Source organism: Macrotis lagotis, chromosome X (genome assembly GCF_037893015.1).
Source record: "Macrotis lagotis isolate mMagLag1 chromosome X, bilby.v1.9.chrom.fasta, whole genome shotgun sequence".
NCBI lineage: Eukaryota > Metazoa > Chordata > Mammalia > Peramelemorphia > Peramelidae > Macrotis > Macrotis lagotis.
Genome location: NC_133666.1, coordinates 568,334,265 through 568,406,353, shown reverse-complemented (window position 1 = coordinate 568,406,353; position 72,089 = coordinate 568,334,265).

Genomic DNA, 72,089 nt, shown 5'->3' with positions numbered 1-72,089 from the left:
ACTGACTTTTTTATTCACTTTATCATTATTACTTTTAAAGGTGTTTCTTCAATCAATTTTTCATAATTCTAATGCATGACTCAGTTTTCTTCTTCTTCTCTCTTTTTTCCCCCTAAGCCTTTTTCAACTGTTCCAAAATGCCTTTTTTGGATTTGAGACCAATTGAAAAGCTCCTTTAATGCTTCATATGTGTCTTTTTTGTTACTATTTTCCTCTTCTGAGATGGCATTTTCAATCACCTCTATCTGAATAGTAGATTTTTATGGTCAGCACTTTTGGAGGATTGTTATCTCTTGCTGATGGTATTTCAGGTACTAGCATTGTGTTTGCTATGCTAGGGTAGGCCAACTCAGTTCCACCAGTTACCCCACATTCCTGCAGCTTCAACTTTGTCTTCTGAACTGGATTTGGGATCCTAAATGCTGGTTTGTTTCACTGCTGGTTTGCTGAGCTGGAACTTGAATCATGCAGTGGCTAAGAACCTCTTGAGGGGAAAAACTTCTTTCACTGTTGTTTTGTTGGTGGTGCTTCTATTCTTTTAGGGTTTGTTTAGAGGCTTCATTTAAAGTTATTTTGGGAATTTTATGTATATTTATGCATATATTTTATGCCCAAATATTTAATGCATGAAAATGTGTCTTTCCCTAATTCAGGGTTCACTGGTTAATCTGAGGAGGTGTGGTTCCAATTCGTTATAAATTGTCATATATTATGTAATTCAATGATTTAATTTGAAGTTTAAAAATATAAAGACTCAAAATAGATTCTAATTCAAAAGCGAAGAGATATTTCTGTCACTTTTGATAGGAAAAATGAAATCTAATCATGTCTATGAAAGTGGAATTATTTGATTTACTTTTGAGAAAGAAACCTGGCTTGTGTAAAGTGGAAAAATGACTAGGTGTTTTTGGAGTATAAAATTGATATCTTACAGCAGGGATGGGGAATTTTTTTTTCTGCCAAGGATAAATTGGGCATTTATAACATCATTTATGGGTTATATTTGGTCAAATGTTTAACTAACTCTTGCTTAAATACCTACTAGGTATATTGAATTTTTAATCCTGCCTGCAGTTGCCTTGGCAATGACAGACCAATACAGTTCACCCTGTCTTAAGAGCTCAGTTTTTCAATCTACAATAGGGGATAAATATATCTATAATATGTATTTCTGAGAGTCATAAGGATTAATAAAATGTCTCTCTGTCTCTATGCATGTATGGCTAAGAATGTTGTTGCTCTTGGTTCTATTCCTTTAGGGTTTATTGTATTATTTATTCAGGTAAATATAAATTATTTTAAATATTTTTCCTTAGACTACACAATATTAAACTGTATTTTAGTTTGTACCATAAAGTAGCAGAAAACTTGTAAAATATTCCAACCATCTTATATCAATATGATCAAAGGATGTGAGCAAACCAATTTAAAAGAGTGATCACATAGGTTATATAGATGAGAAAAATTTTTGAAAAAAATAATAGAGAAAACAGTCTTTTTATCTCACCAATAATAAACAGCCCTAGATATAATCTTAAGTTTTTCAATCACTTTTGTATAAAAGTAATTGGAAAGGGTCAAGGCAAGTGCAATGTGTTTAAAATTCATGAGAAACTTGAATTTCACCTTACAATCAGTGAATCACATTATTTCACAAAAACCCCTTTGCAGCTTGAGGCACATGGTCTATCTCAATTTTTTATGATTTATTGATTAATTGATTGATTAATTCCTATTTGTGTAGCTTTAGGGTAACAGATTTAATTTCAGCAAAATAATTTCAAGGTAAGACTCTCCATCGTGCTATTACAGTGAAGACTCAATAGCAAAACAAGACCACTTTACCTCACCCAACCCTATTTGGAGATCTGGAAACTGGGGGATTGGAGGGGAAAAATGAAGAAATAAAAGTAATCCATGGATTTACACTTCTCTATCTCTAAGAAAGCTCCCTGTATTTCCAGTTTACGATAAATGTAAAAGAAGAATCAAAAACCCCCTTGGAAAATTATTCAAGTTTATCAAAGGGATTTGCCTATTCCTTTCTTTTATATCAGTTTAGGTGTCTCTTAAATACAGCTTCCAACGTTTTCATGATGAATATGAGAAGAAGAAAAAGAGTTGGATTATGTGTGCATAGACACACATAACACACATATACACACACACACAAACACACACACACACACACAACACACACACACCCATAAGGAGACAAGGAATGAAACTACATTTTGTTGAATGGCCCCATAGAGAATGAAGTTTATAATTAGGTCTTTTTTTGCTAACTTCAGGTAAAGCATATTATTTTTTACCTTTACTCTTTGTGTATCTCTCTGCTTTAAATATGGTTATTGTAAACAATGGGATTCTGGTTTGTCACCACTCTGCTATTCACTTATGTTTTATGAGAGTTTTTATGATTCCTAACACTACTTTTCTCTTCATCCTAATTTTATAGATTTATACTTTTTTTCTCTGCTTTCACACAATCCCTCTTCACCAATATTTTCCTTTTGACCACGAGGTCCCTCAAACTGCACTCCCATCTATCCTCCCCCCCCCCACATTTTCTTTCTTTTTCTCTTCTTATATCTGCCCTCCCTTCTAAGACCCTTCTTCCTCCCCCCCCATTTTTTCTTTTTTTTACCCAGCTACTTCTATGTAGGGTAAGATAAATTTGTAAAACCATTTGAGTTTTTTTTTCTTTCCATCTTTGATACAAAACTTTTGAGAGTAAGATTCAATCATTGCTCACACCCTCCCTTTTATGCCTCTACAATAACAGATATGTTGTCCATCTTCACATGATGGGATTTATCCTCTTCTGTCTCCCCTTTCTTCTCCCGGTGTAATAATTTTTATGTTTTACTTTATTTTAGTATGATCATGTTAAAATGAATTTCAACAAATACCATATGACTAAGTATATTCTTTCCAACTGTCCTAATACAAATGCAATTGACAAGAGCTATAAGTATTATCTTTCTGTGTAAGTATATAAACAGTTTAGTCTTAATGAATAATTTATTTTCTTTCTGTTTTTCTTTTTACATGCCTTTTGACTCTTGATTTTGAAGATCAAAATTATTATTCAGTTCTGGTGTTTTTATTAAGTAAGTTTGAAAAACCTGATAGAAAATGCTGTATTTTGTAGAGCTATTAAGATCTAAATTCCAGAATATTATTCCAGATATGTGGAAATTGCTAAATCCTGACTTAACTCTGACTCTTTCATATTTGAATTGTTTCTTTTGGGGTCCTTACAGTACTTTCTCCTTTAGCTGATAATTCTGAAATTTGACTAAAATGTTCTTTAGAGTTTTTATTTTTGCATCTCTATCAGGAAAGAATTGGAGGATTCTTTAAAGATTGATTTTCCTTCTTGTTCTAATATATTAGGGCAGTTTTCTTTGATGATTTCCTGAAAATATCCAGACTCTTTTTCCAATCATGACTTTCAACTAGATGAATAATTCTTAAATTATCTCTCTTAGATTTATTTCCCAGCTTGTATATTTTTCATTGAAGCACTTTGTATTTTATTCTATTTTTTCCAGTTTTTGAGTTTCTCTGATGGATTCTTGATGATTTTCAGAGTCATTGGTTTCCACTTGATGAATTCTAATTTTTAAAGTTTCATTTTCTTCAGTTAGCCTCTGCCTCTTTTCTGTTTGGTCAATTCTACTTTTGTTTTCTTTAGTCAATTTTTAGGCCTTGTACACCAATTTGTCATAATTCTCCTCCTGCATGATTCTCATTTCTTTTCCCTCAAATTTTTCTTCTGTCTCTCTTATTTGGTCCTTAAAATCCTGTTTAGCTCATCTAAAAAGAATTTTTGAATTTGAGACCAATTCATAATCCCTATTGAGACTTCACATGTAATTTTATAACTGCTTTCCTCTTCTAAGATGGCATTTTGATCTTTCTGGTTGCCATAGTAATTTGTATGGTTAGGATTCACCTTTTTCTTTCTTGTTGCTTATTTTAAATTATCTCTCAATCTATTTACTAGGTCAATTTTTATGTAAAATTGTCTTCTATTTTTTCATTCTTTTGGGGTTTTTTAATTTCACAGAAAATTAATAGCTTCTATTTATGCAGTCCTTAATTTTAAGGATTATTTTATTCAATGAATGTTTTACCTCCTTTACTATTTATTTTTTAAGGAATATTTTTCTTCATTGAAAATTTGTGTCTTTTTTTTTTCTATTTGAATAGTTCTGTTTTTTTAAGGCATTATTTATTCACCTCACTGGCTTTTTATTTATTTTTTAGTATTTCACCTAGTTTAGTTTTTAGCATGAAATTTTCTTCAGGTTTTTAAACAAACTATTGACTTATTTATACTGATAATTTCCATTTATCTTCCCAATTTTTCATCTCCCTCTCTTACTTGATTATCAATATTCTTTCTGAGCTTTTTGAGATCAATTTGAGATCAAGTCATATTTTTTATAGAGTCTTTGCATGTAAGAGCTTTGACTTTCTTATCTTATTAGTGTGTATTTTGATCTTCCTTGTTTCCATATTAACTTTTTTTTATTCATTTATTTTTTTTTTTGCTTTTGGCAAGGCAGTGGGGTTAAGTGATTTGCTCAAGGTCCCACAGCTTATTAAGTGTTTGAGGTCACATTTGAACTCAGGTCCTCCTCACTCTAGGTGCTCTATCCACTACACCAACTAGCTGCTCCCATATTAACTTTCTATGGTTTGAATTTTTTCTACTTGTTAATTTTCTTAGTGTATGAAATGATTTTACACTTCATTACAGTAAGATTCTACTTCTAGAGTAGAGAGTTCACTGCCACTGAGGTTTTGTGCAACTGTTTTCAGATACTTCTAGAGACATTAAAAGTTTTCATTCTGCCAAGGTGGTATGATCTAAAGAAAGGTGTTTAATACTTTTTTGAGTTGTACTCTGGTCTGAGTGATTCAAACATTCTTTTCTGTCCTTTAACTTCAAAGAGGATCCTTGCTCCCCTGTCATACCAAGCCCTGGTGTTCCTCTACTCTTCCTTTCTCTGGGACTGCCAACCAGAACTGTAACCCAGATGTAAGTTTGGGTTATGCCTCTGTGCTAGCAAAGAGACCCCTATAATCCTCTTCCAATACCCTTAGCATCTATAGTTTGAGATTTTGGAAACAGCTGCTGCTGATGCAAGCCTTCCCACGGTTTGCTCCTGGTTTTCTGGGGCTAGGGTTATGCTGCTTTGACATCTCTGGGCTGGGCTCCACTTTCACCCTTGTGTGACTAATCTTTGCTGCTGCCCTCCTAGTTTGCTTTCTGTTTCTTCGGGCTGAGAGGTACAGAAATTGTCACTGCTTCACTTGCAGTAGTTCTGATCCTGGTTTGCTGGGGTCAGGTCTGTGCTAGTGCAAACTACTGTGGATTGAATGCCTTTCTCACCCTGGTGCAATAGTCCTTTAATGCTGATCATCCAAGTTATCTTGGACTGCACAATTATTTTATTCTGCCTTTTTTGTGAGTTCTGCCATTCTAGAATTTGTTTAGAATCATTATTTAAATGTATTTGGAGAGGTTTGAAGAATATCTCAGTTAAGTCCCTGCCTTTGCTCCGCCATCTAGATTCTACTTCCTTTTTTGCTCATTGTGAAAATTTAGCTCTCTCTCCCTGTTGCACAGTTGGCATAGTCCCAAGTTCCTTATACTGGGGGTCAGAGGTCTGGTAAAAGACTGGGGTCTAAGGTGCTGGAAGCTTGCTCCCTGAGTTAGATTAGCTCAACCCAGGTCTTCCTGTTGTATCTGATTCTGGGACTTTCAGTTTGCCTTCTCAGTTAGGTCTGGTGCCCTGACCTATAATCTACGGTATTGCCTGACCCAAGGGTCTTGTTTATGAATTTGTGCTGTTGCTAAGGCCCATCTGGACTGTGCTCCCCTTTTGCCTAATTGAGTCAGAAGTCCCTCCAACATATCTTGAGATGAAAACTTGTTTCATTCTGGGCTCCATCACTCCACAGACTGATTCAGGGCTTCATTTATTTATATTTGAATTTAAAGGGAACAATCCAGTTTTTCTTTACCATCTTGGTTCCTCCCAGGAAGTTAAAAAAGAGTACTTTTCTATGTCCTTTGGTTTTTTGCTCATTTTTAAAAGATGAGCTCTGGTCCTGGGCAGAGGTGGAAATTCACAAATTTCTAGTGCTGGAGGCTGTTGTCAGCAGCTTTCTCTACCATAACCTCAGGTGCTGGCACCTTGCTCCCTGCCTTAAGGGAGCCTGCCCCAATCTGGCCTGTTGTGTCAGTATTCTGAAGCTTGCAATATATCTTCTTTCCTGGACCAGGGATCCTCACTGTTGACCTGTTGCCAAGCAGGATTCCAGGGGCCACAGTTATGAAACTACACTCTAATTAAGAGCCTTCTGCTGCTTTCCTTATCCTCTGCCTGTCTGAAATGCATTCCCTTTTTATCCAAATGAGACGGAATTTTCCCTAAGTGTCTCCAAGATATATTGAGCTGAAAAATTGTTTCACTCTGTATTTTTTTTTACTAACTCCAATGTCTGTTTAGAGGTATCCTTTAAATTTGTTTTAGAAGGAACCTGCTTTATACTATTTTTCAAGGCATTCAATTCTTGGGAAAAGTATTCTATTCTCTTTTCTAATTTTATGTGTCTTCTTTTCTTTTATGGTTACTCAATTTTGGATCTATTTTTAAGAATTATTTTCCTTGAGATTTACTTGGACTTCTTTTGAGGTTGACACCCTGAGTGAATTAAGGTTATTTCTTCAATGAATTACATGTTTTCCATGAGAAATACTGATCACACTCCTGCACCTGGTTCCAGCTAGGTCCTCACATAGTCTCAGGTCTCCTGGGTTTCCCTTGTATTAGTCATTGTCTCAGAGTCTTACACCATTCTCACTCCACTCTCCACTGATGCCAGGTTCAGGAACAATTAAATAGGCTCTCATCCTAGGATCCATCCAAGGTATTCTATAGAATTCTATAATATTCTATAGTAGAGGGACAGGAATCCCTCCCTATTTTAGGAATTGTTGAAGTTCTTTTCCTTTTCTATTGGACTTCAGGCCCTCTCCATTTACTCTCAGGTTGGACCCAGGATCCTCTCATATTTGGTACCTGCAATAGGTCCCTTCTAAATTCTTGGGTTTAAAATCTTGGCTAATGCTGAAGTTCTGCCTCTCCTTTTCCAGATATTTTCAAACTATCTTAAATGTTTTGTCTGCTTCTGGATCTTAAAGTATTCCAAGGGTCCTTCTATGAATTACTGCATTGATTGAATTAGATTATAACTTTTGTTTCTTCAATAAGTGGTAGATTAAAAAAAATACCAAAGGCTTATTTTTGGATAGGGGAGAGATCTGGAATACTTCGATCCTGCCATACTTTAATTTTCCCACAATCCCTTTTGATTCATATTTTAAAGTTGGATCTCAGAAAGTCTTGTTAACTGTTTTTCTCTCTTAGAACAGTAGAAGCACATACATTTTCTGAGATAAGCTTCAAAAGTGAAGTTAACAAATGAATACAGAGTAATTTTATTTCTCTTAACTTTGAGAAAATTAAAAATATGTTGATAACTCCTATTATAATAGTTCTTTAAGATTTACAAAGCTTTTGCAAATATCTCATTTTATTATCATAACTACCCTTGGAGATAACTGTTGTTGTGCACTTTTATATATGAGAATTGGAAGTAGACAAACATGACTTGATTAGGGTCATACATTTATATTTCTACTGGAGAATTTGAACTAAGATTTTTTCTGAGTCTAGGTCCAGCACTCTAATTGGTTGTTGTCTGCCTTATATGTTTTTAATTAACTTTTAAAAGTGATTTTCATGAATGTCCCTCAATTTCATTGAAATATTCTTCAAAATGTTTTATATTAAGCGCTTTCTTTATTTAAGGACCCACAAATATCCCCGTTTAAATTGTATTTACATTATTTCTTGAAAATCTATTTTATTAAAAAGAAAATGTTTCATTACCTTTGCAACATTTTCATTACATCAAGTTTAATATGAAAATTTGGTAAGAAAAATATTCAGAATAAATAGACCTTTTATTTAATATAACTTCCCCAAAACAAAGCAATTTTTGAAAATATTAACATATGGGGATTTTTTTTTATTGTTTTAGGACCTTTTTAAAAAAATCTATTGTCCTTTTCATAAATAAAGTGGGTATATTTGGTGAAATCAAACAAACAACCATTTATTAAGTTTCTTCTTTTTTTTATTTTTTTATTTTTTTGCTAAGCATTGCACTTATTTCTGGGACACCTGCTCTGAAGGAGAGATCACATAGAAATAAATATGAATAGAAAAAATGCATGAAACAGAGCAAATAATATAAGAAGACAGACACTAAGGTTAAGGGAGATTTGTTAAAACTTCCCACAGAAAAATAAGAATTTAGCTGAGACTTGAAACAAGTCAGAGAAGATAAGAGGCATAATTTCTTTTTTTTCCTTAGGTTTTTGTAAGGCAAACGGGGTTAAGTGGCTTGCCCAAGGCCACACAGCTAGGTAATTATTAAGTGTCTGAGACCGGATTTGAACCCAGGTACTCCTGACTCCAGGGCCGGTGCTTTATCCACTATGCCACCTATCTGCCCCTAAGAGGCATAATTTCTGAAGAGAAGCATGCTGAAGGTAAAAAAAAATATCACCAGCAACAGCCATAAAATAGAACTAGGTCTAATGTGAGAAATATCAAATCAAATAATAATGCCCAACAAAGGAATGGAAAGAGAGTATTTTTCATAAGTAATCTAATACTAAACTTAGAAAAAGAAAAATTGATAAAAAAATTCAACAGTATTTAAAAATCAGAATAGAGTTGAATAAAGTTGAATCAATGGACAATTAAATTCTCAGTGAAAGAATATGCAGAAGTATGGGATGACAGGACAAATTAAATTGAAAATATCTTGAAAACATTATTAACAAAGATGGTGTGCTTATAATATGGAGTTCAAAAGTAACTAAAAATCATAGGATAGCTCTTAAAATACAAAGACTTGGATGATTAATAACCACATTTTAAAAGCTATCAAATTATATACCAAGTACATTTAGAAAAGGTGATAAAGTGTTTTCCCAACCAAGGGAAGAATAAAAAAGTTAACACTGTGTGAATATTAAGTGAGGGCATATTTAAAAAGTATATTTTCATAATATATCCCCCTTTGGTCATTCTATTCTTACTTCAAATACAGAATAATGCTTAGCTTGTCTTTAAATTTTTTGAACTTAAGATGTATGGTTTCTTTAGTCTCCATGGAAACCCTAGCAATACATTTGAGCACTGAGGATTTCTTTGTTATCCAGGGTGGCTCAGTGGAATGTACAGTAGTCCCAGATAAATTGAAAATATTATATACTGAAGCAAGGTATATATTTTGGGGAAAAAAGCTAATTTGTGTTAATACTGATTTTCAAATTGCACAACATGTTGTAAGTAGTCTTCTAAATAATCTAAATACACATTCTGTCCAAGACTAAAGGAACAATCCCCCCCGCCATTTTTCTTTGGTATTTATGATTATGTCAAAAGGTCACAGTCAATCATTAGAAAGACTAATTCTATGCAAATTATTACGTTTCCCATTATAATAATTTTTTTGCTTAAAAGATTTTGGAATACTTTTCCTGAGCAATCAAAACCTTCAGACTTATTGGACTTAATCTCTTTTCACCTATTGCCTAATCTAGAGTTGTAGGATATAGAAGATAAATGTCTATGAACTATACTACTTGTTGGCATTGGTAAAAATTACATCACTTCATCAAATATAAGATTTAACACTAATCAGAGAAGAGGATGTGAGTCAATTAAATAATTTAGAACTTTAGAGGGTTACATAACTCCAAAGAATAATATATTTTTTTATTTAGGTTTTTGGCAAGGCAAATGGGGTTAAATGGCTTGCCCAAGGCCACACAGCTAGGTAATTATTAAGTGTCTGAGACCGGATTTGAACCCAGGTACTCCTGACTCCAAGGCCAGTGCTTTATCCACTATGCCACCTAGCTGCCCCCAAAGAATAATATCTTATTATACTGCCACATCTCTTCATTTTGTGATTTTATATGATATGACTACATATAATGAAGTAACCAATAAATAAATCTGGTTTGTGATAGATTTTCTAATAATCATGAATGAGGTCTGCTACTTAAGCTAAATAGGACAAAGGAAAGTTCGAGATGTTTTTACAGAACTTGACTTAATCTCATAGTGGGCTAGAGGTTAAATGAGTTCTCTGATCATAGGAAATAAAAGTAGGATAGCTGTAAGAAAAAATTTTCTTACCCAATGAGATTTCAATAATTTTAGATGTGGAAAGGTGATTGTATATATCAAAAGGTTACTAATAAGAGTAAGGACAAAATGGACACTATGGCTACTAATAAAAGGGTCAATAAAATTCACTTTTCATTCTCAGGGCAGAAAGGCCAGTGTAGCATATAACTGTGTAACTAGGGGATGTAGAAACCTAGCAGCCAAGAAATCTGTGGTAATGGACCACTTCAGGTCAGTGATTAGTCAATGATCAGTCAGTGATGTTTTTTCATGGAATAAAAAGGATAAAATTTTTCCAAGAGGAATAGAAATTGATATTTGTGACTACATGGCTTAAGGAAAGATTCCTTCAACAAAAGACAGTAAAAAAACATCATTAATACTTCCAATAGTGCTCTTCTTTTCTGTCAAAGAAGTGTTGTTCATTAAATGTTACTATAGCACAACAAAATAGAGACATTTCATCAATAATCCTATTCCCTAGTGAGGGAAATAGTGATACTCCAATTTTCTAACCATTTGGAGAGGCATACTATTTAGTAATAGCGTAAGTCCATAATAAATGATAACTTCCTTTTTCTACCCATAAACAAAAACTGCCTCTTAATCCACCCAAGTATCCTAAAAGTTCAACAAAGTGGAAGAATAAATCAAGTCACCTGTATCTCAGGGACTCCTCAGATTCTGACCCTTGGGATGGTTGTCTAGAACATACAGTGTCAGACTAAGACAACTTCAATGAATCTGTGAAATAAATTCTTAATGTGCATTCAAATTGGTTTACGAATATGATTAGGAAATTTGCTACTCTGACTTTAATCCAGGCAGTGGTCTTTTTCTCCCCCCCAAAATCTCTCATTTCATGGAATTTCTATATCAGACATAAATCATCCTCAGGGATGATTATAACTTTATTTTATGATCCTAACAGAAACATAAATATACAAACATTATCTTCTAACCAATGAAACCATCCATCGGTTTAATAAATATGTGTAACAAATTAACTCCATCATCTATGAGGCAATGGTAGAAGGAAACTTGTAAGTATTGCAGTTGTGCTAGGGACAAAGAATCTTCCATTTCTTGCTTCCTCTTATTCTCATATTTATAAAGCAGATCAATAAAGGACTAGCAATTCACTCTATTTTGCATTTGTTGCTTTCTTTCAACTCCATGAATCAAGATGCCCCTCCTAGGTTAACCTCCAATCACATTGAAATGTTGCTAACTCAAGTCTTTATTGAAACTTATTGATCTCCTCCCTGATTGGAGGTAAATGCCTTCATTTATAGAAGTCAGAAGTTATATATTGGTTCTCTCAACTCTGCATTTGCTGTTCTATCTGGTTTCAATTCCACAGAACATAATCCCCTTGTAATGGGCGTGTTAATCTTGTTATTTAATGATAAGGAAGATTTGAAAGCAATAGGGAAGGAACAAATAGATAAAGAGAAATTGAAAATTAGGGGACATATAATCTAAAGGTCCAGCAATTGGAGAACATGGGAAAGAATGAGATGAAGGCATTATTCAATGCATTAAATTTAGAAAATATTAAAACATATATTTTATATTAGAGCAAAAGAGGGGAGAATACTGAGGTTATTTTACATGTAAAAATGTGAGAATTAAATTAAATTAAATGTGAGAATTAAATTATTTCAAATTTGTCACCAGACTGTATTAGACACACACACACACACACACACACACACACACACACACACACACACATATATATATATGTACTCCATGTATGATATTGCCTGATGAAATTATGAGGTTCAGATGATTGATTGGGGGAGAAAAAAATTTTGATAACTCTTATTGGGGAATGCAATACAGAGTTAATCTGGGTGATCATATTGAGATCATAGTTGCAATCACAAAACAAATTTATTGTGGAACAGGTCAACATGGTTGTGGCACTTTCTTGAGTTACATTTAGGCGAATATCTGTAGGAAGAGAGGGGTGGTGTATGCTGAAAGAAATCCAATATTTAGGTTTTGAAAGGAATCCAGATTTTGAAGGGTGAAAATGAGATGGTCTCCTAAGGCACAGAGAAGGGAAAGAAATTTGAGATTATCATGAAGATATAGAATCAATGAGGGCCAGAGAAAGATGAAAAATAAGACATTATGGTCAGATAAAGGAATTTTAGTTGGGGATTGTGGAGGTAGAATTCTTATGCGTGATGTCAAGTTCATGAATATGAGCCATAAGAGGGCAGAAGGATGAGAGTCAACATGAACTGTACATGGTGATGGATCTGGATAAAGTGAATTTCAAAGGAGAAAAGTTTCTGAATTGGAAGCAGGGGCAGAAATTAGCCAAAGAAGATTAAGAATATGCATCCCTCCTCATCTAAAGTGGTTTTGTTTTCCCATGTATTAAGAGAGAAGGATTCTGAAATTTCAATTACTTCAGATAAGAGTGAGAATTCTGTGATCAGGATATAATTTATGTAAAAGAAAAATTCCAGTAAAGCAGAAATTTTCATAGAAATATAATGGAGGTTGCAGTGGAAGGGAAAGGTAGACCAAAATTAGAACAAAGTGAGGTTGGGGTGGGGGTGGGGGTTAAGTTAGATTTGGCTGGCAGAAGTCAGTGATGGCCACAAAAGAGCTTTGGTTTACATAACCAATGATACAAAATCTTACTAATTCTTATTGGGATCATGGAATAGTAGCAATGGAAAAGTTATAGAATTATCATTCCTTGAATGGGCAGGGAGGGGATTAGAAAAACAGATTTGAAATGACAAGGAAGAAAACAAAATGCTTTTTAAGACTCAGATTTTGAGATTCAACTTTTATTTCTTACCTTTCCAATTAATGGCTAGAGAAGTTCTGCATTGGAAAAGATACAGGAAAGTACAATCTTGTTCCTCTGGATTTAGACAGAGTGGGATTTTGTTGGTTACAGGATTCAAGCATTGTTTCTGAAACATACTGGATATGCAATCATGGGCACTTGAAATCTCAGTATCCTCAAAAATTGTAAACTACAGAATTGCTGCAGCTAAATTGTATGAAGGATTTTCAACAAAGAGAGTTCCATATTTGTATCAAGACACAGTCCCATTGAAGAAAACTAACAACCTTAGCATACAAGTTTCAAGGACAGTTTCAGGTCATTTTCCATTTCTGTTCAAAACGCCGTAGTGCTGAAGACAGCATTGTGGAACCATTGAGGATTGCCCTGTCAGTTTTTTCAGACCTCAAGAGTTTGATAAGCACAACCTGTCAACATATATAGAAGCAAAAACCTTCTCACACTGTTCCTTTTACACACTGACATGACAAAATGGGACCATGAGAGCAATGTAGAATTTTTCAAAGTTAGCTCTTCTGAAAACTAATTTCGAAGTCCATGAATTAATTCTGAAACTGAACATTTATATTCAATTCTTTCAAATAACTGAACTTAGGCAACTTTGTTACTGAAGGCAGTAGTCAGTGAAATTAAATTAATTTTGATCCCTTCTCGTAGGAAAAAAGAACTGTAATAGGATCTAGCTAGTCAATCAATGGAATCATGTGACAAATAAATTAAAAAGTATTTTTCATGTTTTCCGGGATTTGAATAATTCAGAAACAACTTTAAAAATTAAAACTTGGTTATTTTCTCAGGTCAAAATTCTTTTGAAAATCACCAGACGAATCACAATGAGTTACTTTCCCTGCATTCCAACTTCACATTCAAAGTTCATGGCCTGTTCCAGTTTTTCTTTGAAATACATTTATTTGCTTCCCATATATTTTTTTGTAAAGTTCAAACAAACTTGCATAAATATAAATTTTCCTGTTCCTTTTGATAACATAACAAACTGTTCTGGGGGTCATTCCTAATCCCAAAATTATTTGATGCCAAAGGGCATCACTTGGGGAAATGGTCCTAAGCCATCTTTCTTATGAAAAAGAGTCATTTTAATTTGCATATATGTTTTTCAGGATGAGGAAACTCCCTTTAGCAGTTCAAATTGACACTCTTATAGACTATAGAAGAAAGATGCATAGAAAAAGGTAGTGGTGAAGTGGAGAGAAAGGTAAATCTAAAATTAGGAATACCTAGATTCAAAAATAGGATTAGACAATTCATGATTGTATGAGCAAAGGCAAATCACTTAATCTCATTCAATCTGTTTCTGTATCTGTAAAGTGGAGATAAATAGCATCTATCTCAGGGATCTAGAAGGGAGTGTTAACAGACAAATGTTATATCATAAAGAGAACATTATGGCTTCTATGTCTAATTCATAACAGGAATAATAAAGATTGAAAAAAAGAGAAAAAATGTTATAGCAATGGTATAAAGAATTTGATTTCTCCTCCGCAGCTGTATATAATTGTTTTGAGTTTGTATATATTCATCACAAACTCCTTTAAAAGTCTAGTGAACTCTCTCTCTCTCTCTCTCTCTCTCTCTCTCTCTCTCTCTCTCTTGCTCTCACTCTCTCACCTTCTCACACAACATCTCTGTCTCTTTTGCTCTCTCTCTATCTTTCTGTCTCCTGTCTCTAATTTTCTCTGTGTCTTTTTAGTTGGTACATGTGGTGATATAGATGTAGAAGATATAGGAACATGAGTGCAATTTGTACTTACTGTGTAAATTCAAAGTTACCTTTTTAATTCATCAGCTATTTATTAACTTTGGTTTTGGGATCAAAGGAGGGGACAATCAGTTATTTACAGTTCCAATGTTTTAGATTTTAAATTTATTAAAGTTTAAAAAGAATTTAGTCAAATATTATATATTTGAGTACATCAAAATTTATTTTTATTCTTATATTATTATGTGCATTCAATTTAATAATAATGATTAAATTAATTAATGATTAAACTTCTAGAGATCCTTTTTTACAGGCAGACTTGGAATCTCTCAAAACAATGAAAACAAAGTAGAAGTCATCTGTCAGTCATGACAGGTCCTACACTGAACTGTGTTTTTCTATGTTAAGTGAAGTGTAGCAGTATAACTAGTGCCATACTGTAAAACCCCTAAAACTATACAATCTAACTAGCCATTCCAACAAGTCTTCTACTTTGAAGGTCAATGTAGATGCAATTGTTGCCTTGTTCTGCTTAGTAGGTTTATCTTGGGAAGATCACTGAAGTTTCAAATCTGATTATTCCATCATCCACCTTTCTACTTATGATAAGATGAACCTTTTGAAATCTAGCAGATAGTCTTCATCCAACTGCCATCATTCATTACAAATATGTTTTAGTTATGTCTGGTGGGTGGAAGTCTATCCCTGCCAAAATGTCATATTCTCTGGGGTAGCAAAAATCATGTTTAAAAAAAATTCTACTATAGGGGTTTCCTAAAGAGTTACATAGGGCATTTCACAGAAACTCTTTTAGCTAAGTTACTGTCATCATGACCAATTACTCATCACCTCCATTGTGCCTACCTATCACTCCCAGTCATCAGGAATGGTTGAAAGATTTAATGAGGCATTTATAGCTTCTCTTACAAAATTCTCTGAGGAGCTAGGCATCCTTTGGTCCAAATCCATTGTACCTGCAGGAGGGAAACCAAAGCACTCAAAGCTACCTTCTGCTGCATTATATTGCGTTGCCACAGAAAATAACAGAGACTTCCCAACTTGTCTCTCATCTCATTCTTTAAAATCCTGAGACTCAGTCCTTGATCCAACCTTTTAATGGGTCAACCAGAAAAGACAATTCCAAGAGAGGTCATTGGAGCCATAGTGAAAAGTTCCCTCTGATCACTATCCCCTACTACTGCCAAACTCTAGGGAGTGGAGTCCTGGATCCACCCGACACACTTTAAAAGGACAGTGTCTCCTACTTGAATCATGGAGCCCACAGGTAACCTAACCATGAAAATCAAATAGAATCTGATATCTGAGATAGACTGCTGTTTCCAAGAAACCAAAATGAAAAGCAGTTAATATCTGATGCAGACCATTGACCAAAGAAACCAGACATGAACACTTAAACTATCTGTAAACTAAGACTTATCTTTTTCCATGATACTGTTCATATAATTTTAATGATTCTATGAATTCTTCAAACAGGTTTTTCCCCTAAATACATTTAAACTTTAAGTTTTGATTACCAGAATGGTTGTCTGAATTGACATAAAGCTAATCATAGAGAATGATATGTGCAGCAATCTGAAAACTGCTGGGAAAGGTTAGGCTGAATCCTCTTGATTTTATTTCCCTATTATGCTATTTCCTTTCTGGGAAACCAAAATTCCCCCCACCTGGTGAATCTTTTGATTTTTTTTGTTTTGCAAAGAAATGGAATTAAATTACTTGCCCAAGGTAGCACAACTAGATAATTTTTAAGTGTCTGAAGTCAAATTTGAACTCAGGTCCTCCTAACTCCAGGGCTAGTGCTCTTTTCACTGTGCCACGTAGCTGCCCCATCACCTGATGAATCTTGATCCTTGCCTTTAATAGCCTGGTACAACTTAATTGGCTGTCAGACAAACCTCAGACCTGGAATCAAATGTAGTAAAGGAGTTTTGTCCCCCTGTCTTTTGATAACTATATTCCTCTTTCTTTCCTTTTATGGCAAATTATTCTATATCAAGAAGTTTTGTAAATCTATAAGCAAATTTATTATGTATTTGATAAATCATGAATCAAAAATAACTTGTCCAAAAGGATCCCCCCCATTGACCAAAAGAAGGGAATGTTAAGAGTTATGATTTTTATATTGATTAACATGGTATGTGTAATGAATTTGATTTAATTTCTAGAGATCCTTTTTGGGGGGGCCTGGGAAAACAGTGAAAACAAAGTAAAACAAGTTCTCAGTCAGTCATAATAGGTCTTTTCTTGAATTTTGCTTGGGTGTATCAAGTGAAGTACATAAGTATGACCTGTATTGCACTTTAATCCCCAAAACAATGCAATCAACTCAGCCAGTCCTATAGGACTGCTTCATGGATTTTCACAAGTGATGTATTTATTGAATTGCCTGCATGGTGGATTTGTATTAGTAATATTACTTAATCATCAAATTTGATTTTTCTTTAATCCATCTTCTCACTTATGATCATGTATCAGGTTCCACAACAACAGGGTGGAGAAACAAGGACTATTATAAACCGTGATATGCAAATAGGTTCCTTGCAAAAAAAAGTAATTGATAAACTGCGACCTGATTTATTGCCACTCTTGTCTCTGGAATACTTTGTCACACCAGATTAGGGAAGACTCAATGAAAACTTGGTTAACAAATCTATCTATTGATTTATCAATATATCCATATATTTATCATCTGTCTTTCTAGATATGTAAATATCACATCACAAATGGGGTAAACCCTCATGCCATTTTTATTAGGAAATATAAAAATAATAATATGTTTATTATTAATAAAGAATTTCAGTAAGAAGTAAAATGACATAAAATTGATCAGTCTTGAGTTTTGAATTCAAATTCAAATTTGAATTTGAAAAAAACGAAGTCCAAGTCCTAGTGTTGAGATATCCTACATAGGCAACTAAAGACAAGTCAAGTCATTTAACTATTCATTGTCTCAAGAAACATTGTAAGTCTTTAAATTTTCTCATATGCCTCAGAAAGGAAGTGTCTGAACTCCCAAAGAAATCACAGACCTGGTTCCATCCAGAACTATTTCAATTGAATAGGAAATAGTAATTAAATAGCAACCAAGAAAAATATTCATTAGAATTCTGTTATGGTTTGGAAAAGTAGATAATAATTTGTCTTATGGAATTTCGTTTAAAAATTGCTAGTTTGAAGTATCTTGAAAGCAGTCCTTTTTACATAGGTCATGATCTAAATATGCATTTATATAAAGAATATGTGTAAATAAACCAGGAGATTTTTCCCAAGAATATTAAATTTCTTGCTCTAAAAATCTCATTCTTCTTCACTTTAAAAACTATAGAGTTGGATGGATCAGGTAAATACCAACATCAGGACCCTGACATGCTTCAGCATAGACAGGAGACCAAGCAGAATCAAGTTCTAAGAAGCACCAAGTAAGCACCCTTAGAAAACTGGCAACCTTCAGTGATCAGACCACCATGGGTCTCCCCAGTGAAACACAGAGACACACTAGTAGCCTCAGCACATCCCTGATACCAACTCAAGGACCCCAGAACAGTAACAGACAAGCTGTCAAAACATGACAGTTTCCAACAACACAAGTCACTCTCCACTCTACCCATTTAGGAGTGTTCCCAAAGACCTCGGGACAACATTAGTGCAGCAACAGTTAAAGAGTTAGGTATTGCGGCCCCTGGCACAAGAAGCCTGAAACAATGCCTTTCCTGCTTCTGCAGCAGAAATCAAATAAAAAAAAAAGACAAAGGCCAAAAACAATGAGTGAAGCACAATTGGGGGGGGGAGAATCTGACCCTAGAAAGTTATTATAGTGACAGGGAAGATCAAAATATAAATTCGGAAGAGGACAATGATGTTTAAACACCTATGGGAAATACCCCAAAGGTAAATGGAACGTGATCTCAAGAGGAGGAAAAAAATAGAAAAGTCCAAAAAGGAACTTATAAATCATATATGAAAGGTAGAGCCAAAAACTGATAAAATAAATGAAGTAAGAAATTTATGAGAAAAAAGAGTAAATAGTTTTCAAAAATGTTTAAAAATAAGTATAATTTTCCAAATGGAAAAGAAGATACAGCAATCCATAGAAGAAAATAACTTAAATATTACAACTGGCCAAAAAGAAAGAAAGCAAAAATGCTAATGGAGGAAAACAACTTGTCAAAAGTTAAAATTCGGCAAGTCAAAGTTAATGGCTCTATGAGGCCTCAAGCAAATGAATTAAAAAAAAGAAAAGAAAATGTAAAATATCTTATGGGAAAACAGGAGACCTGGAAAATAAACCAAAGAAAGACATATCAAAATCTTTGGACAATCATAAATCCATAATCAAATGGAGAACCAGGAAAGCAAATTTCAATAAAAATAACAAGTAAAACTTCCCCAGTCTGCTAAAACCACAGTGAAAGAATAGGAATGAAAATAATCCATAAATTATCTTAGGAAAGAGATTCCAAAATAAAGATACCATGAAACATTATAACTAAATTTCAGAATAATAAAGTCAAAGAAAAAAATACAGTAATTGCCAAGATAGAAACAATGCTTGTATCAGGGAAGCACAATTAGTTTTGCAAAGCAGTTAATTGCTGCAAGATTAAAAGAAAGGAGGCATTGAAACATATTTCAAAAAGGAAACGAGTTAGAAATAAAACCAAGAATCAATTACCTGAAAAAATTAAGCACAAAATATCATGGGGAAACATAGATATTCAATGAATAGTATTTTAAATTTTCATAAGAAGATCAGAATTAAATCACAAATTTGATCTCTAATATCAATAACAATGATAAGACTGAATAGGCAAAAAGGGAAAATACAATACTTAGAGTAAACCTATTTTTATTACTACAAGGCAAAGTGATACTTGAAATTTTTAAAAATAGTAAAGCTAAAAGGAGTACACACACACACACATACACACAAAAGGGAGGGAGGGAGGGAGAGAGAGAGAGAGAGAGAGAGAGAGAGAGAGAGAGAGAGAGAGAGAGAGAGAGAGAGAGATAATAAAAGGGAATCGATAAAAGGTGAATTTGAGGAAATGACATAAAAATAATTAAGGCATAAGAAAGGAGTACACTGCAGAAAAATGTAGGGGAAGAATGGGTTAACTTATTTCACTTGAAGAGGTGCAAAAGATTTTTTAGAGTGCAGGGAAAGATAAGGGGATGAATAATAGGTATCACTTGAATCTTGCTCTAATCAGGATTGGCTCAAGGATGAACTAATATACAGAATCAGATGAATATAGAAATCTGTTTTACCTGAGTCAGAGCAAAGAAGGCACAGAAAAGTCAAGACGTTGTCTGAGTTCTTCCCAGCTCACCTTGAAAACAATGTTCATCTAAACAGAATCATGTGGCAGACACATGAACAAACTGAGTGAAACAATTTTCTAGCTTAATGATATGTAGAAGGACTTCAGAAAAATCGGTCTCATTTTAAAGGGGATTATTCTGGGTGTCAGCAAGCCAGTGGGTAGTTCTTAGTCATAGTATAGAACAGAAAATGAGGCCCCTCAATCCTGGCTGTGCAGGTCAATCACACAGTAGGCCAGCTGTGTGGCCTCTAGCTCCAGTGCAGAAGGGACAATAGGCAGCCTGAGAAAAAGAAAAATGTGACATATCTCATCGTAAAATTATATGACCTGGAATATAGATATCCAGGAGAGATAATTTTAATTAATGAACTACCTGAAAGCCTTGATTAAAAAGAAAAGAGCCTGGTGTACATCTTTCAGAAAATTATCCAGGAAAACTGTCCTGATGTCCTAGAACAAGGAAGAAAGGAGTTCAAAATATGATCCTTTGATTACTTATGGAAAGAGATATCAAAATGAAAACTAATTGGAAACTAAATGACTGCATTTAAAGAATGAGTGAATCAAACAACAAATTATAGATAGAATTAATGATTGCATCCTAAATAATGGCAATAACCAGACAGCATAGCAAAATGTATGTGAGGCAGACAAGTATATAGGCAGTACTTAGGGGATATAGTATAACTTTATAGTATAGGGGATATAGTATAACTTTAAATGCTTACATGAATAAATTGGAGAAAGAAGAAATCAATGAACTAAGCATACACCTAAAAAACTAGAGAATGAACAAATTTAAAATCCACAATTAAACACCAAATTAGAAATTCTAAAAATGAAAGGAGAAATTAATAAAATTGAAGACAAGAAACTATTGAACTAATAAATAAAAATAAGAATTGGTTTTATGAAAAAAACATTAAAATTGATGAACCTTTGGTTAATTTGATTTAAAAAAAGGAAAGAAGAAAATGAAATTATTACTATCACAATTGAAAAAGGTGAACTCTCCACCAATGTGGAGGAAATTAAAATAATGATTCATAATTATTTTGCCCAGCTGTATGTTAATAAATTTGATAATCTAAGTGAAATGGATGGATATTTATAAAAAATATGAGTTGCCCAGGTTAAATGAAGAGAGAATTAAATACCTAAATAACACTATCTCAGAAAAAAAGAAATTCAACAAGTTATCATTGAACTCCCAAAGAAAAAATCTCCAGGGCCAGATAGATACACAAGGGAATTCGTTCAAACATTTATGAAACAATTGGTTCCCATTTTCTATAAACTCTTTGGAGAAATAGGTGAAGACAGAACTCTGCCTAACTCCTCTTATGACCATTATGGTGCTTATACCTAAACCAGGAAGAGTTAAAACAAAGACAGAAAATTATAGACCAATTTCCCCTAATGAATATGGATACAAAAATCTTAAATAAAATCTTATCAAAGCCATTACAGTTAGTTATCACTAGGATAATACACTATGACCAAGCAGGATTTATCCCAGGAATGGAGGGTGGTTCAATATAAGGAAAACTGTTAGTATAATTAGCTATATCATTAATAAACCTATCAGAAATCACATGATTATCTAAATAGATGCTGAAAAAGCCAATGACAAAATACAGTGCCCATTCCTACTAAAAACACTAGAGAGCATAGGAATAAATGAATTGTTCCTTAGAACTATAAGCAGTATCTACTTTAAACCATTAACCAGAATTTTATGCAATGGAGATAAGCTACTAGCATTCCCAATAAAATCAGGGGTGAAATAAGGAAGCCCATTAACACTAGTATTAGTAAATATTGTATTAGAAATGTTTGCTTCAGCAACAAGAGAAGAAAAAAGAAATTGAAGGAATTAGAATTGAGTAGGAAGAAACAAAACTCTTACTCTCTGCAGATGGCATGATGGAATTCCTAGAGAATCTTAAGGAACTTCCAGGATGGAGACAAGATGGTGGAAAGAAGCTTACATGCTCCAGAAGCTTTTAACTACCAAAGATAAATGAAACTTCTACTCTAACATTCACACTACAGGTCCCACCAAGAAAAAGAGAAGATTCAAAGAAGTTTTCCATTGTAGACATTACAGAAGATCGTTAGTGAAGGTCTATTTCTTTCTGGGAAAGGGGTAAGTAAAGTTCAGGAGGCAGGAGAGCAAGGAAAGTCAGTGGGAGGCTTTTAGCCACAATGAAATTCAGGTCTCAACAGTCTCTAAATAGTAGAGGTCCAAGCAGATAGATAGTAAGCCATCAGGGAGGATTGGAAATATAAACAAAGTCTGAAGCCTGAGAGCACCTAGAGAATCCTAGAAAATCAGCTAAATAAGTACTAGAAACAATTAGCAACTTTAGCAAAATGGCAGTATATAAAATAAACCCACCAAAAATCCTTTGAATTTCTATATATTACTAGCAAGATACAACAGCAAAAGCTAGAAAGAGAAATTACATTTAAAGTAATTTCAGACAATATAAAATTCTTGGGAGTCTACCTGCCAAGGCAGACTCAGAAACTCTATAAAAACAACTATAAAACTTTTCACACAAATAAAATCAGATATAAATAACTGGGCATATATAAATTGCTCATGGATAGGTTGACCTAATATGATAAAAATGACCACCTAACATGAACGACTTTAGTGCTTTACCAATCAAATGTCCAAAAAATTACTTTAATAAACTAGAAAAAAAATGCAACTAAATTCATATGAAGGAGCCAAAAGTCAAGAATATCCAGGGATTTTTTGAAAAAAAAGGAAAAAAGAAAGGTGGTTTAGCCTTGACAGATCTAAAATTATATTATAAAGCATCAGTCATCAAAACTATTTGTTATTGGCTAAGATACAGAGTAGTAAATCAGTGGAATAGATTAGGTGCAAAAGAGACAACAGGAAATGATAATAGTAATCTGCTGTTTGATAAAACCAAAGATACCAGTTTCTGGGATAAGAACCTCCCATGGATAAAAACTGTTGGGAAAATTGGAAATTGGGTGGGAGAAACCAAGATGATGGCAGGAGAACAGTTTTTCTTAGGAGCACTCTCCAAAATATTTCAAAAACCTTAAAGTTATGATTGTAACTGAATTCTCGAGAGATAGAACCCACAAAAAGATCCAGTGAGGCATTTCCCCAGTCCAAGGTATGGTGTAAAATAGTGGGAAGGCTCTGTTCCATGGGTTTGGAGGGGGACACCAGCTCAGGAGCAAAGGGACTTCAGCCTTCTGGAAACAGCCACAGTGTGCCTGGGTTCCTGGAAGCTTTGACTTCTGGCAGCAGAAGCAGTTTCCTGACCTGCCTCCTCAGGGAGCACCAAAAACAATTTGGAAGATTAGCAGGGAGACCTCTGCCAGAGAGCGTGCAAACCCAAGGCCAGTATGGCCCTCTTCAGTGCAGCCCAGATTTCAGGAAAGGGAAACAGGCCTGTGGAGCTGCCCAGTGGGGAGCCACCCAGCAGCTGCTCCCTGAGAGCTCAGCCCACAGAGGATAAGGGAGTGAAGGGAGAGTGCTGAGGTCTGTTCTCTTTCCCTGAGACAGTACTCTGGGGCTATCAGAACGTGCTTATTCAGACTCTGGTCACAGTCTGTGGCCCTAGATTGCAGTAGAACAGTGACTGTCCTCACAGCCCCAGGGCAGAGGGGTTTACTTGTGATAATTCAACAGACCAGGAGAGCAGACAGAGCCTCACATACTGAGGTCCTTGCTGGGGTGTCCCAATAATACTCAAAACCTCAGGAAGCACCCCAAAATGAGGTATAGCCTGGGGAAGTGAGTAAATAGGGAAAAAAAGGAACCAGACCACAGACAAATACTTTGGTCCCATGTAAGACCAAAACACACATACAGAAAGTAAGAAAGTCCAAACTTTTGAATCTAAAGACTCTGAGAAAAATCAAATAGGGAGGTAGAAGAAAAATTGAGAAGAGAAATGAGAGCGAAGAGGAAAACATGAAAACAAAGTCAGCAGCTTAGTCAAGGAGATCCAAAATTGCTGAAGAAAATATCATATAAAAATGAGTTTATGTCAAATGGATAAAACAGTTCAAAAAGTTATTGAGGAGAAGAATGTTTTAAACGTAGAATTGGCCAGATGGAAAAAGACATAAGAAAGCTCTCTGAAGAAAACAAATCCTTTAAATGTAGAATGCAGTTAAAGAAAGCTGATGAATTAGCAAGAAATCAAGAGACAATAATTCAACACCAAAAGAATGAAACACTAGAAGAAAATGCGAAATATCTCATTGAAAAAACAACTGATCTGGTAAACAGGTCCACAAAGATCATTTAAAAATTATTGGGCTACCTGAAAGTCATGATAAGGATAAGAGCCTTGACTTCATTTTTAAAGAATTTCTATAGTCAAATTTCCCCAATATTCTAGAAGCAGAGGGTAAAATAGAAATTGAGAAAACCACCGATCTTCTCTGGAAAGAAATTAAAAAACAAAAACAAAAACAAAAACAAAACAAACCCCCAGGAATATTATAGGCAAGTTTCAGAACTCTCAAGTCAAAGATAAATACTACAAGTAGCCCGAAGGGAACAATTCAAATACCATGGAGATATAGTCAGGATCACACAGAATATAATAGCATCCACATTAAAGGCCTATAGGGCTTGGAATATAATATACCAGAAGGCAAAAGAACTTGGAATGTAAAAAAGAATCAACTACCCAGCAAAACTGAATATCTTCCAGGAGGAAAAATAGATTTTCAATGAAGCAGGGGAATTTCAAATGAAACAGCCAGAGCTGAACAGAAATTTTGATCTTCAAATACAGGCTCAGGTGAAGCATAGAGAGGCTGGATGAGAAGGGGAAATTATGAGGGATTTAATGATGATAAACTGCATGTATATCTGAGTGGAAAGACTGATGCTGATAATACTCATATAAACCTCATTTAATAGAGCAGTTAGAAGGAGCTTATAGAGATAAGGCACAGGAGGGAGCTGAATTTCAAGGTAAGATATATTGTAAAAATGGAGTCAATGGGTGAAAATGAAATATACTGGGAAAAAGGAAAGGAGAGGTAGAAGAGACTATGATATTTCATGTAAAAGATTCAAAAAATAACATTTGCATTGGTATGGAAGGGTGGAAGGTGAGGGGGTTTGAGGGAATGGCTCAGATAGGAAACAGCATACATACTCAATAGGGTGAAGCCATCTAGAAGAAAAAGGAGAGACAGGGAGCAGGGGAGGGGAGGGGGGATGTGGGTGATAGAGGAGAGGGTAGATCATAAGAGGGCATAGTCAGATATAACACATTTTCTTTTTTACTTTTTGCAAGGTGATGGTATTGGTCAGCCTGCCCAGAACCACAGGGCCGAGTACATCCTGGGTCTCTGGGGTGGGATGAAGGCTTGAGGATCTTGACTCCAGGGCCAGTGCTTTGTCCACTGAGCCATTCACTTTCCCCACAGCACATTTTTGAAGAGGGACAAAGTGAAAGGAGAGAGAAAATATAATAGATGGTAGTGGGGAGGAATGGATAGAGGGAATTACAATCAGCAAGAGCAGCTGTGGAAAAATATGGAAGTAACTTCTATAATGGACTCATGATAAAGAATGTGATCCAACTGTGACAGAGCTAATGCTACCAAAACACAGACCAAAGTATATATTTTTCTGTCTTTCACTTTATTTTTCATGAGATTTTATATTTTTTGTGGGGGGGAAGTGGGCATTATATTTACTCTTACAACAAGAATATTTTAGCAATTTGTAAATAAATTAAAGAAAATTGGAAAAAAAGAAATTAGTATGGCAAAAAGTTGGATTAAACCAACATCTCATACCCTATGCCAAGATAAAATCAAAATGGGCACAAAATTTATACATAAAATACGGTATTATAAGAAAACTAGGAGATCATGGAATAGTTTACCTGTCACATCTATAGAAACAGAAGCCATTTATGACCAAGGAAGAGATGGAGAACATCATTAAAAACAAATTAGATAACTTTTTTATTATATTAATTTAAAAAGCTTTTGCACAAACAAAATCACTGCAAACAAGATCAAAAGAAATGTAGTAATTTGGGAAATAATTTCTACAACTAGCATTCCTGACAAAGCACTAATTTCTAAAATATAGAGAGAACTGAGTCAAATTTTTTTAAAAAAGCCATTCTCCAATTGACAAATGGTCAAAGGATATGCAAAGGCAATTTACAGATGAGGAGCTCAAAATGATCCATTGTCACAAGAAAAATTGCCCTAAATCATCACAATTTAGAGAAAGGCAAATTAAAACAGCTCTGAGGTACCATCTCAGATCTATCAGATGATTGGTCAATATGAATAGAAAGTATAATATTCAATATTGGAATGGATGTTGGCAATCTGGGACACTAATACATTGTTGGTGGAGCTGTGAATTCATCCAGCTTTCTGGAGAGCAATCTGGAATTATGCCCACAAGACAATAAAATTTCATATCCTTTGCTCAAGCAATACCGCTACTAGGTCTATACCCAGAAGACATTATGAAAAAGTCTAAAAACATCACTTGTAAAAAAAATAATTCATAGCAGCCCTGTTTGTGGTAGCAAAGATTTTGAAATCAAGTGAATGTCCATCAGTTGGGGAATGGCTAAACAAATTATGGTATATTTATGTAGTGGAACACTATTGTTCTACTAGAAACCAAGAGGGATGGGATTTCAGAGAAGCCTGGAAAGACTTGTATGAACTGATGTTGAGAGAGATGAGCAGAATCAGAAGAGCATTGTAGCCACATGGGGGTGATGATCAACCTTAATGTATTTTCTCATTCCATCAGTGCTATAATTAGAGACAATTTTAGTGTACCTGCAATGGAGAATACCATCTGTATCCAGAGAAAGAACTATGGGGTTTAAACAAAGACCAAAGTCAACCAAAACCAAAACCTTTCATTTAAAAAAAAATGTCTTATGTACTACATAATTTTGCTACCTCTAATATTTCATTTTCTCCTCAAGGATATAATTTCTCTCTCAAAACATTCAGTTTCAATCAATATATAGCTTGGAAATAATGTAAAGATTATCAGACTGCCTTCTTTGTGGGGATAGGGGCAGGGAAGGGAGGGTTATTATAATATTCAAACCCTTACAAAAACAATAAGTAGAAACTACATTGTATGTAATTGGAAAACTAATAAAATATTAAAAATCAATAAAAATTTTAAAGGCTCTATGTATGCACAATTATTTAAAGTAGTCCTTTGCATGGTGACAAAATATGGGAAATTGAGGGAATGCCTGTCGATTGGGAAATGTGTGAAGAAACTATAGTGTATTTATGTAATGGAATACTAATATGCAGTAAGATATGATGAAAAGTAGACTTCAGAAAAACCTGGAAAATAATTTAGGAACTGATGCAAAGTGAGAACCAGGAAGTCATTTTCCACAATATCAGCAACATTGTGTGATGATCATCTTTGGATGACTCAGCTCTCTTCTGTAAAATGATGATCCTAGACAAGTGCAATGGACAAATGATGAAAAATATTTCCCATATCCAGATAAAGAATGGATGGACTATGAAAATCGATTAAAGCATATTGTTTTTACTTACTATATTCTTTTTCATATTTTTCCCTTCCCATCTCTTTCTTCTCTTACAACTATGACAAATATGGAAATATATTTACATGAAAGGATATGTAGATGCTCTAGTAAATATATAATATATCATTCAAATTTGTTATTTTTATAAATGCAATAATTCCTAATTACAGCTTTAAGGATCATAAAACAGTATTTCCACATCTTTTTATATACTTTGAAGCTATCCACTGTGATGTAGAATGGAATATAGATTCCCTGTCCATAAAATTTTTCAATTGCTCCTTTCTAATTATAGTTATAAGACTGGTTTACTGTGTTGGTAAGGTCAATGGATCATTTCCAATTTTCCAAATACCTAAGCCCACTCAAATGAAAAGAATCACATATCTCACATTGATAAGTACAGAATACATTGTATTTCTTTCATAACCTCAAAATACAAATAACTTTGAAATTTAGGAAACCTCCTTAATGTTTTGGTATCATCCTATAGCAGAGTGAATATATGCTATCTGTATCTGACTTGGAAATTTATTCTTTAAGACCTAGGCAGCCTAAAACTCCATTTGTGCAGGAATTCCATAAGAGTAATCATATTAATCTGGCTTCAATCATATTCATAATAAGAGTTTGGGAGTATCCTATATTATACTATATTTTCCAATGTTAGTTCTGCAAACTTCGTATTTTTTTACTATTTTAACTCAGTAATTTTTCACCCCCCCCCCGAACTCTCTTGAAAGGAGATTACTTTCCATTCATCCAATAAAATATTTAGGTTAAAGTATGCTATAGAATTCAAGTTTTTGGATAAATATCAAATGAGAAGGAGAAAGAGATTTTTATACTATCTATATCTAATGGAAAGTCTGAGATATAGCCTACTGTATAGGAATCTAGGCCATATTCCATGGTAGGGTCTACAATGGTGTGTGAGGGATGATACCATTTTAGCACAGGTAATATTTTAGATACCATTAAGTAGTCTTTCTCTTATCCTTTTGTCCCCAAAACAAATGGTGGTGAAATTTTAAAATATTCTGACTATGGGTCTCATTTCCTTGCTGATGATGTTTAATGGCTGACTAGAGAGATTTTAGCTGTGTCTGGTTAAATAAACAGGGACTAATTGCTAACACCTGAGCAGATTAGCAAAGATTATCAGTGAGTGAAATGAGAGCATATAGGCTGGTTTTCCAAGAATACCCACTGGGCTAGGGGCTCAGGAACATGGTGAACAGGTGTAGCAAACAAAATAATGTCTGATATGACCAGGGGACTTTCTAAGAGAGATCAAAAATATCAGAAAGGTATTTTGAACCTCTGGAGACAACAAACCAAATGAACTCTCACAAAAAATGAAGTAAAATATATTTCTAAGTTGGTATTTTTTCTAAAAAGTCTCATCAACTATTCTGGTATTACATACAAACTGATATTCTTTCTTCAAAAGAAAATGAAGGTATTTGTATAATGAGTTTTATGTTTATTCAACTCAAGATGCATTTCTGAAACACCGACTATATAAAAGATTTTCTATTGATTTTTTTAGAAAATGTGAGTTTGAAGGCAGAAAGGTAGTAATAATTCATAAAAGAAGATGAGAAAATAAAGGTTTCTGAGAAGGTAAAGGAGAATCAAATTTAGTGGTATAAGATGAGAACAAAAACCAAATATAATGAGGAAAGGAATGGGAAAGCAAAACAATTACTTGCACAATAAAACACAAGATGAATCCTATGTATTACCAAATTCTTTGATTTACAAGAGAAAAAAATACAAGACTTAATAAGTAATTAGCTAAAGAAATGAGGGGAATGCTGAATCTAGGATGACTCAGAAGTTGAAAATCAAGTCACTTAGTAGGATCATAGCTGTCACAGAAGCATCTATCAAATCTTGCTCTCATTATATTATTATTCACTTTATTTTCTTATTATATTTTATCCACTATATGTATTACATATAGATATATGTAAATTTCTTACATTTAATTCATTGTTGATGATATGTGACAGACTGTCTATCATGTTTTATAAGTTAACATATATTCAGTTTTTATTCTTCAGACTTTGCGAGAATATATAATGTTTAACAATTCAGTTTTCTGGAGGCTATTGACATTATTTTATTTGGCTTATAATCCATAATTATTATATTTATTATCAAAAATGAAAATTGAATATATTCCATTTGATGGTTGCATTTCTATTCATACTAAAATACTGGATAATTATTCATAGACTTATGCCCTAATATTGTTCAGTATTTCACAAATGCAGTCAAACTAAGCTTCCTTATGTTATTCTAATAATTTTCTGTGAACATTTGTGATGTAAGAGGTTGGACTACTTAATCAGAAGATAGTTATCCAACTCTGTGTCATAATCTGTACAATGTTTTTTCATACATTTGTTTTCTCTGGTATGGACTTCTAAAGAAATTTCTTTTTATTGATCAGAGGTTTTTGAAGAATACCATGTGCCATGCTAGAGGAGAATGATGTGATCATGATAACAGCAATAATAACATGTATTGTTATCATTAATAATAATAATAGTAATAATAATAATAATAATAATAATTCTTGAAGAAGACCATGCTGTTAGGAAGGTGATGTCATGATAAACACAAGAACTGGATTTGAGTGAAGCGATGATGTGCTAAGTCAACTGACTCATTTACTCCTCCAGAATCATCTGAGTCCAGTGGCCAGATATGAATCAGTACAACTGGAGATGGCTCTGGATGCAAGGCAATCAAAGTTAAGTGCCTTGCCTGAGGTCACACAAGAGTTGCTAGAGGACCTTTTTCAAATCACTGTTCTATTTGGATTCTCTGTAAGGTACAATATCAAACTCCTTTGCTGAGCATGTATTCTTCATGTATATAGATAGATGTACATTCTATATGTATTTTGCATGTATATATGTGTTTCTGTATATGCATTTACGTATATGCTTGCACATGCATTTAGATGAATATATGTAAGTATGTATATTTGTATATATATGCATAATATACATGTGTGTGAATACATATATGTTTTTAATAATGAGATGACTTATAATTTCATGCAAAAAATAAGCTTCCAGATGAAGAAGCATCAAAAATATCTTTGATAAATTTAATAATTATTTTAGTTTAGTTTTAGATTTAGTTTAATAAAACTTTTATGGAAAGGATAAAGTAGGACTATATAAGCAGTTGTCAATGTCTTACTTTCATTTTTTAGTAAAAATAATATTGCTATACCTATTAGATTAGCCAACATGAAAAAAAGAGAAGATGATCAATGTTGGAGAGTTTGTGGGAGGATTGGGACATTGATGCATTGCTGGTGGAGTTTTGAATAGATACAACCTTTCTGAAGAGTAATATGGAACTATGCCCAAAGAGCAATAATACTGTTTATATACTTTGACCCAGCATTCCAATTCCAGGTCTAGATATCCAGAAGAAATTATAAAAAAAATAGGAAAAGTCCTATATGTTCCAAAATATTCATAGTTGTTCTTTTTGTAATGGCAAAGAATTGGAAATTGAGAGGATGTCCATCAATTGGGGAATGACTAAATAAGTTATGGCATATGAATTCTATGGAATATTATTGTTCTATATGAAACCATTAATAGTAGGACTCTACAGAAGCATGGAATGATTTATGAGATCTGATGCTGTGTGAAGGGAATAGAACCAAGAGAATAATGTACACATCAGCATCATCATTGTGAGATGAACAACCTTGATAGAAGCAGCAACCTCTTGAAAGTCCAGAGAGCAAGGACAACTGTATTTGACTAGTTAGGGACTATATTATCCCCAACCAGCAGAAGAAAAACTAAACGAAACACGCAGAATAAAAAAAATAAAACAAACTTTCTGAATCTAATGAACATTTTATAAAAATAAACTCTTATATACCTCTTTCCCTTAATCCTAATTTCTCTTGCCAAAAATGACTAATTGATAAACATGTTGAAACAAAATATGTATGTAAAATGATAACCTGATGGTTCCCTGCTGAGTGGAGGTCGTGGGAAGGGAGGAGTGGAGGGAAATTTTGTAACTTGGAAATATGCATGCACATATGGATGGAAATAAATAAATAAATTTTAAAATAATTTTGCTATTATTTTTTCAGTCAATTAATATATTCTTCTATTCAATATATAAACATGTCTTAAAAAGAGACCAAACTATTTTAAATATTGTGCCACTTTGAATGGAAATTTCTTCTGTATATGTTTGGTTTGATCCAGTCATTCATATTATAATCTTGAGAAATATCATTTGATATTCTTTCTTTTTAATTTAAAAAATTATTTATTTAGGACACTGGGGTTAAGTGACTTGCCCAAGGTCACACAGGCAATTATTAAATATCTAAGGCTGAATTTGAGCTCAGGTCCTCCTGACTCCAGGGCCAGTACTTCAACCATTGTGCCACCTAGTTGTCCCCATGTTCTTTCTATAGTACATAATATACTGAAATTCTAGAATGCAAACATCTTTATTCTATAAGCATTAGCTAGAAATTCGGAAAACTATTGAGTTTACCAACTGATTATGGCTTTACTTTCAGAATTATCTATAAAGGAGCCAGCTAACACAGTGGATAAAGCACTGTCCTTGGAAATAGGAGGACCTGAATTCAAATTTGGACACAAACAGTGAAAAATTACCTAGCTGTGTGACCTTGGGCAAGTAATGTAACCCCATTGCCTTGCAAAAATTAAAAAAAGAAGAAATATCTATAAAGGACCTTATGCTAATGTGATTTAGTTGGAGTGCATAGCAAATTTTCAATTCACTGTTTGCTTCCTTGAAAGATGATACTGATCATACTAATCATCTATTCTCTTCTGTTATGTTGTGAATATAAGTTTCTATGGTGAACATAAACTATCTTGTCTGCCATATCTCATTATTTGAAAAAGATATCAAAATGCTTTTTAGCTGATGCTGTTTGTGCACATATTTGAATGTCTAACTGTGTGAACATTTTAAATCAATTAAATATCAATAAACAAGAAGAATTAGGAATAACAAGCAACACTACTATAACATTTTCCTGTTCCCCCTTTTTATCACAAACAACTTATTGTAATAGCTCTGGCTAGTTATTTTGTAATTGCCCAATGTAATCATTTCTCTCTCCTTTACCTTAATTTGTTTTTATTCTTGAACATTTTTCTGATTGGCTGATTCTATGATTACATAAAGACTGATGATTTTGAAATGATTCCTACCTTAGTCAACTGTTGTCTTCTATGAAGTAACAATTTCATTTTTGTGAAATTTTTCACTGATCAAATCTACTCTACAATAGTAAGAAAGAGTGAAAGCTGGCTAGGTTTTTGGAAAAGGATGTGTACAATAGGATAAAAGAGCAAAGGAGAGCAGGCTAAATAAACATATAAAAGTAAATAGCTTGATTATACATATGAGAAAAAGTTCCATGCAATAAGTAATTTATGCAAAGTGGAGCCACCAGAGAAGTCAGGAACTTTCTTTTATTTTTTTATTGATACTTCATTTTATTTTTCCAATTACATGTTATGAAAGATTTGCAACTTTTTTTCACTTGCATATTTATCAGTTATGCAATTTTCCCCCATCCTTCCTTCCCATCCCCCTTCCTTCTTGTCTAGAGAATATAACATATGTACATCCATGTTTAACATATTTATATATTAGCTATTTTGTGTATGAGGAACAAAGACTAAGGGAAATGAAAGAAAAACATACCATGAAATAATCAGGAAAAAACATAACAAAATAGTGTTAATTCAGATTCTGAGGTTTTGTTTTTGTTGCTTTTTATGTTTAGATGTGGATTGTCTACAATGGGTCTCCCAGTGTTGTCCTATCTCTTTGAAAAGGATCTGCATCTTCCAAGGCAACTAGGTGGCAAAACGGATAGAGTACATGCCCTGGAGTCAGGAGTACCTGAGTTCAAATCTGGCCTCTGACAATTAATAATTACCTAGCTGTATGGCCTTGGGCAAGCAACTTAACACCACTTTCCTTGCAAAAACCTAAAAAAAAAGAAAACGTTAAAAAAAGAGAATCTGCATCCATCATAGTTGATCAACTCACAAAATTGTTGTTAATATGGACAATGTTCTCTGATTTTGCTTCCTTTTTTCAGTATTAGTTCTTGTAATTCTGCATATGCTTCTTTAAAATCTGATCATTCATTATTTCATATGAAACAATAGTACTCTACAACATTCATAAATCATTATTTGTTCAGTCATTGCCCAATTCATAAGCATCCTCTCAATTTCCAATTCTTTGCCATAGCAAAAAAAAAGAATGTCTACAAATATTTTGCAACACGTGGAATTTTCCCCAATTTTAATGATTTCTTCTAGATATAGGCCTAGTAATGGTATTGCTGGGTCAAAGAGGGTATTAACAGTTTTATTGTTCTTTACCCATTTTTCCATATTGTTTTTCAAAATTGAGTACACATTAGTACTGAATTAGTACACAAATTCACCAAAGTATATTAATGAATGAATCTTCCCACAACCTCTCCAAAAGTGATCATTTTACCTTTTATTTTCATTTTAGACAATCTTAAAAGTAAGTGTGAGGTGATACCATTGAATTTGCATTTCTCAACTCAATAACAATTTAGAGATTTTTGTCATGAATATTTATATACATATGTGTGTGTGTGTGAAATAAAAATAAAACTTTATTTTCTTCATTTGTTCCTATCCTTTGATTATTTACCAAATGGGGAATGACTTGTTAGCCCAAAAGTCTGAGTCTATTCTCTATATATTTTAGAAATGAAACCTTTATCAGAATCCCAAGCTGTGATTATTTTTCCTAGCATTCTGTTTCTCTTCTAAAATTGGCAGCATTGGTTTTTATTTTTAATATTTCAAAATAATAATTAATAATAAAACATTTTAATTTAATACAGTCAAAATCATACATTTTTCAATTTATAATGTACTCTTTTTTTGTTTGGTCATAAATTTCCTTCTTTTTTCATCGACTTGACAAATATAACACTTCTTGAGCTATTAATCAGTCTATGGTATCACCCTTTATGTCCAAATTCTGTACCAAATTTGACCATATTTTAGTATAGGATGTGAGCCATGTGTCTATGCCTAGTTTTGCAATCTTCTTCTCCAGTTTTCTCAGTTTTTTTCAATAGTGAGTTTTTTTTTCCCCAGAAGCTAATGTTTTTGTGTTTTTAAATAATAGATTACTACAGTAATTTTGCAATTGCTTCTTTTGTAAACCACTGGTCCAATACTCTCTTTTTAAAAAAATTTCCATTATCAATTCAAATTTTAAATTTATTTATTTATTTATTTATTTTGGATTTCACAACTATTGCCCTAATCTCACTTCCCTCCCCCCACCCCGGACAGAAGTCAGTCTGTTAGTCGTTACATTGTTTCTATGATAAGTTGAATTCTAAGTTGAATGTGATGTGAGAGCAATCATATTCTTAAGAAGAAAAATAATGTATAAGAGATAGCAAAATTACATAAGATAACTTTTTTTTTTCTAAATTAAAGGTAATAGTCTTTGGTCTTTGTTTAAACTCCATGAATCATTCTCTGGAAACAGGTGGCATTCTCCATAATAGATATGCAAAATTGTGCCCGATGGTTGCACTGATGGAATGAGCAAGTCCATTAAAGTTGATTATCATTCCCATGTTGCTGTTAGGGTATACAATGTTCTTATGGTTCTGCTCATCTCACTCAGTATCAGTTCAGACAAATAATTCCAGGCTTCCCTCAATTTCGATCTCTCCTGGTTTTTAATAGAACAATAATGTTCAATCACATACATATACCACATTTTGTTAAGCCATTCCCCAACTGAAGGACATTCACTCAATTTCCAATTCTTTGTCACCACAAACAGGGCTGCTATGAATATTTTTGCACAAGTGATGTTTTTAAACTTTTTCATAATCTCCTCAGGGTATTAACCCAGTAGTGGTATTGCTGGATCGAGGATATGCACATTATTGTTGCCCTTTGGGCATAATTCAAAATTGCTCTCCAGAAAGACTGGATGAGTTCATAGCTCCACCAACAATGTATTAGTGTCCCAGATTTCCCACATCCCTTCTAACATTGATCACTGTCCTTTCTGGTCATATTGGTCAATCTGATAGGTGTGGGGTGGTACCTCGGAGATGCTTTAATATGCATTTCTCTAATAAGTAGTGATTTAGAGCAATTTTTCATATGACTATGGATTGCTTTGATCTTCTCATCGTAAATTGCCTTTGCATATCCTTTGACTATTTGTAAATTGGGGAATGGCTTTTTTCTTTTTAATTTGACTCAATTCTTGGTATATTTTAGAAATGATTCCTTTGTTAGAAATACTAGTTGCAAAAATCGTTTCCCAATTTAGTACATTTCTTTTGATCTTGGTTATAGTGATTTTGTCTGTGCAAAAGCCTTTTAATGTTATGTAATCAAAATTATCTAGTTTGTTTTTGATGATGTTCTCCATATCATTCTTGGTCATAAACTGCTTCCCTTTCCATAGATCTGACAGGGAAACTATTCCTTTATCTCTTATTTTGCTTATTATATTGTTTTTTATGTCTAAATCCTGTCTCCATTTTGATCTTATCTTGGTATAGGGTATGAGGTGCTGGTCTAATGCAAAATTCTGCTGTACTAATTTCCAATTATCCCAATGTATTTTGTTGAAGAGAGAGTTTTTATCCCTATAACTGGACTCTTTGGGTTTATCAAACATCAGATTACTATAATCATTTAGTGCTATTGCACCCCGTATATTGCACTGATCTACCACTCTATTTCTTAGACAATACCAGACAGTTTTGATTACTGATGCTTTATAACATGTTTAGATCTGGTAGGTCTAAGTCACCATCTTTGACACTTTTTTCCATTAAATCCCTGGAAATTCTTGACTTTCACTTCTCCATATGAATTTATTTACAATTTCTTCTATCTCATTAATGCAATATTTTGTAATTTTGATTGATAGGCCTCTAAATAAATAGGTTAATTTTGGTAGAATTGTCATTTTTATTACCTTAAGTTCAGTCTATCCATTAACAGTTGATATTTGCCCCGTTATTAAATCTCATTTTATTTATATAAATATTTTGAAATTGTCTTCACAAAGTTTCTGTGTCTACCTTGGCAGATAGACTCCCAAGTTCTTAATATTGTCTGAAGTTACAATTTTTTTTTTTAGTAAAGATTTTATTTATTTTGAGTTTTACAATTTTTCTCCATTCTTGCTTCCCTCCCCCCATCCCCAATCCCCACAGAAGGTAGTCTGTCAGTCTTTACATTGTTTCCATGGTAAACATTGATCTAAGTTGAATGTGATGAGAGAGAAATCATGTCCTTAAGGAAGAAAAATAAGGTGTAAGAAAAAGTAAAATTACATAATAAAATAAATTTTTTCTGAAATTGAAGGCAATAATCTTTGACCTTTCTTCAATCTCCATAATTCTTTCCCTGGATACAGATGGTATTCTCCATCACAGACAGCCCCAAATTGTGCCTGATTGTTGCACTAATGGAATGAGAAGGTCCATCAAAATTGATCATCACCCCCATGTTGCTATTAGGGTATACAATATTTTTCTGATTCTGCTCATTTCACTCAGCAACAGTTCATGCAATTCCTTCCATGCTTCCCTGAATTCCCATCCCTCCTGGTTTCTAATAGAGCAATAGTGTTCCACCACACACACACACACGCACACACACACACACACACACACACACACACACAAACATATATATATATATATATATATATATATATATATATATATATATATAATCACATTTTTCTAAGCCATTCCCCAATTGAAGGACATTCAATTAATTTCCAATTTGCCAGCACAGACAACAAACAGAGCTGTTATGAATATTTTTGTTCAAGTGGTGGTTTTGCTGTTTTTCATAATCTCTTCAGGGCATAGACCCAGTAGTGGTATTTCTGCATCAAAGAATATGCATTTTTGTTGCCCTTTGGACATAATTCCAAATTGTTCTCCAGAAAGTTTGGATGAGTTCACAGCTGCAGCAACAATGTATACATCCTTTCCAACATTGATCATTATCCTTTCTGGTCATGGTTGGCCAGTTTGAGAGGTGTGAAGTGGTACCTCAGAGATGATTTAATTAGCATTTCTCTGATCAGTAATGATCTAGAGCAAATTTTCATATGACTATTAATTGCTTTGATTTCCTCATCTGTAAATTGCCTTTGCATATCCTTTGAATACTTGTTAATTGGAGAAGTGTTTGTTTTGTGCAAATTAGTCCCAGTTCTTGCAATATTTTATAAATGACTCCTTTGTCAGAAATACTACTATTGGGCCGGCTAGGTGGTATAGTGGATAAAACACCGGCCTTGGAGTTAGGAGTACCTGGGTTCAAATCTGGTCTCAGATTTACCTAGCTGTGTGGCCTTTGACAAGCTACTTAACCCTGTTTGCCTTACAAAAACCTAAAAAGAAATACTAGCATTAAAGATTATATCTCAATTTTATTTCATTTCTTTTGATCTTGGTTACAGTGGTTTTGTCTGTGCAAAAGCTTTTTAATTTAATGTAATCAAAATTATCGACAATTATTTTTTAATGACATTCTCCATCTCATCCTTGGTCATAAACTGCTTCCATTTCCATAGATCTGACAGATATACTACTCCTTGATCATCTAGTTTGCTTATAATATTGTTTTTTATGTCTAAATCCTGTATTCATTTGGATCTTATCTTGGTATAGGGTGTGTTGCATTGTTCTATCCAAGTTTCTTCCATACTAACTTCCAATTTTCCCAACAGTTTTTATCAGAGAGATTTTTACCCCAATATCTGGACTCTTTGCTTTATCAAACAGTAGATTACTATAATCATTTCCTGCTATTGCACCTAGTCTATTCCACTGACCCACCACTCTACTTTTTAATCAATACAAGATAGTTTTGAGGACTGATGCTTTATAATATAATTTTAGAACTGATTAGGCTAAAGAGCCTTCTCCTGCACTTTTTTTTTTCATTGAAACCCTGGAAATTCTTGACTTTTTATTTCTCCATATGAATTTACTTACAATTTTTTTCTAACTCATTAAACTAATTTTTTAGAATTTTGATTGGTAGGGCCCTAAAAAAGTAGTTTAGTTATGCTAGAATTGACATTTTTATTATATTAGCTGAAGTTATCCATGAGCAGTTGATGCTTTCCAAGTTATTTAAAGCTGATTTTATTTATGTCAGAAGTGTTTTGCAATTGTTTTCAACACATTTTTGAGTCTGCTTTAGCAGGAGGAATCCCAGGTATTTTATATTTTTATGAGATTACTTTGAATGGGATTTCTCTGTCTAGCTCATTTTGCTGTATCTTGCTAGTCATACAAAGAAATATTGAGGATTTATGAGGCTTTATTTTATATCCTGTGATTTTGCTAAAGTTTTCTAATTATTTCTAGTAGTTTTTTAGATGATTTTGTTGATACTCTAGGTATGCCATCATGCCATCTGCAAAGAGTTAGAGTTGTCTCTGCCTTTCCCACTTCTAATTCCTTCAATTTCTATTTTCTTCTCTGATTGCTGAAGCTAACATTTCTAATACAATATTAAATAGTAGTTGTGATAATGGGCATCCTTGTTTCACCCTTGATCTTACTGGGAATGCCTGTAGCCTTTCCCCATCGTATATAATCTTTGTTCATGGTTTCACATAGATGTTGCTTATTATTTTAAGGAACAATCCATTTATTTCCATGTTTTCTATTATTTTTAGTTGGAATGGGTGCTGTATTTTGTCAAAGGCTTTATCAGGATCTATTGAAATAATAATATGATTTCTGATATGTTTGCTTTTGATGTAATTAATTCTACTAACAGTTTTTCTGATGATGAACCAAGCCTGCATTCCTGGGAGAAATCCTACTTGGTCATAATGTATTATCTTTGTGATAACTTGTTGTAATCAATTTGCTAAGATTTCATTTAAGATTTTTGCATCTATATTCAACAGGGTGATAGGTGTATAATTTTCTTTCTCTGTTTTAACTCTTCTTGGTTTAGGTATCAGCACCAAATTGGTGTCATAGAAAGAGTTATGCAGAGTTCCATCTTCACCTATTTTTCCAAAAATTTTATATAGACTTAGAACCAATTGTTCCTTAAATATTTGATAGAATTCACTTTGAATCCATCTGGCCATGGAGATTTTTTTCTTATGGAGTTTAATAATGGCTTGTTGAATTTCTTTTTCTGAGATAGGGTTATTTAGCTATTTAATTTCCTCTTCATTTAACCCAGGTAACTTAAATTTTTATAAATATTCATCCATTTCACTTAGATTATCCGATTTATTGCCATAGAGTTGAGTAAAATAATTTCAAATTATTTCTTTAATTTTCTCCTCATTGGTGGTGAGTTCAACTTTGTCATTTATGATACTTGCAGTTTGGTTTTCTTCTTTCTATGTTTTAATCAAATTAACCAGAAGTTTATCAATTTTTTGTTTTTTTTTTCATAAAACAAGTCTTGGTTTTATTTTTTAGTTCAATAGTTTTCTTGCTTTTGATTTTATTAATTTTACCTTTTATTTTTTGAATTTCTAATTTGGTATTTAATTGGGGATTTTTAATTTGTTCTTTCTCTAATTTTTTATTTGCATGTTTAGTTCATTGATTTCCTCTTTCTCTAATTTATTCACGTAAGCATTTAAAGATATAATGTATCCCTGGACAGTTGCCTTGTCTGTATCCCATAAGTTTTGGTATGTTGTTTCATTATTGTCATTATCTAGGATGATATAATTAATTCTTCCTGTAATTTGTTGCTTGATCCACTCATTCAAATTAGTTTGGGGTCTATATCTCCCTGACTCAAGATTGCATGTGATTTTTATTGCATTATGATCTGAGAAAGATGTATTCAGAATTTCTTCCTTTCTGTAAGTTATTGTTTGGTTTTTATGCCCTAGTAGATGGTCAATTTTTGTTGGATCCTGAAATTATTCTTTTTCAGCTATTTTTGTTGAATACCCAATTCATTGAGTCTTTTGCTGCTTTATTCACATAAATATTGTGAAATAAAAATTTCCCTTAAAAATACTTTGACTACAACCCATAAAAGTTGATGTAATGTCTCATTGTTATCATATTCTATGAAATGCTTTATTATTTATATGATTTGTTGTTGGATGCATTTGTTTTAAAATTACGTTATTTAGTTTCTTATTAATTTTGAATTTATCTTTTCATCACCTTTTATTGCTTGTAATTAATATAGATCATGATCTGAAAAGCATTTATTTATTATTTATGATTTTTTGCATTTGATTGTAAGATTTTATACCCTAGTACATGAACAATTTTGGTATAGGTGCCATGTACCACAAAGAAAAAGATACATTATTTTTATGCCCATTTGATTTTTTCTGGAGGTCTATCATATCTAAGTTGTCTAAAATTTTATTCACCTTCTTAACTTCCTTCTTGTTTATTTCGTGGTTGGAATTATCTAATTCTGAGGGATGGAGGTTGAGGACACTCCCATTTATTAAAAATTTGTTTTCCATTTCTCCTTGTAATTCAAACAACTTGTCCCCATAGAGTTTGGATGATATACCTCTTGGTGCAAATTGGTTTAATATTGATATAAATTTATTGAATGTTTTGCCTTTTAAAAAGATATAGTTTCCACCCTTATCTCTTTAAATGATGCAAAGTTTTGTTTTTACTTTGACTGAAATTAGTCATATTCACTGTCCCTGAATTTTTTTATTTCTCCTGAAGCATCATTTATTTTTCACCAGTCTTTTATCTTTATCTTTTTTGTTTCTCTCTATTTCAAATGTTTCTTATAAACCGCATATGTAGAGTTCTTGGTTTTAATCTATTCTGTTATCTACTTCTGTTTTATGGGACAGTTCATACCATTTACATTTACAGTTAAGATTACTAATTCTGTATTTCCTTCCATGCTCTCTTTACCCATTTATATTTTCTCTCTTCTTTTCTTTTATTCCTTCTCACCAATCTTTTTCTCCCCTTCTTAATCTTTTCTTTTACATTTCACGTTTTTTTATTTCCATTTTTAAGTTCAACTTACCTTTGCCTTACCTTCCCCTCTATCACCCCCCCAACTTCCCAGCAGTGCAGAATAGATTTTTTTCAAATTAATTTTCATTTAAAAGCATTTTTAATTCTTCCACTATAAAGCCTAAATATGTGTTTAATTATACTAGTGTTTTTTGTAAACATCCCTACATGTCATGCTGAAAATTAAATATAAACCAGGGCAGCTATGTGGTGCAGTGGATAGAGCTCCAGCTCTGGAATTAGGAGGACCTGAATTCATATGAGGTCTCAGGCACTTAATAATTATCTAACTGTGTGACCTTTGGCAAGTCACTTAACTCCATTGCCTTGCAACCCCCCCCCCCCAAGAAAAAGTAAACATAAACGCCCCACACAAAAAAAGGGAAACCTTAAGAAAAAAAAGTTTGCTTCAATTTATATTCAGACCATCAACTCTACAGTTGAGATGGACAGCATTCTTTATTTTTAGTCTTTCAGAATTCTCTTGGGTCACAGCATTGCTGAGAAAAAGTATGTCATTCACAGTTGATAATCCTGCAACATTGCTGTTACTTTATATAAGGTACTTTTCCCATTGCTCGTGTTGAGTTTGTTATTTTTTCTTTAATGAGAGCATCCTATTCATCATTTCCCATAACATACCAACATTTCATTTCAATCACATACTACCACTCATTTAGCCATTTCCCTGGACATCCCCCTCCAGCTATCTCTCACAGGAAGAAAGCTGCTAAAAATTTCCCTGTACAAATAAATTATTTTCTTCCCATTTACATCTCTTCAGGAATAAAGACCGCGCAGAGGCACTGCTAGATCAAAGGGTAGGCATGGTTTTATAGTCCTTTGGGCATTATTGAATCATTTCAGAACTCCAACAGTGCATCAGCCTCAATTTTGCTACATCCCTTCCAACGTTTGCCACATTCTCTTTCAGTCTTATTAGTCAAACTAATAGTACCTCTCGATTGTTCCAACCTCAATTTCTATAATCAGTTGTGATAGGACTTTTTAAAATGTATTTAAATAGATTGCATTGATAACTTCATCTGAAAACAGTTCATATCTATTGATCATCCATCAATTGAGCAATGCCTATTACTTTTTTTTTACAAATTTGACTCAGTACTTTATGTTAGAGAAATGAGGTCTTTATCAGAGAAGCTTGTTTGAATATATTTTTCTCACAGTCACCATTGCTAGTTATATTTCCCTCCATCTTATAACCCCCTACTCCCATTAATTATATTTTCTGTCTCCTTTCACCCTGTTTTTCCTCAAACATATGTTACATTTGATTACATCCCATAATCTTCCCTCCCTTTTATCACCTATGCCTCTTTCCCCTTTCTCCTTTCCCTTTCTTCTCCTATTTTCTTCTAGGGTAAAATAGAATTCTGTATCCACTTGAATGTGTATGTTATTTCCTCAATTCTGATGTGAGTAAGACTCATTCATTTCCCCTCACTTTCCACCCCTTCCATTCCATTGCAGAAGTTTTATCTTGCCTCTTTTACAAGAAATAACTTACCCCATTCTACCTCTCCTTTCCCTTTTTACCCTTTCTTAACTTCCTCACTAATTCTGTCTTTTTAATATATCATATCTTCAAAGTCAACTCTTCATGATAACTTGTCTGTATATGATTCTTCTAATTGCTCAAATAAATGGGAAGGTTCATATGAGTTATCAGTATCATCAATAATACAAGCAATTTAACAACATTAATTACCTCATAATTTGTCCTTCCCATCTACTCTCTCTCAGCTTCACCCGTGACCTGTATAAACTTTCTGTTCAACTTTGGTCATTTCATTAGGAAAGTTTCTTTTTAATTTTAATTTTATTTATTTAATTATTTTTGTTTATTAATACATCACCAAAATGTTCCTGTTGCAAGAATAAACATAATCCCCCTCCTCCCCCACAAAAATTAAACTCCTCATGAGAAATAAAGTGAAATAAAGAGAAAAAATGTGCTTTAGTCTATGTTCTGATATCATCTGCTCTATCTCTGGGGTAGATCTCATTTTTATAAGTCCATCAGAGAAGTTCCATATTTTTCTACAATTGCTGTTGATGATTTTAAGTCCCTAAATCCATTCCTTCCCATTACCAATTATTATACATTCTCTCTGCTTTTACTCTGTCCTTCTTCAAAAATTTGCTATGTGCCAGACAAGTGGAACAGTGGACAGGGCACTGGCCTTGGGGTAAAGGAGGTCCCAAGCCTCCATTCCACCCCAGAGACCCAACAACTACCCAGCCCCTTTGGTTCCAGACAGGCCAATCCTACTACCTTTCAAAATTAAAAAAAAATGTTATGTCTGACTATCCTGTCCCATGATCTACCTTCTCCTGTAACACCTACATGCCTCCTCCCCTCCCCATCCCCTTTCTCTCCTTTTTTTCCTAGATTTCTATACTCCATTGAGTCTGTATGCTATTTCCTCTCTGAGCCATTTCTGATGAAAGTGAAGACTCCCTCATTCCCCCTCACCTTCCTCTTGTTTCATACCACTGCAAAAGCTATTTCTTCATTATTTTACATGAAATATCTCAGCCTATTCTTCCTCTCTTTTTCTCAGTGCTTTTCCCTCTCACCCACTGACTCCATTTTTACAATATATTGTGCCTTCAAATTCACCTGTCTCCTGTGCCATCTCTACACATCTTCCTTCCAACTTCTCTAATAAGTGTGAAGGTTCATATGAGTATTATTAGTAGTACCATCTTCCCCAAGGGGCTAAAGACTGTTTTGTAGTATTCACTGTTATTGGTAATGCAGTATAATGTTGGGAATAAAAATTGACAGGCAGTTAAGAAGACATTGATTCAAGTCCTGCATGGGATGCTTGCTGAATATGTTACACTTGGAAAGTAAAACTATCTATGGTTCAATTCTGTAAACTCTAGAGTACCTCTAAGATCCCTTCTATTTCATATGATCTCATGAAGGTCAAAGGACACATTACCTATTAACCAACTTGCTGAAGATAAGTCTCTGCATTATTAGTCTTACTATTTCACTGTTACTAAACCTATCTCTCACTGAAACTTTACTCAGAGGACTTCTAAAATGGTAAAACTTAACTAAAACTTTTACTTTGACTTATTTTGTCTTTTAATAACAGACTTGTATGTATATATAAATTCATATATATATATGGATGAATATAAATGAATATATTCATTTAAATATAGGTACACGTGGAAAAATTAGCTGTGTATCTTAAAATGTGATGGAAAAATTATATTATGATTTTTATGATCTCATGTAATGGAGAATTTAATAATCACTCACAACCTGTTAAATGATTTATTTGTAGATTTAATCCCAGAAGAATGGAGTAGAAAGAACAACTACTACCATCCCCCCAAAAGTGATAAATAACTTGAAAACCAAAGAAGTATAAAGTTACACATTAGCCATAGATGTTTCTTCCCTCATCAGTTATTAAAAGAATCCAACACATTCTTCCCAATTTGCATTTAAATATTTACTATAGATGTTCTAGAGTTGTTACATTTGTGATCAAACTGTCTCAAGTTTCAAGGGGAAAATGAGCAATTCTAAGCAAGATTTTGGTTTCAGTTTTCCTTGGAAATTTGAAGGATTTATTGTTGTTGTTGAGAGTTGAATCAAAAGAAAATTTTAAGTATAGGATACTTGTATTAGCCCAGCAATATAAATTCATGCTTTGTACCACTGATACTAATGCTACATACAACTGTATAATTTTAATACTGTCAAAATCTCAACACTGGAAAAAATTAATCTATGAAACAAGAACATATTTGATAACAAAAATGATTATTAACTGACAAAATCATAATCACTTAAAGGTGACATTTCATATTGGATTATGGATAAACAAGTCAGTGAACTCCAACTAAAGAAAGGAGTCTAAGTAATTGTGTTAGAAGACTTTGATAAGAAAAGCCTCTTCAAGATGCTAGTGACATATACATACATACATATGTATGTAAACTCACTATACACACACAAATATATATATATGTATATATATAAATTTTATATATATATATGTATATATATATATACATATATATATATATATATATATATACATTTTAAAACACAAATCATCCATGGTTAATAGTTTTTTAAATTTGGTTTGTCTTTTACCCCTGCTCTGAGGGCTAATTGGTGCTTAACTATTTATTAAAATTATTTAATTCAGTTCCCACAAGTTAAAGAGATATTTTTTCTCCTTACTAATCATTAAACTGAGACTGACTGACCTTCTAGATACTAAAGGTAATGTTTAGCTAACTACATTATTTCCCATTCAAATCCTCTTCCATACTGCATTTAGGTGCAAACAATTAATTCAGTTCTTTCATGCATAATCATAATAACTTTCTGTAGGAAAGGGAAGATGACATAAAATTAAAAGAAAAAAAGATGAAAACAAAGAAATAAAAGAAACCAAGAAACATCTAGTCCAAGGAGTTATGATGAACTATGGGAGGTGAGGTGAAAGAAGAACTTAAAATTGACCAGAATTTCTTTTGTTTGTTCATTTGTTTGTTTTATTTTAAATATTTTCTTTTTCTAAATATATACAATGGTATTTTACCAATCTTTTTTTGCAAGGTTTTGAGTTTTAATATTTTTCTCCTTCCCTCCCTTCACTTTTCCCTCCCCCTGACAGAAAGCAACCCAATATAGACTACATCTACAACCTTGGTGCTAAACTAGATGGATACTGATCATTTTGTGAGAGAAGAATCAGATTCAAATGGAAGAAAGAAAACATTAGAGAGGGGGAAAATAGCATAATACATGAGACAACTTTTAAAAAATTGAAGATATTAAGTGTTGATCTTTATTTGAAGTCCACAGGTTTTTCTCTGGATATGATCGATATTTTCCTTTATAATCTTTTAAAATTTCCTTTGATTATTGTACATCTGAAATGAACACATCCATCATAGTTAATCATCACTCCATGTTGTTGTTGTTAGTATGTTTATTTTTTCTAATTTTGTTCCTTTCACTCAACATCAATTCGTGCCAGTCTTTCTAGGATTTTCTGAAATCCTTTCCCTCATGATTTTTATCAGGCAATAGTGGTACATCACATACATATACCACAATTCATTCAGCCATCTCCTCAATTTCCAAATCTTTGCCATTACAAAAAAGAGCTACTATGAATATTTTTGTATATATGGGATTTTTTACCCCTTTCACGATCACTTCAGGATATAGACCCAGTACCCAAAAGCAAGAGATAGAGAAATTTCATTTAAAATAACTGTAGACAATATTAAATACTTGTGAATCTACATCCCAAAACAAACATGTAACATGGATGAACATTATTATAAAGTATATCTCATACAAATAAAGTAAGGTCTAAATAATTAGAAAAAATTTCAAACGTTTAGATTAGGTAGAGGTAAATTAAGAAAAATGACAAATCTAACCAAATTAAATTACTTATTCAATGGCATACCAATCAAACCACCAAATGACGACTTTACCAAGCTAGGAAAAATGGTAACAAAATTCATCTGGAATAACAAAAGGGCCAGAATAACAAGGGAACTGATGTAAATAATTGTGAAGGAAGGTGGCTTAGCTCTACCAGATCTAAAACTGTGCTATAAAGCAGCAGTCATTAAAACTGCCTGGTACTGGTTAAGAAATAGAATAATGGATAATTGGATTAAGATAGGTTCTAAAAAAGTTGCAGTAAATGACTGCAGCTCTCTACTATTTGACAAACCCAAAAGCCATCAGCTTCTGGGATAAGAACTCACTATTTGACAAAAATTATTAGGAAAACAGTATGGCAAAAACTAGGCATAGATCCATATCTCAAACCCTTTACCAAAATAAGGTCAAAATAAGTACAGAATTTAGAAATAAAGAGTAAAACCATAGATAAATTAATAGACCAAGAAATACTCTATCTATCAGATGTATAGAAAGGGGATAAATTTATGATCAAACCATAATTAGAGAACATTATAAATTTCAAAATTAATGATTTTGGCTATATTAAATTAAAAAGTTTTGCACTAATAAATCAATGCTGGAAAAATTAGAAGTAAAGCAGAGGGCTGGGAAACAATCTTCACAACTAAGAGTTCAGATAAAGGTCTCATTTATAAGATATACAGATAATTGCATCAAATTTTTAAGGTTACAAGTCATTCCCAAATTTGTAAATGGTCAAAGGATATGAACAGTTTTCAAATGAAGAAATTAAGGCTATATATAATCATATGAAAAAATACTTTAAATCTATATTGATAAAACAATGAAGAACTGTCTCTCACCTATCAGATTGGCAAAGTTGAAAAAAAAGGGAAAATGATCAATATTGGAGAGATTGTGGTAGGATTGGGACATTGATGCATTGCTGGTTGATTTTCAAATGGATCTAACTTTTCTGGAGAGCAATATGGAATTATACCCAAAGAGCAGGAAACTGTTGATACCCTTTGACCAAGCAATTCCAAGTCTAGGCCCATACCCAAAGGAAATTTTTTTGCAAAAGAAAAAAGTCTTACATGCTACAAAATATTCATAGCAACTCTTTTTCTAGTGGCAAAGAATTGGAAATTGATGGGATGCCCTTCAATTGGGGAATGGCTAAGCAAGTTATGGTACATGAATACTATGGAATACTATTGTTCTATAAGAAACCATAAAGCGTCAGACTTAAAAGAAGCATTGAATGACATACAGGATCTGAAGCTGAGTGAAGGAAGTAGGACCAAGAGAATAATTTACACATCAACAACTACATTGTGAGATTAACAACCTTGGTGGAAGCAGCTCCTGTCAGCAATCCAGAGCTTGAACAACTGTATTAGACCAACCATAGACAATGTTATCCCCATCCAGAGGAACAAAAACAAAACAAACCACAAAAAAACCCAACTTTTCAGAATCTGAAAAACATTTTATAAATATTATCTCATGCATTTCATTCCCTTAACCTTGATTCCCCATCCTGAAATTTACTAATCTTTAATATGTTTCTCAAAATATTTATGTACAATGATAACCTGTTCACTGCTGAGAGGAGTAGGTTGGGAAGGGTTGGTGAAAGTAAATTTTGTAACTTAAAGTATACATATGCATATGCATGAAAATAAATAAATAAAATTTAAAAAATGATATAGAACCTGTAGCATTATTTTTCTCTATAAATACCCAAACCCCAATCTCCCTGCTATAGAGGACAACACTATTCTCCCAGTCACTCAGGATCAGATACTAGGAGCCAAGCTGGATCCTTCAATATCTCTCATCTCCATCCTTCTTATCCAGTTTATTGCCAAGACCTATTAATTTCACCTTTATATGAGAGCTTGAATATGTCTTCTCTTTTTTGTCATCGACACCTCTGTATACAAGCCCTTACCACCTCATATCTGAGCCATGATAACTGGCTGGTGGATCTGCCTGCCTCAAGTATCTTCCCTATCCCATAACAACCTCATTCTTCTAAAAAAGTGATTTTTGGTTTTTTGGTGGTTTTTTTTGCAAAAATAAAACATTATATATCTAAACTCTGGAGATTTTCTCTAGCTGTTCTCCAGACCTGAAACACATTCCCTCTTCCATTCCAGTTACTGACCAACCTAGTTTTCTTAAGATGCCAAATAAAATCTGATCTTGGTTCTTACTCTTGATTCTAATGTTTTCACTACAAATAATTTCCATTTTATTCTGTAGGGGCAAGTTAGGCAACTTCTTAGATTTGAAAATGGGAAGATTAATCTTTGTAGGTTCAAATCAAGGCTCTGACACTTACAAGCCATGTAACCCTTTAAAAAATCACTTAAATCAGTTTACCTCAGTTGCTCATCTTTGAAATGAGCAAAAGAAAATGACAAACCACTCTAGTATCTTTGCCAGGAAAACTTCAAATGGAATCACAAAGAGTCAGACATGAGTGAAACAACTCAAGAGCTTTTATCTTATATTTATTATTTGGCTATTGTCTCCATTAGCAAGTTTCATGAAGACAAAATGTGCATGTTTATTTATATGTATATATATATATATATGTATATATAAAATCACAGTGAGTGAATGAATACAGAAGAGATAGAATATATCAAAAAGACCAACAATGAAATATTTAGGAAATCTGAAAAATAATTTATGATCTGTGACATGATATATTTCTTTCTATTATGCATTAATAACACAGTATTAACTTAGCAGCACATTCCCTTGAAAATATATAAATTTAATAATTGTTATATAGATTCACCTCTGTACTACTTTAAAATTAAATTAATTCAATCCATGAAGTATATAGAGCTATAATCTCTATTTATAAAAGTAACAGTCATATTGACTAAATTACAGATCTTACAGTTGCCTAAACACTGACCTGGGGAATAACATAAGATTATTCCCATTTTCTAAATATGTAAACTGCAGCTATTAGAAATTAAATGTCATGTAATAAGTTATAGTGATAATGGAATCATGTCTTGTATTCAGGCCTTCTTGCTATCTTCTGGTAAAGCATATGTGTTAGATACTATCTTAAGTCCCTCCAGCTCCAGTGCCTTATATTGTGACCCAAGAGAAGCCCTAGAACTATGCAGAAGCAAGCTGCTACTGCTGGGATTATTCCAATAGCAAGCTAAACAACCACTCTTTCATATCAAATGAAGCAAGTTCCTTGTTCTCAGAAGGTTCTAGGCAATCGTATAAGGTCTTTTGTGAACTATAAAATGGTTAACACTTCAGACTATTATTGTTGACATAATCCTTTTGTTGAGTTTGAAAATACTAATACATTTTTTCTCTTTTTTCAACCACTCCTTCCTTATTTAGATATTATAAAGGAGATATTCATGTCTCGAAAGGGGCTTATCAAATAAAATACAATAATGAAATAAGAGACATTCCCTTATTTGGAAGGTCTATTAAGCTATGTGAATATTAGTCCAAATTGAGATTTAATTATGCATTCTTTTTCTTTTCTGAGTATATCATGTACAAACCCATAATACTGTAAAGAAGGGTTTATTTCCTTTATATAAAATAGACTTTCTGCCTCTCCTGAGAGGGAGTCTTCCATAGAGATTTAATAGATGAAAAAAAAAAAGAAAGCATGTTGAAGTTTCATAGAGGATGCTGCTAGGTAACATATCAGCAGTATATATATATATATATATATATATATATATATATATGAGTGTGTATGTGTGTGTGTGTGTGTGTGTGTGTGTGTGTGTGTATACATAATAGATATACAGTCAGTCTGAGAAATTTGAAAAGGCAAAACATGATTCAAGGCATATTCTGCAATAAAAATATGGAATTAAATATGAATTTTGAAAAATGGATATGCTTGTCCTATAGCCTGCATAAATCATATATACAAGACATTTATGGATATGTATTTTACATGGCAGTTCTTTGATTCCATAGCCAAAATATTTTCAAATACCTCAGATTCAGAAATATTTTAACAAAGTGTTGGGGACTCAAGAGCAAGAAAAATGCTAAAGGAATGAGAAAATATGACACAGTGATTTATGATTTATTGTTTAAATTTGCATAACATTTCCATTATAGAATAACTGTGGGAAATGTATAAGTAGAGTGGCAATGATAATGTAAATATTTCAGACATTCTATTGTCCATTTGAATTACTAAAATAATTATCAAAGGAATCAAACATTGCCAAATTTCCATCAGGATAATAAATCTGCTCTTGAGTATATGTGTGTATTACAGATCTAGTGATTGGCTATTGACTACTATTTAGAAAATATTCAGTGTGATATAAATTGTTATAGACATAGTATTATAGGAAATACAAGGGATATCACAAGCAACTATAGTGGTTTGGAAGGTGGAACCAATCTCTCCTAGATATACGTACATAAACACATTTATGATTGTATAACACATGTAAACTCTCATAACCTTCATATTATACTTTAATATGGTCAAGATATACTCACTCTTAGAATCTTACATTTATCACAGGATCTGAACTTGTTTCTTGAAACAAATATGATTCAATAGATGCTTATATCTTCTTGCTCACCATATTGCTTTTGAAGGAATAATTTTAAAAGTTATTCATCCTGGACTTTTAATCTAAAATTGTATCTTTGAGATACTACAGAATCATCAAACATTGAAAAAAAGAGAATTTTGAGGTGATAATCTAATCCAAAACTTTCACACAAAATTTGTAGACATTGAACCCTAGTGCTATGCTCTCAAAGAAATGAATGAAAGGAAAATATTTTATATGTACAAAACTTATTTTGGCAAGTCATTTTGTGACAACCTCCCAACTGGAAATTAAGGAGGCATTTTCCAATGGAGGAATGATAAGCCAAGTTCCTTGATATCAATATTATGCCATTAAAACAATGAAATGGAGAAATTCAGAAGAAATGAGCTGATAGAAATTGATATAAGCAGATCTCAAAGTATTTAAACAATGCTATAAACAATACTGAAGAAAAACAACATTGGCATATTTTAAAGTCTGATTAATGCAATGATAAACTAAGAGCCTGAGAAAACAGAAATGAAATATGTCACTTGCCTCATTTCAAATAGGAAATAATTACTTTAAATTCAGAAAGAAACATACATTCTGACTTGAGTAAAGTGAGATTCTTTTTTTTTTGCCAAACTATACAATTATATAGAGATTTAATTTTCAGAGGTACTATTTTAATTTTTAGAATAAAGTAGGTAGCAGAAAGAACATATTATTTGAAAAGTACATTTTTTTTGAAAATTTAAAATATAATATACTTTTTTTTTAAAATGAGGTGTGTTTTTTTGGGGGGGGAGGGTGTTTAAAGTCACTTGTCTAATTGAAACCGAATATTAAATCGAGGAATAGAACTTTGGTTTTCTAACTCCTATAACAGGATTTTTTTTAACCGCATGATAGTATGAGAATAGTTTACTATAAAATAATAGTAGATCATTATAATCTCATATCTATTCATAAACTTCTTTTTAGCATCGTTTAAATGTCTTCTCAGGATGATGTGGAGTATCTTTCATCTTTAACCTGAGTCTTCAGGCCTGTTTTCATTTCAATTATTTTTCATCATTTGTGAGGTAATGCTTACTGCTAATTTCCCACTATCTTCCTTGATAATATATTATAGATTAGTATGTTTTTCATACTGATCTTGTCTTGTTACTTTCTTTGTTCATAAGAATGTTTCAGAAATGCTCCAGATTCATTATTTCCACCTTCCTCTATTTCAGATTATTTTATAAATAAAAATAAAGTAAATAAAGCTCACAAAGCCTTGTTACTGTTTTTAAAAAAAAAAATTTCCTATCAACATGTGTAACTCATTCTCAGCCTTTTGTTCTATAGAGGCAGCAGGAAATTAGTGAAAACAAGTAATAGTCATATCTACTTACCTCCCAACATTTTTTCTGTATGCCGATAAGGCTATTGTTAGCTTTCTCTAGTAAAATCTTGTTGCTATTGATTATTCTTCTCTTTTTTTACAAGGCATTGGTGTTAAGTCACTTGCCCAGGGCCACACAGCTAGGTAATTAGAAAGAGTTTGAGGTTGTATTTGAACTCAGGACCTCCTGACTCCAGGGCCAGTGCTCTATTTACCATGCCACTTAGCTGCCCCAATTAATCCTCTCTTTCAGAATATAAAATAGAATATCAAGAAGCAAGGAACTTGTTCACTAGGACATAGCAAGCAACTTCCTTTCACATAGAGGAAACAAAGTGTAAATATGGAAAATAATTTCTTAGCTAAGGAATTTCTAGATTGAACTAAGTGTCTCTGACAGAGAAGGTAAAGAGACGCATCACTTCTTTTCCATTAAAATATTCATTGTTTAAAATGAACATTAAAATATCTTAGAAAACAATATATTAAATAAATAACTTCACAACATTTTGTTTTTGAAAGGAAAATTACAAAACAGATATGTAGTCTTCATAATAGTATCTTATCTCAAACTCAAGTTAATTATATGGAAGACAATGATTCTGCATTATTCACATGAATTTCTAATTGTAATGTATTTTGTGCTATAAGCTTCACTGAGATTTAGCAATAAGGTGATCTACAGAAAAAAATTGTCTTTGATTTGAAATACTTCGATTGAATATGATTTGCATTTGAAAAACCAGGGATATTGCTAACGTGATCTTCAATTTATTTTCTCTAATGAATACAAGTATCACGAATGGAGAAAAATTTTAAGTGATTTTGGAAGCTATTGATTTTGACTCAAACTATACCCTTGAGCTAGTCATTTTATCTCATTAGGTTTCATTTTGTCATGAGAAGAACCTTCCAGTGAGGATACATGACCCCTAGCACACATGATAGTCTGTTTTTTAAAGGCTTAAAATTTTCAATATATGTATAAGTGTTACTATGTGAACATTAAGGTGGAAATCAATTTATGATGAAAAGATTTTGAATATATATCTTATACAAGGAATAGTAGACAGAGTACTTAACAATCAAAAAGACCTGTATTCAAATGTTACATCTATACATACATCTATATCCCAAATATGTGAGTACAGAAAAGTCAATAAACCTTGCTGACCCTATTTTGTTACCTATAAACTATGCATTTCTGTATATTTATCTTACAAGTTTGTTTGAATTACTGGAGAGATCATATATGTAAAGTGCTTTGAAAACATTTACTCTCTCTATAGATATAGATATATATGATTACTACACATAAAGATAAAGTGCAAAAGATGGAAGAGGGAAAAACTAGAGAGTAAATAAAATGTTATATTCTATTAAAATTAGATGAATACTAGGTAGTGGCTAATACAGACTTATATTAGAGTGGAAATAATGAGTCCTAAAACAAAGTGAAAAGTGTGAGTGACATTGAACAGGAAAATTAACAATATTTGAATTTGTTTGCATATGAGAGATTATGAAAAGGTAAGTATAAAAGGGTTAACTCTGTAAGCACAAATGTGTCTGGGCCACCAACAGAAAAAAAGGAAATCTGAAGTCAGGTGCAAAACAATTTAATTTTTTAAAAAGATATATTGAATTTGATATATTTGTAGGGCATTTAGAAGGAAATATTCTATAACCCTTTATGTTCAGAAATCAGGTCTAGAATTAAATACCTAGGAGTTATTTGCATAGGGATGGCTGACGAATTCTAGTTGCAGTACTTAGAGCACCAGGCCTGGTTAAATAATATTATAGCACATAATATGTGCTCTAAGCTAGGCACTTCACAGCTATCATTAAATATGATGCTCATAATAACCTTGAGAGGTAGGTACTATTATCCTCATTTATTACTCAAGAAAATTGATGGATGGAAATACAGGTTAAGTGACTTGTCAAGTGTCACAAAGCTAGAAACTCTCTGAGGCTGATTTGGAAATCACATCCTCCCGGTTCCAGGCATAATGCTCTACTCCACCATCTGATCGTCCTAAGTTTAAAACCTAGACTGCCTTAATAATTGAATGTTGCCCTTCATACTTGAAGAGGGCCTAAATGGCATTACTATGTTGGTATTAAGCCACAATGTGTCTCTCTAATGCTTAACAGATCAATACATATTGGGCACAAATCAATCATATGGGCATCTAGAGTAGAGTTGTCCTTAAATTTATGAATTTCATATTAGTTTTGAACTATTACAATTCTATATTGTCATAAAACACAAAATATTTTTTGATATGGACAGTCAGTGATTCCCATGTCTCACAATCATTTCCAAAGTTCTTCACAGAGACCTTGAGAGATTCATAACATCAGTACTTCTAATTTCAGTGTTCACTTGTGTGAACATCCGTAATATTATTTTTAGGCAACAATAAGAGTTGCCAGAGTAAAGCAACTTCAGGTTCCTGGAGAAAGCTCCAGGGTGCTGGGAGCCATGGCTCATGGTAATGGGGGCAGTTCCCTGACCTACATGCTGGGGAGCACTGGGCACAACTTGGAAGATCAGCAGTGGGACCTCTGCCAGAGCAAGCACCCTAGGGCACTCAGTGAGCAGCGTAGCAGCCCAGATCCAGGAACCGTAAGCAGATGTTGCTGGTAAGCAGGAGTCCCCAGTCAGCTGAACCCTGAATGCTGAGCATTAAAAGGGCAGCAGAATAGAGAGATAATTCCTGAGATCTGTTCTCTGTACCTGAAATAGAACTCTGGGCTTCTAACCACATTTAGATGCGGATCACAGTCTAGGACCACCATAGAACAGCAGGTTCCCCCCCACCTCAGCCCTGTGGCAGAAGGGTACACTTGTAGTCATACACAGAGCAGGAGAAAATACAGAGCCTCACACACTGAGATCCTTGTGGGGGGGTGTCCCAATAATACTCAAAAGCTCAGGAATCACCCCAAATCCCAATCACCCCAAAACCAGGCACAGACTGGGGAAATGAGTAAATGAGAAAAAGGAGGAACACCATTGAGAAATACTTTGTCTATGATCCCAAGAAGGATGAAAATACGCAGTCTGAAGATGAAGTACAAGCTCCTGCATCTAAAGACTCCAAGAAAAATGGAAATTGTGCTCAGGCTATGACAGAGCTCAAAAACGATTTTGAAAATCAAGTGAGGGAGATAGAAGAAAAATTGGGAAAAGAAATGAGAGAGATGCAGGAAAAACATGAAAAGATGTCAGCAGCTTAGTCAAGGAGATCCAAAAGAATACTGAACAAAATAACATGTTAAAAACCAGCATAGATAAAATGGATAAAACAGTTCAAAAAGTTATCAAGGAGGAGAATGCTTTAAAAAGCAGAATTGGCCAAGTGGAAAAGGAAATAAGAAAGCTGTCTGAGGAAAACAAATCCTTCAGATGTAAACTGGACCTGAGGGAAACTGCTGACTTTATGAGAAATCAAGACACAATATTTCAAAACCAAAAGAATGAAAAAAATTAGAAAAAAAATGTGAAACATCTCATTGAAAAAACAACTGATCTGGAAAACAGATTCAGGAAAGATAATTTAAAAATTATTGGGATACCTAAAAGTCATGATCAGGAAAGGAGCCTTGATATTATTTTTAAAGAATTCCTAAAGGAAAATTGCCCAGATATCCTAGAGACAGAGGGCAAAATACAAATTGAGAGAATACACAGATCTCTCCAAGAAAGAAATGCGAAAATATACAACCCCCAGGAATATTATAGCCAAGGTCCAGAACTCCCCAGTCAAAGAGAAAACATTATAAGTAGCCAGAAGGACACAATTCAAATATCATGGAGTGGCAGTCAGGATCACACAGGGCTTAGCAGCAACTACATCAAAGACTCATAGGGCTTGGAATATAATATTCCGGAAGGCAAAGGAACTTGGAATGTAACCAAGAATCAACTGCCTAGCAAAACTGAATGTCCTCTTCCAGGGAAAAAGATGAACTTTCAATGAACCAGGGGCATTTCATCAAATGTTCCTGTTGAAATGGCCAGAACTGAACAGAAAGTTTGATCTTCAAATACAGGACTCAGGTGAAGCATAGAGAGTGGAGGAGAAGGGTAAAATATGAGGGACTTAATGAAGATGACCTACATGTATTCCTGCATAGAAAAATGAAACTGATAATACTCATGAGAAACTTCTCATTTTATAGAGCAGGTAAAAGGAACTTGTATAGATGAAGCACAGGAGAGAGCTGAATTTGAAGATATAATATAATGTAAAAATGGAGTCTTTGGGTGAAAGGGAAATGTATTGGGAGTAAGAGAAAGGAGACGTGGAATAGGCTAAGATATTTCATATAATAGTATTTTTTTATTACAATGAGCTATTCCAATGATATGGAAGAGGGGGAAGGTGAGGGGGAATGAGGGGGAATGAGGGAACCTTTGCTCTCATCAGAGGTGGCTAGGAGAGGAAACAGTATAGATAGATAGATAGATAGATAGATAGATAGATAGATAGATAGATAGATAGATAGATATATGCAATGGGGTATAGAAATATAGGATAAGAAGGTGAGAAGTGGGAGATGGGGAAGTGGGGGGATGTGGGTGCTGGAGGAAAGGGTAGACCCCATGGGGGAGAATGGTCAAATATAACACATTTTTACATTTTTTTTTACTTCTTGCAAGAGGCTGGGATTAGATTGCCTGTTAGGGACCACAGGACCCGGTGGTTGCTGGGCCTAAGGGGTGATATGTGGACTCAGCACCTTTGGGCCCCAGGGCTGGTGATCTGTCTGCTGAGGCACTCAGCTACCCTACAGCACATTTAAGAGGAGGGACAGAGTGAAAGAAAGAGAAATTATAATATATGGTAGTGGGGAAGTACGAATAGAGGCAGTTGCGATCAACAAAGACAACTGTGGAAAAATATGGAAGTAGCTTTTTTTGATGCACTTATCCTTAAGAATGTGATCTACTTGCAACAGAGCTGGAGGTGCTGGAACAGATTGATGCATATTTATTATTATTATTATTATTATTATTATTATTATTATTATTATTATTATTTGTGGGGGAAGTTTTCAGGGCAAATGGGGTTGGGTGGCTTGCCTGGGCCCACACAGCTGGGTAATTGTTGGGTGTCTGAGGCTGGATTTGGACCCAGGTGCTCCTGGCCACAGGGCCAGTGCTCTGTCTGCTGTGCACCCTGCCCCCCCACTACTACTATTATGATTATTATTTTATTTTATTTTGGGTTTTGGGGGGGTTGTGGGACAATGAGGTTGGGATGGTTTGCCCAGGGTCACACAGCTGGGTGATTGTTGGTTGTCTGGGCTCGGATTTGCGCTCAGGTGTGCCTGGCTCCAGGGCCATTGCTCAGTCCACTGCACCACCTGGCTGCCTCTATTATCATTATTATTATTTTTTTTAATTTTAATTTTAATTTTTTTCTCTTTACTTTATTGCTCATGAGGGTCCATACTTTTTGGGGGGGAGGGAGTATTATGTTTACTCTTAAACAAGAATATTTTAATAATGTATAAAAAGGCATCATTTATACAAAAAAATAAAATAAATAAATAAATTTTTAAAGATTGAAAGATACTGCTGATTAAAATCAAATAGGTAGCCAAACTTATTCCATTATCCTAATAAAGTTAGTTTGCAATCATGGTATTGTGGTTCTCTGCTCTATTCCTTTTTTGACTATTCAAATTTCGTCTCTGATAAACATCTCCCTTACAAAATTACTTCAATATTAATTTTATTGAATGGATGAAAAAGTCATATGCCAAACACTGTGGTATACATCCAAGAAACAACTGGAAATAGAAAATAGATCTTGCTCTAAAGAAGTTCACATTTTAATGAAGAAGACAAGATAGATAAAATATTTTAAGCTATATTATGTTCCAAGACTGATAGAAAAAAATCTCAAGAAAATTACAATGCAGTGGCAAAGGAAATGGCATTTCTTCATCTTTAATATTGCTATCTGTTTTAAATATGAAAACATTTGATAGTTGTAAGTACTTAGGTGACAAGTACATTTTATTCTAAAGTTTCTATTATTACAGTTGTATCACTTGACAAAAGAGATACCAGACTAAATTATTTAGTTGTTCCCTTCACAGGTGTGTGACTTAGAATACTATGCATTACTCTGGGGATTTTCTGCCCATCAAAACCAGTTGGTGGGAAATAGTCATGGTGGAGATAAAGGTGGAAACTTTTTTTCATGATTATCTCCTGGCACTTACCTGCCCCCCCCACCTCACCATTATAACTGTATACCAAACTGGAATCAGTACTGATGAACTAAAAGTATAATAGTTGATTTTGGTGTCCTGGTTTGTGTCTTTCCAATTCTCCAGGAAGAATGTTGGGTTTGACTTGTCTGGTATAAGCTTCTTTTTATTTCTCCCTCAGGATGCCTTGCTACCCAAGCTTGCTCACCTTATGTCAGTTGTTGAAAATGGCTTGTCAATCCATCTTTGATGCTGGAATGAAAGTAGAACTCATGGCTTGAGGGTTGCTACAATTCCCAAAGCAGAGTTCTGGGCTATCTTCATTGGAAACTAAGAAGAGATTATTTTTGAGGTAGGAAAAGTGGTTTCCTTTTCTTGATATAAGCCAGCAAAAAAAATGTTATAGGATCTTACCACTTTTTAAAAAATTATTATAGCATCCTAATGGTTCTTTTAGTCTCTACACTTTCCCCTGTTAAACCCAATCATCTTTCAATTGATATTTTATTTTTCCAGTTACATTTTATGAAAGTTTTTAAAACATCCATCCATATGCATATGCATATTTGTAAGTTACATAATTTCCTTCCACCCTCCCTTTCCATCCCCTTCTCCTCTGCAGCATACAATCTAATGAATATTGAACATATACATTTCTGCTAATTATGCTTGTAGATAAGTCATTTTATACATGAAAAATTAGGACAGTTTTTAATTTCTTTAAATGTGAATGTAGTGCTCATTCAGATTCTGAAGGATTCTTTTTTTTTTATTTTCTTCCTCTGGATGGGGATAGTATTGTTCATTGCTGGTCTAATATGGTTGTCCTAGCTCTCTGAATTGCTGAGAGTAGGTGCATCATCATCACCAAGGCTGATCAATTCACAATATTGTTATTGTTACACTGTTCTCTTGCCACTACTCCAGTGACACAACATTAGATCCTGTAATTCATTCTATTCTTCTCTAGAACCCAACCATTTATGATTTCTTATAAAACAATAGTATTATTCTCCTCAGTGAGTTTTTGCATCACCTTTTCCATTTGGTCAAATCAATTTTAAAGGCATACTTTGCCTCATTTGATTTTTTTAACTTTGTTTACCATTTTATCTAGTCTGTTTATCAAGGTATCATTTTCTTCAATATTTTCAGTCTATGTATGTATTTGTATATGTATATGTGTTTGTGAATGTGTGTCTCCTTTACCAAGGATATTTGTTGATATATTTTTCATGATTATCTAGCATCACTCTCATTTCTCATGTACAATCTCTTACTTGATTTTCAAAATCATTTTTGAGCTAATTCATGGGCTAAGACCAATTCAAATTTTTCTTGGAGGCTTTTGTTGGAGCACATTTACTTTCATTATCTTTTTTCTGGGTGCATATTTTGAATTTCCTTCTCATCCAAGTAGCTTTATATGGCCAGATTTTTTTTCCTGTTGATTGTTCATTTACTCAACCAATTATTACTTGATTTAAACACTTTTTAAAAATATAGCTCTGTTTACAGGTTGGAGGTTCACCATCCCATGCTTCAGAGGTTTTATGCAGTTTTTTTTCAGAGAGATATTCCAGATACATTTAATTTTTCAGTTCCTTCAAGGTGTTGTGATTAAAGAGCCATTTCTCAACTAATGAACATCCCCTCTATTTCTGGTTTCAGCACTAATATATGAGTGACCACAAACACATTTTTCTACCCTAGTATTGTGAGGAGCTTCCCTGTTACTCTGTGGCTACAAGTTCCAGTGTTCTAGTGCTCCTCCTCAGACTGGGACTGCCATCCAGTACTGTGACTTACAGGATAGTATAGGCAAATCAACAGAGTCCTGCCTCAGAGCTAGCAAATAAAATCTGTTATTTTCTTCTTACAACCTCTACAATCCCTTTACTGTCTGTAGAATGAGAGCTCTGGAAGCAGTTGCTGCATCTGCTGTTTCATTGGCTTCCAAGGACTGCTCCTGATTTTCCAGGTCTTGAATCTCCACTAACATGATTAATATTGGCTGTGCTTTATTGTCACCCAGGTGAGACAAACTTTTCTTGCTGACTTTCTAAGTTGTCTTTATTGTCACTGGGGTGAGAAGCCTGTTAAGTGCCACAGATTCAGCTGTCTCTTTTGCTGGTTTGCAGCAGTGTGCTAGCCCTGCCTTTGCTATACTGTACTCTTCTTTTTACCTAGTACAACAGACTTTTTCTACTGACCCCCCAAATTGTCCCAGACTAGAAAACCATTTGACTCCATTTCCCTTTGGATTCTACATCTGGGTTCTACTATTCTGCATTCAAATTAGAGTCATCATTTAAATACACTTTGCCCACTTTCCAAGGAGTAATAGGTCTCTCCTTGAATTTCTAATGACAAATTGTATGTTTTGTCGGTGGATTTTCCTGCGTCCACCCATGAAATGCCTTCTGAGATACTTTCCATTTTTTTATCTATCTCTTTTATGCTCATAGTTGCTTAAGTTGTCTTCCCTATTAGAATATGAATTGTATAAAAGCAAAGACTACCCTGCACCCTCTTTCTTTGTATGCCCAGCACATAGTACAATGTTTGGCACACAGTAAGTATTTAATTAATGCTTGTTGATTTGTTAGCATTTCTGTTCACATTATTTCTTTTATCTGAAATCTTACTTGATAAATTCTTTGGTGATTCAAGAAAAGGTCTTTAAATAAATTTGAAACTTTTTGGCCAAGCATTTATTTTACTTCCCAGTGTTGTGTTACACTAATTTTATCCAAATCTTTTCTCATATTAGTTACAGAAAAGGTTCTAAATGTTTAAGTAAAAGTTATTCTTCTGCAGTCTATAGAAATTGCAAGAAAGACCATTGGCACATTGGTAGAGTAATGGCCTTCAGGACAAGGAGAGAGAGAGAGAGAGAGAGAGAGAGAGAGAGAGAGAGAGAGAGAGAGAAATGGAGGAATAGAGAAATGGAGGAATAGAGAAATGGAGGAATAGAGAAAGAGACAAAGATAGAGTCCCATTTTCTGATTTGTGAACCTTATTAGAGGAGAAAATGTGAATTTTTTTCCACATGGTAGGTGGTTGATATCAATAATTATTGACATCAATTTTTTTTTTTGCAAAATTCAACTCTGAATGCCCTAGTCTATGAATATTTGTACAAGATAATTTTGATCATTGAAATTTAGATTAGACAGCTTCTGAGATTCCTCCCAATTCTAAAGTTTGCGAGATTCTCTCATTTTTTTCCTGAATGAAACTTTTCTTTTCTACTAACCAATGTATGGCAATATGCTTCTTTTTTTGGAATTTTTTAAAAAGTTGATTTATTTTCATACATATGTACATGCATGTTTCTAATTTATAAAGTTTACCTCCACCCTCCCTTCCCATCCTCCTCCACTCTGTTGGATGGGATTTTACATATATATATATATATATACATATATATATATATATATATATATATATATATATATATATATATATATTGTTAAACATGTGTGTAAATTAGTAATTTTTTGGCATGAGGAATTAGGATTAAAGGAAAGAGTTACATGAGAACTAATTTTGATAAATTGTGCATCAGATTCTGTAAGGGTTTTTTTTTCCTTTGTGTTTGGTTATGTTTTGTTTTTCTTCCACTGGTTGGGGAAAATAGTCCATCATCTGTAAAATACAGTTTTCCTAGCTCTCTGGACTGCCGAGATGGGTTGCTTCCATCAAGGTTGTTCATCTCATAATATTGATGTGCAAATGGTTCTCTTGGCTCTCCTCCCTTTGCTCAGCCTCAGATCCCATAAGTTATTCCATGCTTCTCTTGAGTCTGACCATTCATTGTTTCTTAGAGAACAATAATATTCCATAGTATTCATGTATCATAGCTTGTTTAGCCATTTCCCAACTGATGGGCATCCCATCAATTTCCAATTCTTTAAAACTATAAAAAAGAGCTGCTATGAATACTTTGGAACATGTAGGACCTTTTCCATTTTTTACAATTTCTTTTGGATTTAGTCCTAGAATTAGAATTGCTGGATCAAAGTGAATGAATAATTTTATTGCTCTTTGGGCATAGTTCCATATTGCTCTCCAGAAAGTTTGGATCCTTTCACAACTCCACCAGTAATGCATCAATGTTCCAATCCTCCCACAATCACTCCAACATTGATCATTTTCCCTTTTTCTCATCTGGGCTAATCTAATAGCTGTGAGATGATACCTAATTGTTCTTTTAATTTGCATTTCTCTAATCAATAATGATTTGGAGAATTTTTCTTATGATTATATATAACTATAATTTCTTCATTTGAAAACTGTCTGTTCATATCCTTTGATCAACTGGGGAATAACTTGTGACTTTATAAATTTGATGTAATTCTCTATATATTTTATAAATGAGACTTTTATTAGAACTCCTGGTTGTGAAGATTGTTTCCCAACTTTCTTCTTTTCTTCTAATTTTGACAATATTGTTTTTTTGTGCAAAAATCTTTTAAATTTATTATAGTCAAAATCAATCATTTGGCAGTTTATAATTTGCTCTAATTCTTGTTTGTTCATAAATTTATCCCTTTTCTATAGATCAGATAGAATATTTTTGGTCTTTTAATTTATCCATGGTATTGTTCTTTATATATAAATCATGCACCCATTTTGACCTTATTTTGGCATACAGTGTAAGATGTGGATCTATGCCTAGTTTTTACCATACTATTTTCCAGTTTTATCAATAATTTTTTCAAATAGTGAGTTCTTATCCTAGAGGAAGCCTTTGGATTTGTCAAATAGCAGATTGTTGATGTCTTTTGCAACTGTCCTAATCCACTGATACATTACTCTACTTTTTAAACACTACCAGGCAGTTTTAATGACTGCTATTTTATAGTATAGCTTTTGATCTGGTAGAGTTAGGCCACCTTCCTTTTACAATTTTTTTTTCATCAATTATCTTCCTATTCTTGTCCTTTTGTTACTCCAGATGAATTTTGTTACTGACTCACTAAAGTATTTTGTTTTCTGACTCATAATTTATTTGGTAGTTTGATTTGTATGCACTAGGTAAATAATTTAATTTGGGTAGAATTGTCATTTTTATTATATTAGCTCAACCTAACCATGAGCATTTGACATTTTTCCAATTATTAAAAACTGACTTTATTTGGGCAAGGAGAGCTTTATAATTGTGTTCATAGAATGTCTGAGTTTGTTTTGGGAGGTAGATTTCTAAGTATTTTATGTTATCTACAGTTATTTTAAATGGTATTTCTCTTTCTATCTCGTGTTCTTGGTTTTTGTTGTTCATATATAGAAATGCTGATGATTTATGTGGGTTTATTTTATATCCTGCTATTTTGCTGAATTTGTTCATTGTTTCAAGGAGTTTTTTAGATGATTTTCTTGAGTTCTCTAGGTGTAGCATCATATCATCTGAAAAGAGTGAAAGTTTTGCTTCTTTATTGCCTATTCTGCTTCCTTAAATTTCTTTTTCCTCCTCCTCATTTCTACTGCTAGCATTTCTAATATTATATTGTATAGTAATGGTGATAGTGAGCATTCTTGTTTCACTCTTTCATTTATTGGAAATGCTCAGAGTTTATTCCCATTAAATAAAATATTTATTGATGGTTTTAGATAGATAATATTTATTATTTTGAGGAAAACTTCATTTATTCCTATACTTTCTAATGTTTTAATAGGAATGGAAGTTGTATTTCATCAAAGGCTTTTTCAGCATCTATTGAGATAATCATATGGTTTCTGTTGGTTTACTATTGACATGTTTAATTATCTTTAGTATTTTCCTAATGTTGAACCATCCCTGCATGCTTGATATAAATCCAATTTGGTTATGTATTAACCTAATAAAAACTTGTAAAGTCTCATTGCTAAAATTTTATTTAATATTTTTGCATCAATATTCATTATGGAGATTGGTCTATAATTTTCTTGGTTTTGGTTCTTCCAAGTTTAGGTATCACCACTATGTTGATGTTATAAAAGGTGTTTGGTAGAACTCCTTCCTTTGAGATTCTCTTTTAATAAACTTATTCAGTCATCTTCTCTCTGAAGAATGGGATATGACAATAAAGAAATAGACAGGTTCACTTGAGAGATTGAGCAAAGTGATCCTGAGTGAAGGAGCATTTTCATACAGATGAAGAGGATAGGTTCCATCATGAAGGAGAGAGAGGCAGACAGACAGTCAAACAGAGACAGAGACAAACAGAAAGACACAGATGGTAAAGAGAGAGACAGAGTAAAGAGAGAGAGAGAGAGACAGAGACAGACAGACAGACAGAGACACAGAAAGAGAGACAGAGAGTGACAGAGAGGGAGAGGAAGGGAGAAGGAGTGTGAGAGGTTGCAGATAGGGAGAGGGAGGGAGGGAGAGGGGAAGGGAGAGGGAGAAGTGGAAGAAAGAGGGAGATGGACAAAAGGTGTGGTTGAGATATGTGTTTCCTTGTATCTGTATCTGTATCTGCACATGAGACTTAGAATGCAAGGTATAAGATGATGAAATACTATGAGAATTATGAAAGGAAAGAACTCCTTTCATCTGGCATATGTAAATGAAATCTTAGTGGAGGTTATTTTATCTGAGTAGAGACTTAAATGCATGAAAGTCAAAAATACTGAAGAGGTTATGATCAAGGTCAAGGGAAGGAATACTCATTGGGACGAAAGCATATATCTTTGAAGTATATCAGTGTATGTACAAAAGGCTTTTGAAAAAACATAATACTAATCTCTCTTTATAAATGTCCAAAAGAGATGGAAATGGAAGCATTTTTTCTTTAATATGACAGAGTATGTATTTGATGCCAAAAGTTATATAGGGCAGGTAATGGAGAAAATTCAAGAATTTTCAGCAAAATATTAGGGTTAACAGCAGAACTGTTCATTTTCCTCATTGTTATTTAACATAGTTTTAGAAAACTTGTGAGTAGAAATAAGGCACTAAGACTGAACAAAGAAAAGTTTCAACGATCTATTTGCAGATGATATGATGGTTTATTAATGAATCCCAAGTGTGCTGATTAATGGGTCAATGTCAAACTAGAAAGAGATCTCTACTACAAAGATTCAAGGATTTTTCCTTCATCTTGTTCTATTCAAAATTTTTGTTAATGATTATAGAAGCTATACATGACTTGCTTATATAATTTTCAGTAATAGGAAGCTGGCAGGTTATATTGTATATCATTATTGGCATCTAAAAAGACATGGAGAGACTAAATGAGGGATCCTATCTAAGAAAATAAAATTTAATAGAGTTAAAGATAAATTCCAATACAGGCATTTTAAAAAATCTCAGCTGTGTAAAACTCCACATGATGAGGAAGTCAGGTCTAAATAATTATTTTATGAAAAGATCCCAAGTTTTTAATAATGTTTAAACTTAATATGATCCATTAAGTTGATTTGGCAGGTAAAAATAAAATATATCCTCAAGGATATTTATAAAGATATAGTGACCAGAAAACCAAGGAAAGTGAGAATTTTTCTATATTTTTCTGTATTCTAAATATGTTTGCAGTTATATTGGTTGGTTCTACATGTCATATATCAGGTTTAACACTGGTTAATTATGATTGTGTCTAGGAGAGGGAAGTCTATAGAATTGATAGTATAGGAGACTATGCTATAGAAAGGTTGGTTAAGGAAATCAAGGGATATTTATTTTACAGAAGTTAAGAATTAACGAAACAATCCATATTAAGTTATTTTATGTCATTATGTGAACATTAAAATGGCTTTACTATTTTTTTTTCTTTCTGTAATCAAAGGATGGATGAGAAACAGTAAAGACCTGGGTGAAATTATGCCTTTGTTATGTGTTATCCACCGGCATGAAGTTTTGATTTACCCTATTTTCTCTGTGATCCCAATGACTAGAACAGCACCTTGTCCTTGGTAGAAGCTTAATAAATGCCTGCTGAATTGAATTAAACTAACCACAGAAAATTCACCCTTTTGTCCAGTTTTATACAATTGAAATATTGTTCTATACTTGACTTTGTGCTATTAAGCAATATCTTGACAGTTATCCATATCTACTTATATGACAGCTGTATAAGAAATTTTTCACTAAATGAATGAAAAAAGTTGGCTTATTTGCAAAATTCATAGCATGAGAAGTTTAATTGACAACTAACTCCCAATCCTTTTCCAGCATCTTTTGATTCTATCTCTAGCGCATTTTTACTTTCTACCTTTTTCACCATTTTTGCAACTGGTAGAGCCACATGAGTCTGGGAAAACAGACAAAGAGAAGGGGACATTGGATTTGAGTAAATTTAGACTCAAATCTATAATCTGATAGTATTTTACCTTTCCAGTCTCATTCCATATTGCTTCCCTTCATAAATTCTATATTCCCAAAACTACTATTGACTGTGCCCCAATCCCACCTTCCCGTGTGGTATAATGAATAGAGCCATAGGCCTGAAGTCAGAAACTTGACCTCAGAAACTTACTAGTTCATTTACTCTCTACATGTCACTTAACACCTCAATTTGCTCTTTTGTAAAATGTGTATCTTTTATTTTTACATTCTATTCATCTATTTATTTATACATTACTAAATACTCTTGTTATAAGAGTAAACATAACTCCCCCCCAAAATAGAAAAGCCTCATGAAAAATAAAGTGGGGAAAAATTAAAGTGGGTCGTATTCTGATCTGTAGAGGACCACAAGCACTCACTTCTGCCCTGGAACCATATCATTCAGTCTTTGTTCAGACACCATCAACTCTTTCTCTGGGATGAATCACATTCTTTTTCATTAGTTCATCAGAGAAGTTGCTTCAATATTTTTGTCCACAGTTGCAACCGCTAATCATATTTTCTGTCATCCATTCCTCCCCACTTTCATTTATTCTACTTTCTCTCTCCTTTCACTTCCAGGAGGAAGAGAATCAGGAGAGCCTAAGCCCAAATCCCACCCCACCCCATCCAATAAACCACCTAGTTGCATGGACATGGGCAGGTCACCCAACCCTCCATTATCTAAAAAATAAAAAGTAAAAAAAAAGTGTGTTATATCAGACTACCCTCTCCCCTGATCTTTCCTGTTTTCTAATACCTACACCCCACCTCCCCTCCTCCGGACCCCTTTCTCCCATGCCCTTCCTCTCACTTTTCCTCCAGTGTAAGATAGATTTCTATATCCTATTAAGTGTATATGCTATTTCCTCTGTGAGTCAGTACTTATGAGAATGAAAACATTCATTACCCTCATCATCTCCCATTCTACTCTATAGCAAAAGCTTTTTCTTTACTCTTTTACGTAAAATGTCTTAGTCTGTTCTACGCCTCATTTCCCTTTCTTCCAGTACATTCTTTTTTCACCCATTCATTTAATCTTTATAAAATATTATAACTTCATATTCAGCTCTCTCCTGTGTCTTGTATGTATATATGCTCCTTCAAACTGCTCTATTAATTGAGATGATTCATTTGAGTTACCAGTATGATCTTCCCATGCAGGAATATAAGGAGTTCAATATCATTAAATCCCCTATAATTTGCACTTCTTAAGCACCCTCTCCATGCTTCACCTGAATTCTGTACTTGGAGATGAAACTTTCTGTTCAACTGTGGTTGTTTCAACAGGAAAGTTTGAAATTTCCACCATTTCACTGAATGTCCATCTTTTCCCCTAGAAGTGAATGTTCAGTTTTGTTGAATAGTTGTATTGCAAGCTCTTTAGCTTTATGGAAAATCATATTCCAATCCCTATGAACCCTTAATGTAGATAATGCTAAATTCTGTGTAATCCTGACTGAGGTGCCACAATATTTGAATGACTTCTTTCTGATTGCTTGTAATATTTTCTCTTTGACTTGGATGTTCTGAAATTTGGTTATAATATTCCTGTGAGTTATTATTTTGAGATATATTTCAGCAGAGAATTGATGGATTCCCTCAATTTATATTTTATCCTTTGCTTCTAGTATAACATGACAATTTTCCTATAGAAATTTTTTTACAGATGAAGTCAAGGCTCTTTTTCTTGTCATGATGTTCAGGTAACTGAAAATTTTTAAATTGTCTTTTCTAGATCTGTTCTCCATGTCAGTTGTTTTTCTAGTGAGATATTACACACTCTATACTAATTTTTCATTCTTTTCTTTGTTTTATTGTTTCTTGATTTCTCACAAAGTCATCAATTTCCTTTAATTCCAGTCTACATTTGGAGTTATGTTTTTTTCTTCAGAGAGCTTTCTTATCACCTTTTCAGTTTGGCCAATTACACTTTTTAAGGCATTCTTCTCCTCATTAACCCTTGGAACTGCTTTTTTACAATTGAACTAAACTGGTTTTTGTCACTTTTTTCTTCCCAACTTTTCCTCTACCTCTCTATTTAATTTTCAAAATATTTTTTTGAGCTCAGTCATAGCCTAATATTAATTCCTATTTTTCTTGTAGACTTTGGATACAGAAGCTTGTTCTTTGTCATGTTCTGAGTGGGGGATTTGATCCTTCATGGGGCCAAAACAATTATCTACGGTCATTTTCTTTTTTTCTGTTTACTCATTTCCCCAGTCTATATCCTGGTTTAGAGGTACTTCCCAAACTTTTGAGTGGTATTGGGATAGCTCCACAAGGACCTCAATTCTTTAAAGGTCTTCTGAGGGCTCTGAATGCTTTCCTGGGTTATGCTCTGGTCTGTAGTTGACCACAAGCACTCCCCTCTGACATGGAACCATAAGGAGGTTCCCTATTCTGCTGTGGCAATATGGAGCTCTAGACTGGGATCAGGTTCTGGACGGAGTACAAGAATCCTGCTCCAGGGTTAGTGGATAAACCTCAACAATCTCCCACTTACTTTCCTTGTACTGAGCATTTTGGAAACAGATACCATATGGCTCACTGCTGGGTGATTCCCCTGTCCTATTTCTGTTTCCTGGACAGGGGCTGTCCTGAGGACCATGGCTGTGTTGAGGACCCCAACTGACATAATGTGACATAAATTTATAGTAGGGAAAAATCTCCCAAGCTTCATGACTAAATTCATTCTCAGCAACCGGGGAACAGCATTAACAGAAAAAAATGATGTTGATTAGCCAGCAGTAAGAATTGACTTGTTGGAAGATTCATTATAGAATATTGATTATAGAATTATCGATCATATAATATTGATCTATTAAGGTAGTAACCTAAGGGGAAAACTGAATTTCCTTCAAGGAAGTTTATGGAATGTTGGATAGAAGGTTAGAAGATATAGAGGAGTCTAAAAAAATATTGTGGATATACAAAAAGTCTCAGTGGAAAAGAGTAATATAATTTTTTGTTGGTTTTTTTTGAATTTTAAGATTTATGAAGAGCTTTTTCTTCAATAACTTTGTAAAGTACCTTGTGCAAGTATCACTAGCCCCATCAGGTGGATCCTATTAAAATGGGTATGAGGATGGATGGGTCTAGTTTAAGGGGAGATGATGTCTCAACATGAGGAAGGATGAAAAGTGATAGATAAGGTTGACATTTTGTCAGTAGGAGAGGTCTGCTCAGTGGATAGATATATGAACATTGAGTTACTTGAAAATTTAATCTTCCAGAGAGTTCTAAATGAAATGTGGAATGTTGATTTTGTGAAATGTATCTTCAAGACAACTAACCCTTAGTTGAATCAGTTGTCCATTTTTATCATCTTTACAGGACTTCTTGGTAAGAAAGATGAGGAAATAAAGTGTGCAAAAATTCTTATGCTTAGGTGTTTTGAAACTTTACATTACTCATGACTGATTCTCCATGTAATAATGTTCAGACTGTAAACCCTAATGTCATGAAAGATGTAGGAATCAACAAAGAAAAAGTAAATTATGCTTAATGAAGTAGAGATTAAACATTTATTTCTAAGAAACAGTGTTTTGAAGTAGATATGAGATGGCTTAAAAGTTTATTCAATTTTTCAGTCATGTCTGACTCTTTGTGACTCCATTTGAGGTTTTCTTATCAAAGATAGTAAAGTGGTTTGCCATTTCCTGTTACAGTCATTTTATAGTTGAGGAAACAAAGGCAAACTGGGCTAAATGATTTTCCTAGAAGCACACAGCTAGTAAGAGAGTGGATTTAAATTCATAAATATGAGGGTTTTTTTTTTAATTTTAGAACTGGTATTATATCCACTATGGTACCTACTAGGAAGACATTGGTTCACATCCAACCTCTGACACAATCACTTGACTAACTATTTGAACAATATGCCCAACACTTCTGAGTGCACTCTCTGAGGAAGGGGGTGGAAAGGGAGGGTGGAAGGAAATCTTGCAACTTAAAAACATAGCTATGCATATGGATGAATATTGCAAAACTTTCAGACCATGTATTTGGAAAAATAAATATATATAAAAAAAGAAAAAATAGATCAATTTCTTTTTATGACACTAACCTGGTACCAATACCCAAACCAGGAAAAGCCAAAACAGACAAAGAAAATTATAGATGCAAAAAATTAAAATAAAATTTTAACAATGAGATTATAGTAATTTATAATTGGTATAATTCAATATGATCCGGAAAGATTTTACCAGATATGCAGGGGTGTTT